Genomic DNA, 72089 nt, shown 5'->3' on the forward strand with positions numbered 1-72089 from the left:
ACGGAGCTCCCGCTCAATAGATCTCTGCAACCAGCCACCACCAATTGCTGTGTGTCGTACACGCCACACAACACCAAACGTCACTTTCACCACAACTGCTCTCCTCTTACTTGAAATACAGACTGCCGCCGGAGAAGAGCACAGACTTCTCGTCAATGAAACTGCCGCTGGAGGAGGTAAGATGACGACGAACACAGTTTGACATCCACAGAAAACTGCGCAAGCTTGTAGCTTCGTCCCGCGGTTGTAGTGGTTCGTTGTTGTGGTTCGTGGCGCTGGACGTGGTAAAAACGTGATGGGGTTTCTCTGGTTTCCTCTTTCTAGAGTGCGATAGTCGTTCGTAGTGTTCACTGTTGCCAATGCTACACAACAGCTCCGGTGGCTCGCCCCGTCGTCGCCAAAATGTATGTGGTATCCTTGGTAGACATAAGTACCACTCCACACACGATAGTCAAGTAGATAGTCTTTATTAGTAGGTCCGACGAGCCACCGCTCCACACACTCTCTCAGACCAGCTCCAACTGCCACCAACTCGAACCTCACGCAGCATCATTGATGACACGCATTTAGAATAGAACGAACACGCTTAACAAGCATAGTTAAACCTCAACCATACATCGAAAAATAGAAAACAAAAAGAAACACATAATAGCATGACATTGCGTGTATTACATACGCCAGCTCTTACTCCAGAACATTGTGGATAACAGCAACAGAGTCAGTCCTCCACACGTCCATAGCCGCTTCAATCCTCATTGTCCGCTTCGTCACCTTCCTCCGTCGATGCGGCCCTGCGCTCTAGCTGTTTGACAAAGAGCATAGCGTCCTTTGGAGTCATAAATATTCTGTGCTTGCTGCCATGCTGAATCTTGAGCCGGGCCGGGTAGAGCATCGCATACTGAACTTTCAGCACCTGTAGTTTCTTTTTTATCGGCTGGAACTCAAACCTGGCTTGCTGTACCGCCTTCGTAAAGTCTGGGAAGAGCTGAACCTCCGTACCTTGATATTTCGTAGTGCCCATTTCCCTCGCCATCCGGAGTGCCACATCGCGATCTCTATAATTGAGGAGTTTGGCGATGATCGGACGTGGGGGAGCCCCGGGAGCTGGGCGAGGCGTCAGGGAGCGGTGCGCCCTCTCGACCACTAGCATGCTGGAAAAGTTCTCCACACTAAACAGCGACTTAAGCATGTCCTCAATGTACAGCTCCATTTTCACAATGTTGGTGGATTCAGGTACCCCAATAATTTGCAGATTGTTGTGCCTGGACCTGGCTTCCAAGACCTCATTCTTTGCATTAATCACCGAGAGTAGTTTTTCCATCTGCGCACAGGACTTGGTGATGTCTTCAATCTTGTCCTCGGAGTTTGAAATACGCTGTTCCGCTTCCATTAGGCTTGCCCCATGCTTATCCAGTTTGGACGCCATGTTGTCCATGCGAAGGTCGAGCGTATCTATTTTACTATCAATGGTATGTAAACTTTGCTGCATTGCAAACATCATCTGCTCGAGTTTACTAAGGCCACTGGTATCAACATCAGTCTCTGTGTCCAACGTGGCTTGCGCAGTTGACTTTTTAAGTTGTTTCGAGTCAAAGGATAGCTTGGATTGTACCTGCTTGTCCAGCTTGCCCACGCTGTCAGTGGATGTAGCTCAGGCAGTTGGCGACAAGGAGGGTCCGCGTCAATGCGCTATATTAGGGCCTCTGTCCTGTTACTCAAACCAGCACACAGGGGATGACAGATGTGGAGGCCCGACTGATTCCCATACAGATATCCAAGGAGTCGTGATCTCCAGCTGCAAAGGGAAGACTGCCAATGAAATCACCAGAAACCACCTCCAGACTGATAGTCCGCTTTGCACTGATATGCCCCTGTTAGCCAGATGATGGCCAGTAAAATGATATCCAAGAACAGGCCCCAGGCAGAGCACCACCTGCAGGCAGTACGCGTCTCACAGATAAGACTGCTGAACATCTTATAGCAGCCTCGTAGGTCGATAGCCTGAAATCTAGGCAACAGGCCTCACTCGCAGGCTGGTGCTTCAAAATGGCGGCCTTACGATATTGCAGCGCTAATCAGAGACGGGAGGCCCACTTCGCTACCCGGCACGGGTCCGCATCTCCCTATAATGTACCGTGTGGAAGGTCAACGGCAAGCAGCATAGGAGCGTCCCTGTCGAACAGTGCCGATGACGATCGCTGCCACACCACAGCCGAGGGTCCCACGGCAGCGCTGCTCCTAGCACAGGCAGCTGCAGCAGGGGTCTCCAGCACCAGAGCCGTGCCGCCACCCACTCACCCGGGTAATGCAGGCCTCGGCGACAGTGCCAGCGCCGCCAACCGTTTCACGCACTCCTGCCGCGTACCTCCAATCACCGCGCACAACAAAGTCTTTGTTCCGCGCCGTTCTGGAAGGCACCACTCCACCAGCCATAGTCCAGCAGCGCGTCTCGCTGTGTAATCGCGGTGATCAGGAGGCGCGCGCCGCTATTTAAGCCTAGAGACGCGGTCTCAATCCCTTCAGGAAAACAGCTCGTAAGGCGATCAGCCAGACGTTTTCAACACCGCGATCTGCTGCCCATATTCAGGGGAATCAATTACGCTGCAGTACGATTCCAGATTCCACCGAGAGACACAGGATAATTGTCGGATTGCTGCCCTGACCAGCAGAGCTGCACTAGTGTGAGGCCATCTTGCTGCGGGCTCGCTAGCGCATCCCGGAGCTTGGTGACAGTTATTTGAGAGTCAGCTGAGGCTTCTTGAGGAAGTGACCGGAATAAACTCTTATTCAACATTTTTTCGTTTGGAGTTTATTTGTAACAAGTTCTTTGTTCTCATAATGATAAAGGTCAACAAAAGACAAAGCTTAATGTTGTCCCACATATGTTTTACTATTACTACTTTAACCCCTTCAGTGCCACGCCCTTTCCCCCTCCTGTGCCGGGCGTTGCACTAGTGGGTGGGGTTCATGACGAGATAGTCTCGTCATGGGCACAGCGCAACCGTGCTCCATGACGAGACTATCTCGTCATGGGCACTGAAGAGGTTAAGATATTGCATCCTCAGGGCATGCAGGGCCTAATTGTACATAAATAAGTGTACATATGCAAATTAAATGAATGAATAAAATGAAGCGGACCAAAAATCAACATAAAGGGTAAACAGAAGTGAAGGAAAAGTCAATAAAAGGAAGATGAAAAAATACCATTAAGTTCAAATTCGCTTTCTTAGAAGTAACAGTAAATATTCTGTTTCCTGTTAAATTATTTTAACTTTCTTTGTAAAGCAATAATCATTGTTGCATTATAACAATCCACCTGGACAAAGAAACACATATTTAAACTCAATAGTTATTAAACATGAAAGATACTAGAGCTTCATAAAGCATACAGCAAGTGGGGGATTCATATGTATTGATTTAGGGCCATATGTATCATTCAAAATTCGCAGAATTTCGGCGCTTGCGATTGCAATGTAGCTAAGTGGGATGTATGAAAGGAAAACAGCCTCGCAAAATAAGGAATCGCAAAATTTGCAATTCCTTATTTTGCGATTGCATTTAAGGAATCGCAAATTGGAAGTCCTTAAATATAAAATAAGAGGCCCAGAAAAAGTGCAATTTGACCTTAAGGAATCGCAAATTACCACCAACTTCAAGCTCGTGGTAATTTGCGATTTCTTTGAAAAATGCACTTTTTTGCATTTTTCAAAGTGCCATGTGGCACACATACATGCCCTTAGGGCATGTATGTGCACCACATGTGAGACATGTACATTTCAGGGGTGCAACATTGTGACCTTTTGACACCCTGGCACCCTTGAAATTGCATTCTCAATTTGCGATTCTCTAATTGAGAATCGCAAATCGAGAATGTCTTCCCATTCATTCCTATGGGCCTCTAGGCCCATAGGTATGCATGCCTGTCATGTAATTTCATGTAGATTGCTGAGCATTTTTCTGTATTTTTATGACACCCGACACCATTGCATGCTAGTGATCAGTTGTCAGGAACTCGTCCCACCACAGCTTATAGCCCATACCCCAACAACATATTCAAGGCACTTTTTGTACCTCTGCATGTGGGCGCAAACTTCAGGGTCCAGAGGACAGGACTCTTGCATCTTCTGATGATATATAAGGCCAATTATAGCTCCCTCCGCTTGGCCACCTTTATGGATTTAGCAAACCTACATAAGTGCCAGGCCCAAACCACCAACCTCGCCTTCCATCGAGAGCACTAGCGGAAGCAGGAGCTCCGCCCTTGGGCTCTGTACATGGACATCGTTTAGGGGTTGCCTGTGGTCGCAGCTAGGACCTCTGGCTTGCTCACTGCGACCCCTGAGACTGCCTTTGCGACCTCTGGCCTCAGAGGTGGCAAAACCAGTGCCAAGAAGACACGGGTGGCTTTTCCCTTCTTTTCAGCCAATTATTAAATTACGCTAACAGTGAATAATTGTACATTATTCACCATTAGTGTAATAAAAGCTGGAGTATCGGGTAAGTAAAATATGTTTTTAAATGTATGTTGTGTGCGTGCTTGCAGGTGAGAGTGTGTTTGTGTTAGAGAGGGAGTGTTTCTGTGCAAGCATGTGTGTATGTGGGTATATGTGTGTGATTGAAAGTGACAGTCAATGATAGGAGTGGCAATAAAGGAGATTAAATGTCAGTGAGTGAGTATTAGTGAGTCAGGGTGAGTGATAATGATGGAGTGAGGATAAGAGTGAGTGCAAGTCAGTGTGAGTGGGGAGCTGTGAGTTAATCAGTGTAAGAATGAGTGACAATGTGTGAGTGAGTGTAAGATTGGGTGCAAGAGAGTGAGAATGGTTGAGTAGGAGTGAGTAGGTAATAATGAGTATGAGTTAGTGAATATAAAATAGCATGAATGAGAACTTGGTATGCGTGTGAGTCTGATGAGTACAGGCCCCAGCTAGGCCGGCAAAATACAAGGGTTCGCCCTCCTATGTACGAAAACTAGAAGGAAGTTGGCACGGAAACTGCAAATACAAAGACAGAGTTTATTAACCCTTAAGGGTGGTCCTACAACCTGCACAACACTCTTCAGTATTGCATAGAGTAGCACACAGAACTTGCGTACACGGTCCCCTTTTATACACAACAGAGGGGCTCATAAGTGGGTGGATACAACATAGAGCAAAATTCATTACCATTTATGGACATTTTCAATACAGGATCAATATATGGGCGGAGTTAACAATTTCCTGAGCCCGCGAAAACATGGTCAAACAAGGACTAACTGATAACAGATGTGGTCAAGTCTGGGCATGCGCCAGACGGACAAAGGAGCTATTTATAGACTGTTACTAGGCAGATTACAAGAGCAACTAGCGAAAAGGTAGGACTCTTCTCGTGCAAAGCACTTGGAGACATGGCAATACAAAATGGAGTCCGGACAGTGGTCAACATAAGACAAGAAACACGTTTTGACTGTAGAGAATTCATGTCTTCAGTGAATGCTTAATCATATCGCTGTTTTAGTTTTCAACAGACGACCCTTTCAGCATTTACTGAAGACATTCGGCTTATTAGGATAATCGTCATATATGTCAATTTTCATCATCTCTTCCACCTCCTTGTTTAAGTTTTTCTGATAGGTGACATTGGCAATAGCTTTCTTATCAGGAATACAAAATGACACACATAAAGAACAGACTAAGGGACCACACTGAACACAAATGCAGCAGGAAAACAAAACTGCTACAATAATACAGAGACCAGTTAAGACTTTCCATCCCATGTAGTGATCAATGCCCAAAACCATCCAGAAAAGGTCCAAGTGCCATTTTCTGTATGAATCTCAGCTGCGATTTTATGCAATTTATTAATAGCGTTATAGACTGATGGCGTGTGGTCAGGAATAAATACACAACAACTACTTCCGATAATCCTACATGCTCCACCTCTGTCTGCTAACATAACATCTAGTACCATACGATTCTGTAACGCAACAATTCTAGTGATTTGCAATTCTTCCGTAAGATTCCCAAGAGCAGCAGCAGCTTGATTCGTTACAGCCTCTACAACTCTTGTTAATCGTCGAACCTTCCTACTATTTAGGGCAGCTCCAACAAAGAAAAACAATCCTAAGTTAAAATCAACATACTGCTGTAAGCTAGTGTCGGTTTGGTCAACATCATCAATAGATAGAGTACGTTTATACCTGTTTTGTCATGATTTGCCTTCCCGCGCTCGCTGCAGACGGCAGAGACGCGAGACGCGGAACGACACAGACTACAAATCCCAATAGGCAACGCGAGCACGTTGAGCAGCGGACGACGGCAGCGGACCGGAAGCAGGAAATAAAAGCCCTGCAGTCCGGACCGCGGTGCCGATTATTCTACATCTCCCGGGGAAAGCTGGACGCTTTGCCTTGCAGTTACTTTGGCGGTAAGAGTGTCAAAGGACACACCCTCCGACCGCATCCCTTGAGTGTCTTTGACACATTCATAGAACGACTTCTGTGACTCCCCTGTTGGAGGTGAGAGATTCACCGTGCAGGGGAGCGACCGCGCACTTAGTGGCGCTTGGGCTGCCAGATTGACGCCGTTGGAGAAACCGGTCCCAGTTTCGTGCGGGGTGAATACGCGCCCGCGAATGGTATGCTTTGCAACGTTGGATGGATGAATGAGTGTGACGATAACCCTCTGGGCATCCCCAAGTTGCGCACATCGTGTTTGTTTGTCCCAAGACATTCTCGCAACCAGTTTATACAACATTATATCGTGCCTGATAAAGGAACCTTGAATGGATGAATGAGTGTAACCCTACTCCTCTAAATTTCCTAAACAGAGTATACTACGTTATTTGTTTCATGACTTTGTTCAAATCAGTATACCAGGAATCTCTCTTTCGGAAAAGGAAGGGAGAAAGTCACCTAACGAGTACCAGCCCCTTCTCCATCTCAGAACTATTCAGGTCTACATTTTCTTTAGCGCTGCAGTGGTAGCATTCCAATTCTTTTGTTGCTTTCCTTTCTGGTGTACGTGTGTGCTTCTCTTTTATAGTCCAAGAGACGTACGCCTAAGCCTCAGAGAGCAGATACGCAAAGCTGCAGCCCCCGCACCTCCTCCTTAACAAGTTGCATTGCTCTTATTTCTTTACAGGTAAGAAAGGGTGGATTGAGAGGGGGTGAAGCACAGAGTAAGGGAGAAAGGGGGAATAAAAGTGCTTATTGTGTTTCTTGTCTCTCGCCCACAGGTCTCCCTCCCCGCAGTCCCCACCCTTTCCTTCCCCCGCTCAATTGCCCCAAAAGTCTGTGTATATCCACAGCCAGACTTGGGTCGATTCAGAGGTGGGCCCCCATAGAGCATCGGCACAGCCCTGAGGATTCGGACCCGGCAAGCCTGACAGAATAATCGGCCCACGAATCAGTGTCCTCCTGGTTGTGCTGAGTTATCATGGCCACCTTAGAAGACGTAGTCGCGGCCCTAACGCTTGTACAAGCTGAATTGGCCGCTTCACGTCAGGAAACCGCGGCGCTTCATACCCGAGTAGATAGGCTACAAAGAAATCCGTTTGATGCAGGGGGCACGACACACACACCTTCAGTAGTGGTAGAGATGCCAGCCCAAATTCAGCTAGCCCCACCGGAAAGGTTTTTTGGGGACATTAAAAAGGTACAGGTGTTCCTCACACAAGTCCTCCTACATTTCAACTGTAAGCCCAAAATGTTTAGTACGAATCAGGCCCATGTGGCGTTCTTAATTTCCTACCTAGGAGGAGAAGCCGCTCAATGGGCAGTTCCCCTTGTGCGGAGAGACGATCCGAAATTATACGATTGGGATGAATTCAAGGACAGTTTCGAAAAAACGTTCGACCGCAGAGCCGACACGTTTTCAGCGGACCGAGATCTCTTGGGATTACGGCAAGGAACCACTGAGTTGGTTAGTTATTTAAATAACTTTAGGAGACTCGTAGCAGAGACAGATTGGCCAGAAGCCAAACAGTCCGCTATCTTCTACCAAGGGCTCTCAGAAGACCTCAAAGATGTATTGGCGCAAATCGATCCTCAACCTCGTACGTGTGCAGAGCTGATAGACTTAACGCTTCGATTGGATCACCGGCTTAAAGAACGACGAGGGGATAACAAAAAGAAAGAAAAAGGGGTTGGTTTCAGCGACCGAAGCTACAGCGGGGAGAAAACGAATAACCACCCAGAACCCATGGAAATAGGCACGGTAAGAGCGTCATTAACGCTCAGCGAACGTGACCATCGCCGGAAACAAGGGTTGTGTCTCTATTGCGGAAAAAAGGGACACTTCCTCAGAGAATGCCCAGTGAAACCTAAGTACGGTAGGGGAAGGGTAGGACAAACCACCGCCCTAACCGTGGAAAAGGAGGAGGGAAACGACAAAGCTTGAAGAAGAAAGAAGGGAAGTCTTCAGGCGAATATGCCATCCCTTCAGTGGCTGCATACGATATCGATACCTCCAACCATTTGTTTATACCGATGACAATTACAGTACACCACGAAACCCAACACCTGATGGCAGTGGTAGACTCTGGAGCCACCGGATGTTTTATGGACCTCCACGAAGCACAACGATTGAAGGTGCAAACGGTTCCCCGACCCTATCCGGAGAAAGTGTATGCGGTGGATGGACAAGAGCTGGAAACTGGTCCCATCACCCATAACACGCTGGAGTACGAAATAGTGTACGATGAGTCCCATAGAGAAAACATAACGTTCTGCATCATACATGCTCCTCAATATGGTGTTATTCTATGCCTACCATGGCTACAAAAGCACAACCCCACCATCCAGTGGACCCACAAGACCGTGAGGTTCGAGTCGGAGTACTGTAAAGTCCATTGTACCGCATCGCCGCTCAGGCCTTCAAAGATTCTAGCCAATAGCCACCATGTAGCCACTGCCGCTGAGAAAGAGGTCGCGCTTCCATCATACTATGCACCCTACGCAGATGTCTTTAGCAACAGCCAGGCCGAAAGACTCCCACCACACAGAGAGTACGACTGTCGCATAGACTTGATTCCCGGAGCAGTGGTGCCCTGTGGGAGAATATACGCCCTTACCCTACCTGAAACAAAGTATCTGCGGGAATATTTGGACAAATACCTCGAGCTGGGGTTTATTAGACCTTCAAGATCACCAGCGGCATCTCCCCTCTTTTTCATTCCCAAAGCCAATGGAGATTTGAGATGTTGCATTGACTACAGGGCATTGAATGAGATTACCATCAAGAATCGGTATCCTCTCCCCCTCATCCCTGTGTTGTTGGAACAAGTGAGAGCAGCAAGCATATACACAAAATTGGATTTAAGGGGTGCGTATCACTTGGTTCGCATCAAAGCAGGAGATGAATGGAAGACCGCCTTCAAGACCCGGTACGATCTTTATGAATACCTGGTAATGCCTTTCGGGCTATGTAACGCCCCCGCGGCATTCCAATTCTTTCTCAATGAGGTTCTGAGACGGTATTTGGATGTATTCGTGGTGGTCTATATAGACGACATTTTAATCTACTCGGACAACGAAGAAGATCATGTTGATCATGTACGTTTAGTCTTACAAGCTCTGCGAAAACATCAGTTGTACTGCAAGATCACAAAGTGTGAATTTCACGTCACAACGGTGGAATTCCTGGGAGTGATGCTCACCCCGTCCGGACAAGTGATGGCGGAAAGAAAGGTGAAAGCCATTCTCGACTGGCCTCGTCCGAATACTGTCAAAGACATACAGAGGCTGTTGGGGTTTGCGAACTTCTATCGCCGATTTATCAGGAGTTTCTCGGAATTGGTCACGCCATTGACAAAACTAACTCGAAAAAAGGTCCCGTTCCTATGGACCGAGAATACCCAAGCAGCCTTTGACCTTCTCAAGAACGCGTTTGTCACTGCTCCCATACTTACACATGCCAATCCTGACCTTCCTTTCATAGTAGAAGCAGATGCTTCGGAGTCAGCGATAGGAGCGGTACTTTCGCAACATCAGGAAACCACGGGAAGCCTACATCCCATTGCCTTTATGTCTCGAAAACTCAACGCAGCTGAACAGAACTACACCATAGCAGAGAAGGAACTATTAGCCATCCGAGACGCTTTCATGGAATGGAGGCATTGGTTAATGGGAGCAGTACACAAAATTACGGTGTTTTCTGATCATCGCAACCTCCAGTTTATGAAGGCGGCACGACATCTTACACCACGCCAACTCAGGTGGATGTTATTCTTTGCGGAATACCAGTTCGTGGTAACCTTCCGTCCTCGTTCCCAGAACAAGAAGGCAGACGCTCTGTCTAGACAAGAAGTCGCTTGCCCTGAAGAGAAAACAAGCGAGGATTCTATCATCGAACCTAACAAGGTGATATGCACTCTACGATCCGAAAGGTTCCTACAAGATACCCGACTGGGAATACAAAACTTCACGTGGAAACGCTGGCTCCAGGCACATCCAGAATGGAGAGTGAGACAAGGGCTTCCCATGAAAGGACCACAACTATTGCTTCCTACTTACAAGCTTCGTCGGGCTGCGTATGTATGGTGTCACGACACACCATGTGCCGGCCATCCAGGAGGCGCCAAAACACTGGAGAAGATGTTACGTCAGTTTTGGTGGCCCACAATCCGTCCAGACGTATTGAGGTGGGTCCAAGAATGCGACAAGTGTGTGCGAGCAAAAACAGATCACCAGGCCACACAAGGACTGTTACAAATCATGCCTACGCTGACAGTCCACTGGGAAAGGATTTCGGTCGACTTCATAGTGGGCTTACCAAGAGACCAAGGGAATACCGCCATAATAGTGGTGGTGGACTATTTAACGAAGTTGGGCCATTTCATAGCGTGGAAACAAGCCCCTACGGCCAGTCAGCTGGCGAAGCTGTTATTGATCCACATTGTCCGTCTCCATGGTCTTCCCCAGGATATTGTTTCGGACCGAGGGGCCCAGTTCACTGCTGGATTTTGGAAGACATGGTGTTCCGAACTACAAATGGCCTCCTCCATCTCTACCAGTTTCCATCCCCAAACGGATGGCCAGACCGAAAGACTCAACCAGACTTTAAAACAATACCTCAGGTGCTATGTGAAGGCTAACACCGATGAGTGGGTGGACTGGTTATGGGCAGCGGAAGTCGCTTACAACAGCGCCAAACATTCCTCCACGCTATACACCCCGTTTTGTAGCACCTATGGTTTCCACCCAAGAGTCACACCACTGACGCTTCCCAGTTCTAATACACGCATTCCTGAAGTACACACACGACTGCAGCACATGCGCAAAACCCTCGTGGCCATACAGGGCAACCTAGTCAAGGCAAAAGAAAGGTACAAAACACAAGCAGACAAACGGCGTAGACCAGGTCCAACCTATGTCAAGGGGGAAAGGGTTTGGTTATCCACGAAACATATCAGGTTTAGAAGGTATAGTGTGTTTAATCCGAAATACATAGGCCCTTATCAGGTAGAGAGACATATCAATCCCGTGGCAGTGAGGCTAAAACTACCTTCCCATATGCGCATCTATCCCGTCTTTCATGTTTCCCTCCTGAAACCCGCTCGGGGTAAGATCTCATCTCGCCCTGCTCCTGTGGTAGTGCAAGGGGAGTTGGAATATGTGGTACAAAACATATTGGACTCCAAGAGGGTGGGAAGGAAGTTGTGGTATTTGGTTGCCTGGAAAGGTTACGGCCCTGAAGAGAACTCCTGGGAACCTATGGAGGCAGTGCATGCTCCCAAGTTAGTTGCCAAGTTTCATCGTCTGCACCCGGAAAGACCCTCTTGCAGCTCACGCTCCCGGTAAAGGGGGATGTGCTGTCATGATTTGCCTTTCCGCGATCGCGCTCGCTGCAGACGGCAGAGACGCGAGACGCGGAACGACACAGACTACAAATCCCGATAGGCAACGCGAGCACGTTGAGCATCGGACGACGGCAGCGGACCGGAAGCAGGAAATAAAAGCCCTGCAGTCCGGACCGCGGTGCCGATTATTCTACATCTCCCGCGGGAAAGCTGGACGCTTTGCCTTGCAGTTACTTTGGCGGTAAGAGTGTCAAAGGACACACCCTCCGACCGCATCCCTTGAGTGTCTTTGACACATTCATAGAACGACTTCTGTGACTCCCCTGTTGGAGGTGAGAGATTCACCGTGCAGGGGAGCGACCGCGCACTTAGTGGCGCTTGGGCTGCCAGATTGACCCCGTTGGAGAAACCGGTCCCGGTTTCGTGCGGGGTGAATACGCGCCCACGAATGGTATGCTTTGCAACGTTGGATGGATGAATGAGTGTGACGATAACCCTCTGGGCATCCCCAAGTTGCGCACATCGTGTTTGTTTGTCCCAAGACATTCTCGCAACCAGTTTATACAACATTATATCGTGCCTGATAAAGGAACCTTGAATGGATGAAAGAGTGTAACCCTACTCCTCTAAATTTCCTAAACAGAGTATACTACGTTATTTGTTTCATGACTTTGTTCAAATCAGTATACCAGGAATCTCTCTTTCGGAAAAGGAAGGGAGAAAGTCACCTAACGAGTACCAGCCCCTTCTCCATCTCAGAACTATTCAGGTCTACATTTTCTTTAGCGCTGCAGTGGTAGCATTCCAATTCTTTTGTTGCTTTCCTTTCTGGTGTACGTGTGTGCTTCTCTTTTATAGTCCAAGAGACGTACGCCTAAGCCTCAGAGAGCCAGATACGCAAAGCTGCAGCCCCCGCATCTCCTTCTTAACAAGTTGCATCGCTCTTATTTCTTTACAGGTAAGAAAGGGTGGATTGAGAGGGGGTGAAGCACAGAGTAAGGGAGAAAGGGGGAATAAAAGTGCTTATTGTGTTTCTTGTCTCTCGCCCACAGGTCTCCCTCCCCGCAGTCCCCACCCTTTCCTTCCCCCGCTCAATTGCCCCAAAAGTCTGTGTATATCCACAGCCAGACTTGGGTCGATTCAGAGGTGGGCCCCCATAGAGCATCGGCACAGCCCTGAGGATTCGGACCCGGCAAGCCTGACATGTTTACAGTTACATTGTTCAATAACTTCAAGTCTTTATGATAGGATGCAGGTGCTAAGAATACAGGGGGTAATAGGAACGCTACATAACATACTCCGGACCAGCCGGCAGGTAAGCGATAATAACCTTTATTCCCACATACGAAGTACGTATTATGGGAAGCTAAGAAAGTACTATTATTTAATCCATCTATATTCAAAACAATAATACAATCACTAACAGCAACAGGAATATGACCGACACTCTGGACACACAGGTCCGCTTGAGCTTGCGCCACTTGAATTACAAATTTCTCATTTCCAACAATGTCTCTGGTGTTCGTGAAGATGTAGGGGGTTGATTCGTTATCTGGTCGATATTCTTCCCACTCCCATATTGTCCCATTAGCTTGTGGATAACCTTCTTTATCTTGATGACATTCCTTATTAAGTCTAAAAAGTAGTCGTCCCACTGTAGGTTTCCGTGTGGCAAAAAGCAAGGTGTACCATGCTCTACAAGAGCCATTATGAGAGAAAGGAAGAGGTATAAACGGCGTTCCTCCTTTCTTCTGATGAGCAGGCATCATACCACATATCCAACAGTTCGTAGCATTTGTAGCAACATGGGTATGATGCAACATCTGGATAAAAGTATTATTCAAATAAGACTGACGATGCTTCAATTCTTGATACGGAAGGGTGTAAAAGTAGTGCTCCTCAGGCACTGGAGTAGTCAAAACAAGCAACTCACGGGCAGGAGTCACATCCTCAACAAACCACGTGGTTATACCAACAATAGCTACAATGATAATAAAACTTGTCGCACAAAAAATCTTCTTCTTCTCCATTTTGTAGTAAAAGTCAATATCTTCCTGAAACTAATAGGTTGTCAGAACTCTTCCCCTTAGGCAGCCGTTGATTTCTTCACCAGCGGGCCAAGACGGGTGTCACTACACTAATGCAGGGCTGATCCCCCCCCCTTGCCTCATTGGCTCTCCGTTTCACTAACCTAAGGGCCGTTCTGACAACGTGTCCTGATACGGGAAAAAAATCACTTCCTCGGTCTGAGATGATATCTGCTTCCTCCAGGAATCGCTTGGTCCGGGAAGAGCTCCTCAGTGTGGTTTGGTTCCACAGCACGGCCTTTCTCTGCAGTCAGGATTTCTCGATGGTCGGTCAATACAGCAGGCTCCACTAATCCAGGTGGCACTTTACGACAGTGCAGGGAGTGGATCCAGTTCTTCCGATTGGAGACTCGCACAGCTGTCCTCGTTGCGAGCAAGACTTGCTCAGGACCAACCCATCTCGGCTCCAGACTGTTCATCCTTTCAAACACCTTGAGCATAACATAGTCTCCAGGCCGGAGGTTATGTCCTTCACCTGTGGACCAATCAGGGAGCGCTTCTCGAACCTGTTGATGAATAGGAACCAAATTATCAGTTAACTGTGCCAGATAATCATTTATCATTACACAAGGTACATCATACACTGACTTCGGTTTCGGTGGACCCCAAATATTCAGTGGGCGTCCGAACACGATCTCATATGGCGTGAGACCAGTCCGAGAATGCGGTATCGATCTAATTGACAATAATGCCAGCGGTAAAGCGTCTGGCCAAGTCAAAGAAGTTGAAGCTTGGATCTTAGCGATCTTAAGCTTCAAAGTACCGTTATATTTCTCAACCAATCCCGCAGACTGAGGGTGAAACACTGCATGAAATTTATGGGTGATTCCCAGTCCTTTCAGGACATACTTGATAACGTCTGCTATAAAATGAGGTCCGTTATCACTCCACAACAATCTACAAACACCATATCGAGGGAAGAACTCCTTCAATAGCATCTTGGCTGTAGTCATTGCAGTATTGTCTTTCGTAGGGTATGCCTCAACCCACTTACTGAAGGCACAAACCACTACTAGAACATACTTCAGATTGTTACAGCGCTCAAGCTGAATGTAATCCATCTGCAAAACCTCAAAGGTTGCAGTAGGTGTTGCAAATCCTCCTGCTGGAGTTCGTGTACCCTTTCCTGGGTTATACTTCAGGCAAATCATGCAAGTCTGCTCTACCCTCTTTGCCGTGCTAGCGATCTCCGGATGCTCCCAAACTCGTGTGAGTAATTTTACAATCGCGGAAGCTCCGACATGTGCTAGTCCATGTGCCATCTGAACCATAGGTTGTACGAAAGCTGTGGGTAACTTCCATTTATCCATCGGCTTATTTCTCCAACACCCTTCATCATCCAATTCTCCATCATTGGACCATTGCTCCCGTTCCTTATCGGAAACGGTCCTCTGTATCTCTAGCACTTCTCTCCTAGCGTCGTGCCATCTTTCTGCCTGTGACTTCATAACATACATTGCAGTAGAGTCAGGCTGCATCGCAGTCTCTCGTGCCACCCGGTCTGCCAAAGCATTCCCTTCTCCAACTTTATCAACCACCTTTTTGTGGGCACTACATTTAACTATAGCAATCTTCTTTGGATATGTTAATGCAGTCAAAAGGTTGTGAACTAACTCTCCATACATTATCTGTGCTCCATGTGACGTTAGAAACCCTCTCTCCTTCCAGAGTAGGCCAAAATCGTGCGCTACTCCGAAGGCATAGTGGCTATCTGTATAAATATTCACACACAATCCTGTACTGAGCTCACATGCTCGTGTTAATGCTATCAGTTCCGCTGCTTGAGCTGATTTCTGCGGTATGCGTGCTGTCTCCACTATTGTTTGTAATGTGGTAATTGCATATGCTGCTGAAGTCGTACCATCTAGTAGCTTCAGGCATGATCCGTCCACCCATAGTTCTCCATCTACATCTGTAAAGGGCGTATCCTGGAGATCAATACGACCCTTTGTCTGTTCCTCAGTCACGAGAATACAGTCATGTGCTTTTTGTGCTTCAGACTGAGTTTCCGGGAACGGCAACAATGTGGCTGGATTTAACGTTGCACACCTCTTCAACGTAATATGAGGAGCCAAAAGCGTCAATTCATATCCCGTTAAACGAGCACTGGTCAAATGCTGCGTCTTTGTCTGATTAAGCAGGGCATCAACAGCATGGGGAACTAATACCAACAGCTTATGAGATAACACAATTCCCTCGCTTTGGCGTATTGACACAGCTGTCGCCGCAACCGAGCGAAAACAACCAGGCAATGCTCGGGCAACAGGATCAAGTACGGACGAAAAATATGCACAAGGGCGCTGCTTGTCGCCGTGCATCTGCACTAAAACTGATAATGCACATCCATCTCTCTCATGTACATACAATGTAAAGGGCTTCGTATAATCAGGGGTACCTAACACTGGTGCTGAACAAAGGGCTTGTCGCAATTGCTGAAAGGCAATTTCACAACCATTTGACCAGGGAAGAGGAATTGGGGTATCTTTTGTCAAAAGTGCTAACAATGGTTTAACTATATATGAAAACCCCAATATCCATTGCCTACAAAAAGAAGCAAGACCCAAAAATGCACGCACGTCCTTCTGTGTGGAAGGTACTGGCGTGTCCAAAATTGCTTGAATACGATCTGGTGTGAGTGCACGCCCCTCCTTAGACAAAAGGTGAACCAAATAAGTCACCTTTGGTCTACAGAATTGCAATTTCTTCTTCGACACTTTGTGATTGTGAGATGCCAAAAAGGAAAGCAAGGATAACGTGCACTCCTCACATAGCTCAGGAGTGTCGGCCGCCAACAAGATGTCGTCGACATATTGTATAAGGGCTACACCATCAGGCAGAACAAAGGAATCCAATTGTCTTTTCAATGCTTGACTGTAAATGCTAGGACTCTCTGTATAACCCTGAGGGACTCTACAAAATCTATAAGACCGATTATTCAAAGTGAAGCCGAAGAGGTACCGGCTATCAGGATGAATAGGAATCGAAAAGAAAGCATTTTTCAAATCGATAACCGAGAATGTGGTCGCCGTTGGCGGGACCAGAGTAAGCAACGTCGTAATATCAGAAACCACTGGATACTGAGGTATCACTATCTTATTCACCTCCCGTAAGTCAATAATAAAACGATAAACCCTAGTATCAGTATCTTTCTTCAAAATGGGTAGAATAGGACTATTGCAGACATTGTATGGAACTTCCTCCACTACTCCCACCTTAATCAAATCCTGCACAATCTGTATGAGTGCCTCCTCCCCCTCCTGGGAAATGCGATATTGAGGGAGGTGTGGTAACACAGCACCCTCCTTGACACTAATGTGTACAGGCGGAATCACCATCTGTCCCACATCAGTATCCGAAGTGGCCCACAAAGTACGCGGGAGAGAAGCTAATACAGTATCCTCTGCAACCACACACATCCGTTCTGTCATGGGGTGATTATCATTTAATATCACACGTACTCCAGTAGGGGAGCAGCGGATCGTAGCTCTGAAGTGCTTAAGCATATCAAGACCCATAATGTTGTCAGGCGTGTTCGGAGCAAGCAAAAACGGACAGGGTGCAGAAAGTTGGTCAACATGAAATGCAAGGGGTTGGGATAGAGGGCTTCGAGAGAGTGTACCATCAAATCCTACCGATGTAACCATTAAGCCAGATGGGGGAGCCCTCGGAACCAATTGTTTGGACAGCGCACTGCGAGTAGCTCCTGTATCAACTAGGAACCGATCAGTAGAACCCAGAACATTTGCTGTAACATAGGGACCCCTCTGATCAACCGGCACTTCAACTGATTCCAACCCCCACCCAACGCAATCCTATGCATGCTGCGAATCATGGTACCCAGGGCGGTCATTCCCAGACATTTGATACTGATTTTGCCGATCAAATACATTAGGTCTATCTCGTTGCTGCACGTTAGGCTCAAATCGAGCACGATCATTGGAATTCCCTCTGAAGTTCGAAAAGCCCCCTCTACCTCTCGGCGGTCCCTGACCACGTCCCTGACGAGATGCATATAATACCGGACAATCCCTGGCCCAATGACCCAACTGTTTGCAATATGCACATTGATTTCTATTAACATCCGACCGACCCGAAGGGGAACCATAAAATCCTCCTCTACCTCTCTCAACACCCCGACGAGGCGGACCATACACTTGCGCTAACATCACCTTAGTTTTCAAATCTTTCGATTTCTTCTCCTCATGACCCTTCGCTTCTTGTTCCTGACGCTCATAATACTGAGCCATAGTCAGGAGGGATGCCGGAGACGAGGTGGACCAAGAACTTTCACTCGCTTTTAATCGGGCTGCTATTCCCGGTAATAAATTCGCCACATATTTATCAACAAAAAGATGTCGACCCGTATCATCCGTAAGTGACTGACCACTGAAATCATGAAATGTTTCCTCAAAGCGTGTAAAGAAGTCTGAAACTGATTCATCAACCTTCTGTTTACACGAGGCTAACATATTCCAGTCAATCTTTTTCGGGGGAATAATCGTTTTCAACTTAGTCAAGATAGCAGCAGGAAGATCTAAAATAAGCTGGGGCGGTTTTTGCTCGGGCTTTCTCTCCCTATCCTCATCCTCAATCTCAGACCATTTGGCCTTAAAAACGGCCTGATCATCCACCTTCCGCACAGATCGCCACATATCCGGTGGTAAAATGAGCCCAAAGAACAAATCTATATCTGCTAAAGTCATAGTACAAGAATTCAAGGCCCCTTCGACCTCCTCATAAAAGGCCGCTGGATTCTTGCGGGGGTCAGGCAATGCATTCATCAATGCCATAACATCAGTCCTATGCCAGGGAGTATAAACCCAATTATACATAAAATATCCCCTAGCATCGGGGGAAGACGTGTCTGAACTAGTTCCCGCTCCTTTAGGAGGAACATACAAAGGTGCTGCCTCTCGCATCGGTTTAGCATGCACTAGTTTACTCTTATCTGACTGAAGGAGAGCCGACTGTTTCCCGCCGACATGTGGATTCGATTGCTCCTCCTCCCCTGTCTTTTGGCGCGCTTTCCATTTGAGTTCAAACATCGCGTCCCGCAATGCAAACAGCCGTCGGACCGCATCGGGTACCTTAGAGGGAGAAAAGACATCGCTACGTAATGCTTTAGAATCTAATACTATATCATCAGACTCAAGCACATCAGAATATTTCTGAAAGGCAGTAACCACTTCGTCAGAAAAAGTTTCAGCAAAATATAACTTTTCCCTATCCTGCCAACTTTCCAAAGATGCCAATAATTCAGTAAGAGATAGCTTGCCTTTAAGCGCACGAAAAGAAATTTTCCGAAGCTCACCCATACGTTCAGTTGATAACATGGACCGCGTGTCTACCTTATCTGAAACCGATCCAGAATCCTGTGACCTCGGGGCAGACGCGCCAACATAAGGGGGCGGAGAGCGATCTAATAAATAAAAATCATCTTCAAAATTAGTAAGGACAGGATAAAGTGGCTGGCGGACAGCATATTGACCCGATACTTGCAACCTACGCTCTTTCTCTTGTCTCTCCGCCAGTTCTCTTTCCTCCCGACGCTTCGCTTCCTGCGCTCTCACATGATCATTTTTCCGTTGCTCTTTATCAATCAGCGCTTTCTCACGTTTCTCTCGCTCACGCACTTCCTTCACCCATAACCGTACACATTCAAACATGTCTTGCCTAGCACGCCGTTTACACATACACTGTTCAATCTTACGCATATCAAACGATCCATACAAAGGCCATCGTAACTCAGGATCCTTTTTGGTGTATTTCCTCCACACTGTGCTGTACATTATAGAGGAAAGACCATGATTCACATACATATCCCTATTAGGAGTCCCCTCCGGGGGGGCTGGAGAAGGTTCCTCAAGATTTAACCGGTTTCCAAAGCAGCAGCACCACTTACGGAGTGCGCTAAAAGCAGGCATGCTCAAAAATACTGCAAAATATGCAGTATTATCAAAAATGGCACTTAAACGTTGCGCCGTTCAAATTTAAACAACTCCGGAGAAATATCTCCACATTACCTGCCTATATGTGTTGCAACGCATATATTCCCACAGTAATCAATACAAAATATGACCTGTCATCACAAATCAAACTCAAATAGCCAACCCAGGCTTCAAAACTCGGAGCAAGTACCGTACAACGGTTCTTACCAATCAAGAGCGTCCAGATTCCAACTGCCAAGTTCCAAAATTCGCCAAAACGGCTATCACACGGCAAACCGACAGAAGAGGTCTCAGTCGAGGACCGGCGCCACCCAGATGGTCAGCTCGGAAGGGAAGGAAGAAAAACCTCGGGATGCCAGGAATAAGAGACGCCGCTGGCAGTGATCACATCCCCGGCCAAATTCCTCACCTTCGTCACGACCAGTCCCTTGAGCATCCGAGTCGCCGATGAGCCCCACGTGACGGGCGCCAATTGATGAGTACAGGCCCCAGCTAGGCCCGCAAAATACAAGGGTTCGTCCTCCTATGTACGAAAACTAGAAGGAAGTTGGCACGGAAACTGCAAATACAAAGACAGAGTTTATTAACCCTTAAGGGTGGTCCTACAGCCTGCACAACACTCTTCAGTATTGCATAGAGTAGCACACAGAACTTGCGTACACGGTCCCCTTTTATACACAACAGAGGGGCTCATAAGTGGGTGGATACAACATAGAGCAAAATTCATTACCATTTATGGACATTTTCAATACAGGATCAATATATGGGCGGAGTTAACAATTTCCTGAGCCCGCGAAAACATGGTCAAACAAGGACTAACTGATAACAGATGTGGTCAAGTCTGGGCATGTGCCAGACGGACAAAGGAGCTATTTATAGACTGTTACTAGGCAGATTACAAGAGCAACTAGCGAAAAGGTAGGACTCTTCTCGTGCAAAGCACGTGGAGACATGGCAATACAAAATGGAGTCCGGACAGTGGTCAACATAAGACGAGAAACACGTTTTGACTGTAGAGAATTCATGTCTTCAGTGAATGCTTAATCATATCGCTGTTTTAGTTTTCAACAAGTCTGCACATTGCTCTTGCAAAATACTCATGTTGGCATACTGGAGACAATTATTAACAAACAGGAACCTGGCATCCCAAAGATAATACATGGTATATGGAACATCAATGGCAAAAGGTCGGCACAGGCATACTGGAGGAAATTCTTGGTATGGGAAATACATGGCAAAATGCTTGTGCTAGCACGCTGGATGTGATTCTTGGCATAAAAGGGGACATCTGTGACCTATAGTAGAAAGAATGCTGGTCATCATCCTAGGGGAAGATTTCCTCATAAGGGTAACCCATAGTACTTAGATAACATTAATAGCAAAATTCCAGAACTGGCATATTACAAGTCATTGTTGGCATAACGGGGCACCCATGGCTTATGCTGGCACAGGCAAAGTGTGAGAAAGTGCCATCTTTCTTGCATGGGATGCCCTCACTTTATGCTGAATTGCTGAATGTACTTTGACTGAGTGTGCCCTGGACTCCTGCCAATCAGGTGTTCCTTCCCTAAAACCTAAAACCCACATTGGCAAACCCTGGCCACATGTCAGCCCCTGGTAAATGGTACTCTAGGTACCCAGGGCCTTGTGACCAGGGAAGGCCTCTAAGGGCTGCAGCACTTATTGTGCCACCTTTAGAGGCCCTGTACCCTAACACAAACACACTGCCCTTGCAGGCTGAATGTCTGGGTACAGGACAAAACAGAGAGTCGACATGGCACACATCCTTGTGTGCCATGCCCACAACCTACACTGCCCTGACATACATCAGCCACCACTCTAGCTGGGTGCCCCATGCCAGTGAACCCTGTGCACCTACAGTACCCAGGTCCATTCCTGGGCACTGTAAGTGCAGTGCTGCCATTTAAGAGTAAATGGTGCTGGGAGCTCATCAAACACAAACTCCACAGCACCATGATGGCTCCACTGAAGACTGAGAAGTTTGGTATCAAACTTCTCAGCACATTAAACCCGCACTGATGCCAGTGCAGGATTTAATGTACAATGCACGACAGAGGGCATCTTAGAGATGCCCCCTGAACCTAACCTACAATCCACGTCTGGTCTGAGGGGCTGCCTATGCTGCACACAGCAGACATGTTGCTGGACCCCTGGGTAGAGAGCCATCTGCTCTCCTGGGCCTGCAACAATGCACATCCTGGGCGAGGTGCTAGGTCTCCTCCCCCAGGATGGGCAGGGGAAGCTTCAAAGGCATGCCGCCTTTGTGAGCCTCTCCAGACCACTTGCTGTACTCAGCAACTGGCCCCTACTGGTTCTAAACCCCCACTCCGGTGGGAAGACTGGCCGGAAACCCCAAGGAAGGACAGGGGGTATGCCAGCCTCTGCCAACCCCACCCCTCAGGTGGGGGAGGCGAGGTGAAACACATCCCCGGGCTCTCGCCATCTTGAAGATGGGGAGCCCTGCTCAATCAGGACTAGGCCACTGCCCCCTCCCACAGGAGAGTGGCAGAATAGGGGGTGTACCCACCCCAGGACAGGGACCCAGTGGTCCCTGCCCTTTACCTGCTTGTAACGCCCCTAAATGTAGTATTTAGGGGCACCCTGAACCTTCCTTCCTTAGATTCCAGATTCCAAAACAGCAAAGAAGAACAAGAAGAAAGAAGACCTGCCGTGCAGCTGCTAACAAGAGGAAGACACCAACTGCTTTGGCCCCAGCCCTACCGGCCTGTCGACCCTCGAACCTGCTCCTGCTAAATCCCGGCACCTCCTCTGGCCAGCAACCTCACGAACCCCGGAGGACCTGGCTACCTTGTGACTCTGAGCACCTGGGACTCCCATGAGCAGTGACTCTGTTCAAAGCAAGTATCTAACCCCTGGCATCAGCCAGGAACCCTGCACACTCTGCACCCGCCAAGCCTGGCCTGTGCTGGAGTGGACAAAGACCCCGAGGACGTCCCCCCGGTGACTGTGATCCCGAATCCGGCACCCAAGGACCCACCTCGACGCTCCAGACGACGCCTGCAGCCTCAGAACCAGGGACCCCCCCAAAAGCGATCAACAGAGGGTAAGATTTACCGACACCAAAAGGCACCCCTTCACCCGGCGCCATGCGGCCCCCTGTGCCCGACTCCTGGGTACCTACCTATCCTCCAACTACCCAACTTACCTCTCGAAGTGGTGGTCACACCTGAAGAATCTTCGTTCCCGAGCTTGCAGCCTTTGTTCGTCCTTGAGCTTTTCCATTGCAATCCATTGAGCGCCCGAAGGCTCAAAAGCACCCTACACCCAGCCGCCCGAGTGGCCCCGGCAGTGCAACTTCTACCCGTACCTACTTCCCCATTTGCCCTGAGCAAGCGACCAGGAGCCCAGCTCCCACAGCCGCGTGGCCTGCTAGTCAGCAGCCACCAACCAAGGGCCCCCATCCTCTCATAGGATAACATTGGGCCTAACTCACTCTGCACCCGCTGCCCCTGTGCCGCTGAGGGTGTAACAACTGTACTTACCTGACCCTGGGAGAACCCTGAGTCTATGCCCAGAACCTTAACTCTTCCAGTCGAGTACTTACCCAAAAGCCGATAACTCACTTTTCTTCCCTAGGGTAGCATGTGTAAGTGTGGAATTTATAAACTTTAAAATATTCACCTAATATCAACTGAGTACAGAAAACGGAAATACTCACCTGCTATCAGGAGAGATCCCAGTGCTGGATCTTGGTGCCCAGCACTGACCCTGAAAAGTACTTATGACCGTACTTACCACTAACTCAATTTTCTCCCATAGGAAACCATTGACTGTTTTTCTGTGAAATTTCTTCTGTCGATTTTTGCAAACTACAAATATTCTTTAAAGATCGTACCAACTGTGAAAACGTAATTACTTACCTGTTTTAGATAGATGTCCCAGTACTGAGCCTAGGAGCCCAGCACTGGATTACAAAAGTAACGAGAACATACTTTACCCGTAACTTGAAATGTCTTCCATAGGAAACCATTGACTTTCTGTGAAATTTCTTTTGTGTCGGTTTTGCAAACTTATAAATATTCATTATAAATCGCCTGTATAACTTAAACACAGTTTCTCAACTGCTTACAGTTGGTACACTAGTGCTGGATCCAGGATCCAACACTGACCTAGAAAAAGTAACCATAACCCCACTTACCTCCTAATTGAATTTCCTCCCATAGGATAACATTGGTAATTTGATCAGAAAAAGTTTTTGTGTCAACTTTTAAAATAGCAAAATATTGCTTAAAAATCACAGCAGTAACTAAAACTTATTTACTCACTTGTTTCCAAGAACTGTCCCAGGACTGAATCTACGATCCTGTCCTGGAGTTAGAAAAGTAATCCTGAAAGTAATCAATTGCATATAACTTAAAATTCCCATTGAGCTCAATGTATTATTGTTTTTGAAATTGTGTTGCCAATTGTAACAAACGGTAACTATTGCATTCTAAGTCAATTGCCTTTTGCAAAGTATTTAACTAAAGCATCTCATTCTGAGAAAGTATATTTTGATACCTATTGTTGGTTCTAAAATAAAACAACCATGTATTTTTATATACAAACCATTGGCCTAGAGTTCAGTTCTTGAGTGTGTGAGACCATTTGCTGACTGAGTGTGTTCAACAAATGCTTTACACTGTCCTCTGATACTGCCTTACTGCTCGACCAAGCTACCACTTTAGAGAGTAATGTTATATCTAACTTTAGCCTCTGCCAAACCTCTGGGGACTGTGGACTCTATACACAATGTACCTATTTGGGAACAGTACATATAGAGCCACTTTCCTACACACAGTCAAAGTTTTTTTGGGCATATGGGGGCACCCATAGCAAATTTAAAAAAAAGGTTTCCTTAGTTTGGACACCATGAAAGGACGTATATATTATTTACCAAGTGCCCTTTAATAGCCCATGGCTTTTTAGAACATTTATATGAAATATTTTCTTTAAAATGCACTATTTTACCAATTCTTTGTGCAGAGAATTCCTTACCCCTGACCCCATTCAAAAGAGCGCTGATTCATTTGCTGTGATCAGTACAATTTAGGGCAAGTATTGTATTACACACATGCCATCACTTTCAAAGGTTATGGCAGCACCCGAATAGACACATTTGTGTTGTATTTTTATTTTAATCAAAAATAATTTAACTTCAGTAATGTTGATTATTATGACCCGGGTTAAGGTCAACGCACATCACTTCCTGGGAAGATTCAGGGTCAAAGGTCATATGATGTCACTTCCTTTGATATCAATAAGTACAAAGGGTGTGTAATGTAACTTCGGCTACTCCAGGCAATTTGATGAATTGACATCCATGGCACTGAACCTCTGACGGCGCAACGCTTCTTGACTGCGCACCAGACTGATGACTACTACTCCTTGCCTGTTTTTTACTCTTCTGACACTGCCCGTTCTGCCCAGAGCCTTCCAGCCTTCCAGCAGTGGTAATCGACCTGTACACAAAAAAAGACACATAAGACGAGAGTTCAATTGTCTTTTTAAGGTAAGGAACCACAGAGGTGTGCTGAGAGTTAACACTTTACCCACCTAAGTGTCCCCCCTTTCACATGTGAAGGCTGGTTGGCCACTCTCTAGGCTGGTAAATAGGGCTTTTCTATGGAATGATGTGAAAAAAAAGCATTAGCTTGAGTTGCCCTCCCTTCAAGAAAATCTCCTAAATGCACTCTTTGGATTTTACCTGTTATCTTCTTTGGGAAGTTACAATGCTCTTTTCTAGCAACAAGTAATAGGGTATTGTCTTTAGCGCTATAGGGAGGGAATTTACCTGGAACCATCAACTCCAGACCAAAACGTGCATTCATATACAAGGTTCACAATCTTCTTTCAAATGTCTTTGAAAACACCGCACGATTCTGGAATCTTTATTCCAGAGAGAGAATTATTCTTTAAATTAAACTGGGATCAAAATATCAGCCCATTTCTTCATTACATTGTCTTTATGAGCACACTTTAACTGACTTGCAATTGTAACCTTTAAATGCTAACAACGTTTCTTCTCTCTTTGTCTTTTGATAGCTTGGCCTAGCTGAGGCGTGGGTCCAGCCGCGGTCGGTAGTAGGAGTAACTGCAGGGCGGTGACGTGGGGAGGGGGAGGGGCAGGGTGGGGGGTAGTAAACTATGGATTACGGAGGTTCACAGGTAAGTTAACATATAAATTAATAAAACAAAGTTCGTTGCGTGCACTGCATCCCCAAATGCGATGCAGGGCATGCAACGAAATTCGTTTTATTAATTTATATGTTAACTTACCTGTAAACCTCCGTAATCCATAGTTTACTACCCTCCACCCTGCCCCTCCCCCCCCCACGTCACCGCGCTGCAGTTACTCCTACTACCGACCGCGGCTGCGTGGGTCACGTCAAATAGGCACCTTAAGAAGGAGACTAAGGAGGGACAAGGAGTGTTTTGTCAGGTTCAGTACACATGCTCCTTAAATGTATCAGAAATCACAGAGGGGAAATGTACCTCAACAGGGAAGTAGAGAGGAGGGCAAAAGCTTTAAGTCAGAAAAGAGCTGATCAGCAGGATCGGTGGGATCCGATTGATCAGAAGCAATAGTCCTCGCGCATCCAAAAGATTGTCATTCTTCATCATTGGGCAGCTCCTCATTGGGCCAGCGCTGCAATGCGCAATGGGGCCTTTGAGTGGGATCTTTAGAATAAGATGCTCTGATGAAGTATCTGAGTGAGGGAGTAGTGAGTTTAGATTGCCTAAGTTTCACATGCTCTTCCACCCCCCCACACTTTCCACAACACTTTAACCACCCCCCTTTTTTAGACAGAGGTAGGGGCAGAGGCAAATGAAGAAGAAGAGGAGGACTCAAAGAGTGCAGTGGCAACAGCCGGAACCACAAATGCAGACCAGAAGCCAGACCAAAAAAGCAACCAGTGGCCAGCTTTTAATGAAGGGAAAGTGGAAAGGTCAGTTTAGTTGATGTACTTTCTTTTGTAGTGCCAATCACAACCCAGCAGTACCACCCGTGTGTCAGGCATAAGGTTCATTTGAGTGGACATCAACAACTTGTTGAATGATGACCCCTTCTGCGCGTTTACGATGTACACCATCCAAAGGTTCCAATACTACCATACCCAGGCCTAAGGTGCCGCAGAATGCATAATCTTGACAAACTGAATGTGTACTTCACTCTTTTGTGAATCAGCCACCAAAGGTGCTAATTCTCTTATTTCACTCTCTTCTGGCTGGCTGTCTTATTTTCAGGATTTGCAACACTGGACTGCTAGCTGGAGTTCCTCCCGTTACTTTCAGAGTTTGCTGTTAGTGCTGAGACATCAGTAGGAGGGCCCTCTATCAGATTTAAGGGAACCCATGCACCTTGCCTGGCAATGAGTTGCATTGGCTTTTTTTGCTTACATGTTGTTCGCATTCATACTTCATTCTTGCACCTCTTCCCCCTGTTTGATTCCCTCTTTATTCCCAGTCCCTTGTCTCTTGTAAATCTTTTGTCTGTGTTTAATATTTCCTGCTTTGCCCTCACAATTCAGGCTGGTGTGCTGCCAGCAGCGTCCTGGGGTGAGCCACTGGTTTCCAGTTTGGCTCAAACTCATCAAAGCCAAATCGTTGCTGAGAATCGTGTGCCTGCATATTTGGCATTTATAGCAGACCCTGTGCTTGCATTTTCATTCTTGTTCTACAGTGGTGTCAATTTTAATATTCCATCAATGGCCATCTTCCATATGTATTCCCCTGAGGCAGTTGCTGTGGTGTCGGAGAGCGAGTTCAGTCCGATGTTCATCTCTGTCTCTCACTCCCCTCCCCTGTTTTCCTCACTTTTCTATGGCAGACACAATGGTTATTTCTTTTTTCTTTTTTTTAAATAAGTGCCAGTGCTCTCGTCAGGAGGCAGCTTCTACCAGCCCATTTCTCCTGTTAGTGTTTCCTAAAACAGAAGCCATGAAACCCTACAAATGGGGAGAGGATGTGGTGTAATGTCCAAAGCTGCCGACCTCGTAGCTTTGGAACCAGGCTCGAGTCTCGGCGTCAGCTCAACGTCCTGTGATTCTCGGCAAATCACTTCAACTCCCTGTGCATACCAAAAACGTATTGGTCCATAACTGGTGCTCAAGCGCTGGTGTTGATGATTAAGTGCCAGTGCTGGGCACCGGAAACCACCATCTCAAATCAGCACTGGGCAGACATCATGTTTCACTTTGCTGTCAACATATGCACTCGGGGACAGGCGGGCCATCAGTATCAGCTGGTGAAGTTTGAGAGTGATGGGGCTGGGCTTGGCTGGAGGGTGTGGCGGTGGCGAGGGTTCATGTTAGGGCACAGCGTTGTTAGGGAAGCCAATCGCCATTTCCAGTGCAAATCTTTTTGAAAAAATAAACGATAACATGATTCATTTTGAAGTACAATTTTGTTTTATTAAAAATTGTTACTGAGAATTTGACACCAATTTATTTATTATTATTAATATTATTATGATCATTATTATAAAGGGTTCCAAGATTTTCTGGGAGCACGCCGCCATCACTTCCAAATGCCTAGGCTGCTGAATATCAGTGCTCCCTGGTCTTGATTTCCCTTCTTTCCTCTTCCTTGCACCAACCTACACTTCCTTCTCGAATACTACGTGTACTAGGGTGAATTGTTGTACTCCAAGGGAACCCTCTCTGCCATGGCAGTCTGTGTATAGCAGCCGGTCTACGTTCCAATGACTAATCCCAAAACATGGTATCAAATTTGATCTATCTATCTATCTATCTATCTATCTATCTATCTATCTATCTATCTATCTATCTATCTATCTATCTATCTATCTATCTATCTATCTATCTATCTATCTATCTATCTATCTATCTATCTATCTATCTATCTATCTATCTATCTATCTATCTATCTATCTATCTATCTCTCTACCCCACTCATCATTTCTAAGGTCAGTCCACCCTTGATGTAAGCCAACTGTAGCACTTCTTCATTATAGGGCAGACGGTAGCCATTCAGAGCCTACTAAATGTATAAATATATGTATAGGTAGATAGCCTCATAGTTCTTAGAATATTGCTGTAAATATGGTGGCTTTCACTTTCTTAGTTTTGGAGTAGTTGTTGTATTGCATAATACCCTCAATCAATTTCCTTTGAAACCTAGAAAATAATACCTCACATGTATTTTTTTGCATCACCAAAGATTTACTTTCGCCCGTACATCGGGGGATCGCTCCATAAACCAGTAATTTGTTTAAAGCACTGCTCTTGGACACGTCTGCATTCCACAACATTTGCTTTATTTTGCGCATTGGACAGGTAACATGTTTACAGGGACGGCTCCTCCGTTTGAGCGGAGGAGCACAGCAGGCACATAGGAATAAGTAAAATAGCATGCCATTTTACTTAAACATCGCAGTGCGAGGGCAGGTGGTGGGGCTGAATCCTGCTATTGCAGGATTACAGCTGCCTCTGCAGTGTGCGTGTCGGGTTGGCCGGCTCTATTGCTACAGCCAGCCTGACATGTACAATGTAAAGAGAAACACAAGGGATGTGCAGTTCCTAAAGGTGCAGGGGAAAGTCAGGTCTTTCTAAAAAGTGCCCTCACACACCCGAAGGATGTCATGCTTCATCATTGGGCCTGTTCCTCGTCGGGCCGGTGATGCAATGCCCCACGGGCACCCACGAAGGGGCTCTTTGGCGGAGATCTTTTGGTGATGAAGCCGTAGGGTGAGTACAGGTGTGTGGGCTAGGTAGTGCGGTGAGTGTGATGATAAAATAGGTGTAGAGCATCCCTAACAAATGTCTTTATTCCCAGGAAGCACGAGCCTAGCTAAAAATAGTGAGCCCCGGCTGGATATAATGATCCTATAGGACTAGTGTGGTGCATAGGGTCGACATGTTTCATGCCAAAGTAGCCCCTAACGGGTCTGGTGGCACTTCATCAGGACCAAAAAGGGATTTTGTAGTACTCTAGCACTACCGCAGTGCTGGTTCATGGATTCGTGTAGTTAATTAGTAACCAGATGCAGGAAGTGAACCGGGTCCAATTGACCCCGAGGAAGAAGACCTGAGAAGGGGAAGGGGAGGAGATAAAAAGAACAAGAACCCAAGGTGGATCGTAATAGTTATAGGGAGAACTATATGTGGTGACTTATCAATCTGAATGGCATGTTTATGATCATATAATGGGAATGATGGAACCACACAAAAATGGGTGGAACAGACTGGTGTCAACTATTGGTATATTTGGGCCATCATTTAATTAGGGTATCAAAAGGATCCGAAAAGTTCAGGATCGGGGCAGAGCATGTGGACCAGGGGTGAGTACAAGTTTCATAGCAAACGTTATCGTATATTCCTTAAGATGGTGTGTTAGAGGAGAAAGTTAATCTCTCATAGACAGGTGGTGAATATGTAATATGTAAGTCTATGGATGCTAGTAGTCAGGTTATAAGTGGACTCAAACGCATTGATCCAACTGGAAAAAAGCCTGTTGCAAGAGACTGCATTGTTGAAAGTCAAAGGCGAGTGAAATAATATAGTCTCATCTAAAATGACAGAGGGGTTGCTGATCCCAAGTGAGTCTCCTACTTTGTAATGGAACAATATGGGGAAACTGTATCATGGCTGGACAGAGGCGGAAGTGCAGTGATATCGCCACGCCTGTTCTGCCAAAGAGGTTGTTAATCCCAAGTGGGTCATCTAATTTATGTTAGATTTTCACAAAGTTGAACAAGTAGGCAGGGACATGACCAGCTGCAGGGATAATGAATGGCATGATCAAGAATGATTCAACTCTGCCCCACGGTATGTCGTCATTGAGACCCAGTGTGTGTGAGGAAAGTTTAAATACCCAGTTCAGTTCCTTCCTAAACAACGCCTCTTTTGATATTTGTGGGTGTGCTTCCAAAATTTTCCAGTTTAAATCGTTGGTAGTATGATTATGTTCAGCAAAGTGAGTACACATCTTTGTGTTGGTTTTTCTGCATCTTATATTACTTCTGTGCTCGGTGATTCGAGTTTTGACAGGGCGGGTAGGCATACCTATGTATTGTAACTGGCAAGGGAGGGTAGTAAGATAAATGCAATTACGTGTGTTACAGTTTGTGTGTTTGTTTTGTCACCAGGTCAAGGAGTTAGTTAATGTAATTGCCTTGGTTGCCTTCGTCAAGGAAAGTCTTTTTTCTGGGTCTAATACTAACAGAGAGGCATTACTTGAGACACAACCAAGAGTCATAACCAATCATTTGACATGTGTAACCACCTTTACAACAGAATCTAACATGATCAGGCGAATTATAAAAAAACATTGGAAGATTCTCCATGTAGGTGATCATGCCCCCAGCACACCTAGGTTTGCATTTAAACGTACAGCAAATCTTACAGACCTGTTGATTAGTACTAGACCCAGAAAAAAGACTCCCCCACCGCAGAACACCCTGTGGAATTTGCCACCTGTAACGGGACATTTCCCCGGTGGACAATGTGCAGTTTGTCCCTTGACGAAGACAACCAAGACAATTACACTAACTAACACCTTGACCCATCCCTTGCACAAAGGATAAAGGGAAGAGGTTAAGCGCTAACATTTAGCCAACTTCCCGTTGTATAAACAGGCTTCTTTTGTGGTTCCTGTGGAATGGCTCATCCTTAGTAAACATGGCCTTTACAATAGACACATTTTCTTGAGGTACTACCGGCCCAAGTGACCTATGGGCACCAACAGCAGATATGTTGCCTGATCGCTTTGAGGTGGGAGTTGCTGTATCCTGCTGTGCCTTGTGCCATGCAGAGGTTCTTGCAGGTGAGGATTGTATACTCATGTGGGGCTTTGAAGGCTGCTTTGTGTGATGCCACTGCAGCTATCCTCTTCTTCTTCCTTCTCCTCACTGCCTTCTCGCTTCACTTCAGCTGCTAGTTCTCACTCACTACCAGTGCCTATGCTTTTAAGGTGCTCTTCCCGCATGATTGTGTACTGCTTTTGGCCTCTGGTACAGTAGTGCCCACCTAGCTTACCACAATGAACTTTCTTGTGACAAACGGAGCATATTGTAATGTTTTCCTCCTGTGGGCTAAGCGTAAAGAAGTACCAGACTGTGTAGGAGAACTCTCTTATTGTGACAAAGCCTTAAGAACTAGAGGTAAAGCTAGTTGGTTGTTTTGGTGTTTGGCATGCTGCGGTAGGGTTGGTGGTAGCTGCAGGTTTCTGGGGTCTTGCAAATATGGGAGCCGTCAGTGTTGCTGAAACTACATGAATCTGAGCAGGTTAAATAGAGGTGATCTATATGTCCACTCCCCACAATGATGATCATTGGCTCATCATCATCATCACCATCACCACCTTCACTTGCAAGGCTTTGAGGAAGCTTCTTTTTCCTTTGTATCTCTGCCAGGGTCCAATCAATGTCCAGATGATCAGAAGGGGGGCTTAAAGAAGATGGTGGAGAACTCCTTCTTCTCCTTGCTGTAGATTGTAAATCTGATGGAGGAAGAGAAGTGAATCTCAATCTCCTGTTCTACCCCTACATCTAGAAGATCTATTGCTGACTGTGGCTCCTGTTGTCCACTTTTTTGTGATGATGCGGTTTGTGGCTGATGCAATTCCAATTCATATCCACTGCTCTCCATAACTGCAGTCGCTGCAGCACTGAGAGACATGGCTGTAGGCTGTAGTGGTGCTGTTGATGCAGCAATTTCAGACGGTTTCTGCCCAGAAAAAGGCTGTAGCAGGGATGTCACTTTTTCTGAAAAAGGATGAGAGCTTGATGCCAGTGGTGGCACTTGCAACCAACTTCTTCTCCTCCAAAGTGGCCACTTTCTTGACAGGAGCCTCCTTCTTTGAAGCTATCTTCTTAGGCCTAGCTGTTAGCACTTATCACTAGGAAAAGAAGCACTTAGCAGTGGAAGACCACGGTGTCACTCTCAGCTGATTCCTTCAGGAACTTTAGCACTGTGTGTGATGTCTTCAGCTGCACCTTCAAGCAAAGCAACAAAATACAATCTGTGAAAGATGTGCAATATCAAGAATCTAGCCAATGTAACTCAAGTGAAGTCATCATTATTATCATCCCAGATGCTTAACAGGGGTATGTTAACAGCAACATTGCACAGAAAATGTTAGTTTATGTCCTTCCGGAGGCATGGTGGAAATGGGAACCCTATAGAAAGAAGGAGATCCAGGGACAAAAAAGACATTAAATAATTGCTGGTGGCCCACCGGGCCCCAATAGCCATTGGCACTCTACGGGAGGCAGGGGGAGGCAGGCAACCATTGAAAAAAAATACATTAAATAATTGCAGGAGGTCCTCCAGGTCCCACGGAGACTCTACAGGTCAGATGAGGCAGCACAAATAATAATTAAGAAAATGTAATTGCTGGAGGCCCACCAGGCCCTAGGGCCCATGGGAACTCAATGGGAGGCATGCAAAAATTTAAATCAATATTTAAATAATTGAAGGTGACCCACCTGTGGTAAATATTTCTCCTTTACCGGGACTGAATTTGGTACAGAAACATTATAAAATAGCTCAGTAAAATGAGAGGCAGAATCCGTGATATTAGAGTTTCGGAATGGGCTTTATTCCAATAAGCGATTATAATCGGATGCCTCAAGTTCCATCACCACGGGGGTTCAGGAAGTGAAGTACATACTTTATTGACAAGCAGTAACTTTTATAATACATACATTATAATGAAGTGAATACAGTAGGCGTAACAATTGATAAGGACATTGACGTTTGGTTTGCGTAACCGAAAATGGGTGTAATAATGAGTAAAAAGGAACATGATTGGTTGTGATGTCATGTATAGGTGGATCTATAAGATAATACTTGGCATGGATGCGCGCGCAGCAGTATGACGTGTAATTGACGTGTAACTAGGGGGTGACGGGGACTTGACATTTAGCTCTATATGTGGAGACGAGAAGTCTGGGAGGTCAAGTCAACCTAATCCCAAATCATATCTAACATCCTATGTTTAAAGAACTATGTTATCCAAAAAGGAGGACTCTCGGACAGAATCTATTCTATACTGACTGTGCGTGTACAAGCGTCTAAGTGTCTACACTGAATGCGAGGGGGTAGGAATATTCCATGGTAACAAGGCTATGAATTACTTGCATGAGGACAGAGAAGATGGGTCTTTTTGCTTGGTAACTGGAAGAATGTTTACTTAAACTACTAGGCAGGAATGCATCGGCTGAGGGGGAAGCAGATAATTCGAAGGTGAAATACAGTTCTTGGCAGAGAGTAAGCTGATGTCAGGCTTCGTGAGCAGCGCAGAGAATGAGACAAAGTTCATGGTCACAGATGCAGGCTCGGGCTGGAGCTTTTAGAGGCAGAAGGCAAGAGGAGTTTTGATGACAGAATCAGGGCCTACTTGCCTGGACTGAAAAGTGGCATAAGTGAACCATATAAAGCCGGTGGCCTTTCATATTTAAGAATGGAATATCCGGCCTATTCATGGCGGATCTGGCAGAGGACATGTTGACGGTGGACACGCATGTGTTTGCGTCATCAATACTGGAACTGGAGGGAACATACATGTACTTGCGACATGCACATAGAACCGTTGGGGTCCAAGATAGGGGACATAACTGACCAGGAAAATCCATATTTCCACATTCCCTCCTTGTCCCCTACTTGCCCTTCAAGAGATATCAATCTTCATCAATCCATTGATCTGTTCATATAGCATCATTTGTTCTTCTTTCTTCTTCCGGGATCTTGAATGAAAATCTTGATGTGGGATACACGATGTGGCACACAGACCACAAATCGCTGGTCCACATTGTAGACATAGACAGCAACTGAATAGTATGAGAAGGCCAATACCTAGGAAGGATAGAACTCTCCATCCCCAGGCTGATACCGCATTCCAAAACCAACTGGACCAAGTCCAAGTGCCTGGGTTCTGGTGTATCTGGCTTACAATCTTATGAAGGCGAGTGATGGCTTTATATACAGATGGCGAATTTTCTGGTATGAATACGCAGCAGCTTGATCCGATGACCCTACAAGCTCCGCCCCTATCAGCCAGGATGACGTCAAGGACAAGACGATTTTGAAGCACAACAATCCGCATAGCAGACTGCTCTTCCGTTAAATTGCCTAAGGCGGAAATAGTCTCATTCACTACTGCTTCAAGGGTTCTAGTTAATCTACGTATCAGCTTACTATTAGTAACAGTACCTATATAGGGAAAGATGCCTTTATTAAAATCTACATACTTGTCCCATGCCGTCTCAGTGTAATCGACAATGGGGAGATCTCTCCGTTCTCTGTTGTGTACTAAATGAATATTTCTGTAATAATCAGGAGGAGCTAGGAAAACAGGTGGCAAAAGGAATGCAATGTAGCAGGTACCATCCCAATCTAGGGGTAGACGCATATATGCAGTTTGACCACATATAAAGTAGGAGTGGCGAGGAGCTCTGAATGAAGATTTTCCTTGATCACTGAATTCTACTATAGTAGTGCATTTACTATGGCCCATATGTATGGAACCAACCTTTCTTACACACAATTCACCTTTTGCTGGGAATACTGACATGGTGGGTAAGACTAGCTCAACTTCGGATACGACATTTAGAATCATAAGATTAGGTGTAAAATTACCTAATCCATATACTTCATTTTCTAGATCAGTTCCTGTTCTTTTGGGGCGACCCTCCTTGTCAGGGTAACAGACTTTGAATAAAACTAGGTTCAGGTTTCCCCATATCCAATGGTCTTGGTAAACTGCTGTGTCTGAGTCTATGGAATTAATTAAACTAAACCATGCTCCACAGGAGCCATTATGTGTAAATGGATGTGGAAAGAAAGGCAGGACTCCTTCATAATTCTGGTAGGGAGGGAGTCGGCCACACACCCAACAATTGGTGGCGTTACTAGTCTGATGGGAATGATGTAACATACTAATGAAAGTGTTATTGCGCAGCGCAAGTCTATAAGACAATTCATGCGGAGGTAAGTCACTAAAAGAATGTTCAGCAGCAACATTATAAACATGTCTAGAAATAGGGTAATATATGTGCAACAACATACTTGTAATAATTATTAAAAGACTCAATAAAAACAAAATTAATAATGTCACTATGCAGTGGCTACGCAGTGATTTACAATACGCCTGTCGTTTCAACATTTTTCGGGTATTTTCTCTACTCAGGTCCAAGGGATACATGTCAGAGACAATTCAACCGCTTCACCTTGGAGAGGACTTAAACAATCAAATTGCTCGACTTGGTGGGCCTAAGCTTTAGTTTGTAATTTTCAGATTTGTTCGGTTCAACAAAAGGAAGCTTTGTATCAGTCTGTGAGGGAGTGCAGGGCACAATGTCTATATCCGAAGATAGTCCATGAAATTTCTTGATGTGGCTTGAATGAATCCAGCCCTTGCGGCCCTCGATCTTCACGGCTGTTCGTGTGGTCAACAGGACCAACTTGGGTGCTTTCCACCTGGGCTCCAGTTGAGTCTTTCGGTCGAAATTTCTCACAAAGACAAGATCCCCCGGAACCACGTCATGGGGTTTCACCTCAGTATTGTCGGGAAAGGCTGCAGCTACCTGTGAACGAGAAGATTGTAGTGCAGACATCAAGGAAGCCAAGTAATCTGTCAGCATATTACAGTCAATATCAGTTATTTTGCGTGGTATAGGCGTCCCCCACATATTCGGTGGTCTACCGAAGATCACCTCATACGGGGATAGCCCTGTTCGAGAATGTGCTACCATTCTCATGTAAAAAAGTGCAACTGGTAATGCTACTATCCAGTCGACACCTTTCTCTCTGCATATTTTGGACAGTCTGATTTTCAGTGTCTGATTATGTCTTTCTACGAGACCTGCTGCCTCGGGATGTCGGACACAGTGGAATTTCTACTGATATCCTAGCAGAAGTGAAACGTGTTTCATTAATTCGGATGAGAACGGCTGGCCGTTATCTGAGTAGACAACACGTGGTAAACCGTATCGTGGGAAGAATTCTCGAACCAACTGTTTGGCAGTAGTCGGGGCAGTGTAATCTGAAACCGGGTACGCCTCTGTCCAACGGGACAGAGCGCAGACAACTACGAGAACATATTTGAATCCTCGACATCGTTCCATCTGGATATAATCCATCTGTAGGACTTCAAAAGGGTGATCAGGAGGATGAAATCCACCCTGTTCTACGGGAACACTTTTTCCTGGGTTGAACTGGCAACAGATCATACAGGTACGGACCTTTTGTTTTGCTGCTGCTCGTAAATGTTTATTGAACCAAATGTGTTGAATGCTGTCTAGCATAGCTTTTTCTCCTAGATGTGCCGGACTATGTATAGTGTTAATTACGACTTGGACCATTGAATCAGGAAGGAACCATACAGACCTTTCCTTCATCATCCATCCTTGGTCCGTTTGGATCCCTCCTAACTCGGTCCATTTCTTTATTTCGTCTGGTGTAGCATGTGTCTGTATGTCAATTACGTCAAGAGTAGGATCTTTAACGGTCATACAATGTGTCGGTGTCGGGACTATTGTCTTTGTCATGTCGGGGGTCTGAGCTTGAGCAGTCAGTTTAGCTGTTCTGTCGGCTAGATCATTGCCTTGGGAAATGATATCAGTAACCTTCGTATGGGCCTTACATTTCATAATTGATATTTCAGTGGGTAGATGTATTGCATTTAATAATGCGTGAATGAGGGGTCCGTGCTGAATGTGGGCACCGTGGGAAGTTAAATAACCTCTCTCTCGCCACAGCACGCCGAAGTCATGTACAACTCCGAATGCATAACGTGAATCAGTGTATATGTTGACTTTTTTATTCGTGGCTTGAATACAGGCTTGCGTCAGAGCGATGAGCTCTGCGGCTTGAGCTGACAAAGTATTTATACGATTAGTTTCAATGACTTCAGTATCTGTTGTGACTGCATAAGCGGCTACTAACTCTCCTGTACTTGTTCTCATGCATGAACCATCGACATAAAATGTCAAGTCTGGATCTGACAATGGAACATCGGTCAAGTCTTGTCTGGGTTTTGTCGTTACAGTAATAACTTCAATACAGTCATGGGCTAGTGGGTCTGTTCCGGTTACTGGCAAAAGTGTGGCCGGATTCAATGTGTTACAGCGTCTTATTTCTATATGTGGCTGAAACAATGTAAGTTCATATCCTGTAAGTCGCGCTATAGTCAAGTGTTGTGTTTGCGTTCTATTTACAAGAACCTCTACTGCGTGGGGTACTTGAACTGTCAATGGATGTCCTAACACTATGGCATCGCTTTGTCTGATTGCTAAAGCTGTCGCTGCTACTGATTTCAGGCACGCAGGCAGAGCCTGAGCTACGGGATCTAATGTACTAGAGAAATAGGCACATGGTTTGTGTGCTCCTGCTTGATCCTGTGTGAGTACTGACAAAGCAGTACCTTCGCGTTCTGTAACAAAGAGTGTAAACTGTTTTTTGTAACATGGCGTTGCTAAAACGGGTGCTTGACATAAAGCTTTCTTTAGGCTTTCAAAAGCTTGTGTGTGTTCCTGAGTCCAAGGGAGAACAGTCGATGTGGCTGCCTCCTGTGTTGTCAATTGAATGAGTGGTTTTGCTAGAAATGCATACTGAGGGATCCACTGCCTACAATATGAAGTGAGGCCTATGAAAGCCCGTACCTCCTTTTGTGTCTTGGGTATTGGCATGTTAGCTATTAACTGAATACGGTCGGGTGTAAGCTGCCTTCCCTCCTTGTCCAGCGAGTGTCCAAGATAAACAACTTGCTGGACACAGAATTGCAGCTTAGAAGGGGACACCTTGTGCCCTTTTTCGGCCAGAAATTGTAAAACTGTCAGTGATGCTTTCTCACATTCAGGTTCGCTTCTTGCGGTAATCAGCAGATCATCGACATATTGAAGCAAAGCAGTGTTGACTGGCATGTGGATACTGTCAAGTTCTCGTTTCAGTGCTTGGCTATAGATGCTGGGGCTTTCTGTAAATCCTTGAGGTGCGCGTGTGAATTTAAAGCTACGCCCATTTAAACTAAATCCGAACAAATATTGGCTTTCCTGATCTATTGGGACGCTGAAAAAGGCGTTTTTGAGATCAATTACAGTAAAGAATGTCGCTTCGGAATCAATGGCTGTCAGTAATGACGAGATATCTGGGACCACAGGGAATTGTGGCACAATGCATTTGTTTAATTCGCGCAGATCAATAACCAATCGATATACTGGCGGCGCTGTAGGATCTGTTCGTTTAAGAATCGGTATTATCGGTGAATTACATATATTGGAGTCTGTTTCCACAACTACTCCTTGGGCAATGAGCTCGTCAATGATTTGTAGTAAAGCCACTACAGCATCTGGTGGTAACTTGTATTGTCGCATTCGTGGTAGCACCACTCCTGCCTTTAGTGTGACTCGATATGGTGTAATATTCATGCAACCAACATCAGTAGGGCCTTGTGCCCATAGGTGTGTAGGTAAAATCTGCAGTCGGGGATCCATGTCTCTAGATACATAGTGACCTTTAAAATCACGTAAAAACAACCTTACTCCTTCCGGAGAACAACATATTATGGCTCCTAGGGCTTTCAACGTTTTTATTCCTAACAAGTTTTCTGGACATGATTTAGTAAGCAGTAAATCTGTAGTTCGGGTCAGAGGTCCTATCGTAAGTGGCAAAGGCTGTGATACTTCATTAACAATAGGTTTTCCTGAAAAACCAAGGGAAATATTCTGTGAGCCTGAGAGGGGTGCCCCTGGAACTTCACTACGTTTTATAGTTGTTCGACTTGCCCCTGTATCGAGTAAAAATTTTCTATCTTGACCTAATAATTTACTATGTACATAAGGTCCTTCTTGATCTACAGGAATCTCGATAAGGGGTAAGTCAACTTCCCTCTCTAGGCTTGTTCATGCGTAACGCTGATACTCGGGATATTCATACTGTGCGGTCTGATACATTTGTCGTGTTGTCGTCTGTGTGGCAGCAGCAGGCAACGGTGGTGCAGCTGGCACAAACTGTATTGGCTGTTGTGAGGCTGGCATGGCCTGGGCATGCTGCATAGCTCCTTGTTCATTCTGATCTTGTCTTAGTGGCCGTGATCTTTCTTGTGTTTTACCTATGGCGATATTATGTTTTAAAACTGGACAATCGTGTACGTAATGGCCTGGCTTTTTACAATAATTGCATGTCCCCTTTACAGGTCCTGCTGAATCGGAATGTGTCATACCCTTTTTATGTCCTTCAGCTGGAACTGTCTGGGAAACTAGCATTTTCATTTTCGTATCTTTCATGCGTCTGTGTTCATGTTCTTGTTCCTCTTTAATTCTATTGTGGTGGTACTGTAACATTTGTAACATTTGTGTTGGAGTGTTACCTTGCCAGGTACTCTCAAATTTTAATACTCTATTCTTTACTGGGGGCAGAGCATTTTCTACTAATTTTGTTACAAACAGATGTGGGTATGATTCGCTACTTGCTTTTATGCCACTATTTATACCAAAACATTTTTCAAAACGGGCATAGTAATCACTAGTGTCTTCGTCTTGCTTCTGTTTACAGGCTGAAATTGTACCCCAATCTTCCTTTTTCGTAGTTAATAAACGTGGCAGTACCTGTACTAGTAGTCCTGGTAATGCCTTAGTTTTGTCCCCAAGCCCCGAACCTGGACCTCGGGCCCGTTCTTCTGCTTCTAATGCTGACCATTCTATCTTTTGATCACCTACCTCCCACTCTTTTTCCTTGAGTTTCTCATAAATGCCAGCAGGCATCAACACCTTTAATATTGTCATAATGTCGGGGTAGGTATATTCTCCCATGAGTAACATGTCTTTAATTTCTCGGTGAAACCCCGCTGGGTCCTTGTCATGACTGGGTACTACTTTCTTCATTTCTAACAATTCTATTTTCGATATAGGCGTATATACAAATACGCGTTTAAACTCGTTGTCCTCACCCTTTATTGGGTGCACTTCTCGTAAGGGATTCTGTCTATCTATGTGATACGTAGTTCTTTCCTTGACAGACAATGGAACATGTTCTGAACATACAAAAAGAATATACTGCTTTCTTGATTCTAGAATTTCTTTAATTAATTCAGTACCTGGACCTCTCCATTTATTCATAAGTAATTCAGTCAGTATGTCAGGCAAGGGACCAGGGTCCGAATGCTGACTCCGATATAGTATAATGAGTTGTTGAATCATATAAATCCCAGCTAACCTTTGTTCATCTGGGGTAAGATTCAAAAATGTGCGTACTACTGTATCATCACTATATTTTCCGGGACTGTCCACCCAATGGACAGCTGCCCTGGCTAAATCTTGTTCATCCATAGAATCGAGGAAATGATAACCCCTTCGTTCTTGTAGTAGTTTGTCGGCGGTTTGGAACGAATGCTCGTTGGACCTTATGTTAATTATAGGTATTTGAAAATTTCTGTTATTATCTGGACATATCGGATGTATTGAGTCAGTGTGATATCTAGTCTTACTCCTATTACAAGATCTTCCTCTACCTACATAGGCTATGGTGTCCGACTGTCCTGTGGGCAGTCCTGACCCTTCTTCCTCGTTTTGTTCGAACTCGTCTACCTCTAATCGCTCTTCGTGTAGGCGTTCTATTTCTTTACGGATCTTTCGGCACATGGCTATTATACAGTTTTGTTTATCATGTCTCCCTTCCGATATATTCTGGCTCCATCTTGTAAGAATTTTCATGGCTTCCGGGTCTACCCCCGGTCGGTCTTGATTTCTGATCACACAGTTTATGAGGAAACGTAACAGTTCCCCCTGTATCTCTACTTTCTGGTATTCCATAGCTCTGTAAATACATTCTGGATCTCGCCCTGTTTGGACAAAATGATATATATTATCTAGATGCGCAGTCATTCCTGGTAACTTCGCTAAATACACTGCGGCTCGTCTGATACGCAATGATACTAGGGTCATTTCGTCCTCCTTTCCAGGCACCGGGTCATATCTACAGTCTATAAGAAGTTCCTTAAGCGTACGGGTACTAAGGAGTTTGGGTGTACGTGAATGCGCTGACTCTTGAAAAGTAAGTTTATTTATTCTGGGTGGCGTAGAAAAGACATTGGTAGCTCCTCCCGCGGCCCCATCTGGGGCGTCGGGTGTAAAAGGATTCGTCGAACGTGACACAGCAACTACAGGTGTGGACACAGCCATAGAAGTAGCTGTAGGAGCGGATACAGAAACAGATGTGCTTGCCGGAACTTGTGACTCGATTTGTTGCTGCAGGGATACGGGTACTGGATCTTGGCGTTGAACCTCCCTGGTATGCGGTCTATGTAGGGCAGAGTTAGCATACTCGGGAGCTGCGTCATCTAAATATGAGGAAAGAAAAACATCTTCTGCGGTTCTAGGATGCCCCTTAGGATGTACCTTTATTGGGAACAATGGGGTTGGCAAGTCTTTTGGTGTCTCTGGAGTAGCCTTAGGTAATCCTTCGGCCAGGAGAGGATACATACCATTCATAAGGGCATTTCTTTGTCTGTCTACTTGTTCTGATTTTACTCGGATACCTTCCTCAATTAATAGATTCTCTCGAACTTTATTGGAATTCTCTTTACTCTTCTCCTCCTGTCTACGTGCTTTTTCTGTTCGTCTATGTGATTCTTTACGCCATAATTCAACGGCGTCTTTCTGTGACTGTCTGACTTTTCTTTTCCATAACTCTTCCTCGACTTTCATGATGCACTCTGCATCCCAGGTCCCCGCTGTGGGCCACCTTTGACTTTCTGGTAATCCCTTGGTATAGTCTACCCATAAATCAAGAAATAATATAGCGTCTAAGCCATGTTTGTGATACATAAAGTGCCCTGGAGTGTCCCTAGGAGGAATAGGGACGGCTTCTTCGAGAACCCCTTTTCTGGTAGTGATCTGTCTTAATTTCGAAAAGAGCGGCATATTGAGAACTGACCTTATACTTGATTTTGACCTGATACTTGAATTTGAACAGACTTAATACAATAAACACGATAATGAACAGTCATTCATACCACGATATTCAGAACATACTTAAACACTTTAAACATTTAACATTAAACCATTAACTGAAACAACAATGATGATCGTCTGCATAACTAATCACCAAGCTTAATTCTCGACAATAACTAGACAATAACTAGACACTTCGGAATACTTCGGAATACTTGATATACTGCTAAACAGTACAGATACACTGCTAAAACAGTGCAGACCGGATTTGTGTACCCAAACCCGTCTTGACCGGCACAACCTATGTGCACGTCAGAAATGCCTCCCCAGCAATGGTACTCACCGGGTAGCTTCGGAAACGGAAGGCCTCAGGAGGGGGCAAGATGGCCGCTGACTGATCTCAGTGGTAGTCGTTGCTGCTACCATCTCCCCCCCTGGGGGTTTACACTGGACACTGGACACTGGGTATACTGGATACTGGATACTGGCCCCCAACTGAGATGCTGCGATTAAGCTGGCACACGAAAGGATGGTGATTTACTCACATACCTGGCTGTCTTTCAAGAGCTGTTTGAGGAGAGCTGTTTTGGCGAGTATCGCTGCAAGGAGGCTGCTGCTCGCTTGGCTGTCTGCAAGCTTCGCTGATAGAGATCCGATGGTTGGCGGTAAAAGAATGGATCCGAGAACGGCGAGGATGACGGGGGATAAATCTGGCGCATTATCAAGATCAGCGGTGCCTCCTGCCCTCCAAGGCGCTCAAGTGCCACAATTGATTACCGGATTTTCTGGCCGGGGTCGAGCCGTGTCAGCCAAGGGGAAATCGACAAAAAAAGCCGGTTTTAATGCTGTGGGACCGGCCCCGATTTCTATGAGTGCCCTGGATGCCTCTGCTGCTTGTGGTAAACAAGCTGAGGCCAAGGAGCCCTCCCTACGGCAATCTACAGTCCTGGAGGCGTTCGGGACGACGATGTGCTCCCCGGTGCAGGCTGCATCTGCAAGTGAAAATTTGGCAGCGAGTTTGAAGACCGGAGGGCAGACTGTAGCTGGAAACGAGGGAGACGAGCAAGGAAATCGAATAAGGAGCATAGTTGACCCTGGGGCTCCCCCTGCAGGGGCTAAGCAGGTACTGTGCACTACAGAAGCTTCACCTGAATGCTTAATCTACGATGGTAAAAATTCACAAAACGAAAATAATGGAGAAGGTGGATTAAGAAAAGTTCAACAGGGAGCTGCTACAAAGAAAGAGCTAATCATGGTGTGCAAAAAAAAACCGCAAGTTGAGCTAAACTCTCCCATAAACGGCTCCAGAAATAATAGTGATGCAGATTTCAATGAAGACTTTAATGAGGACTTTAATGCCTTGGGCAAGCAAAGTGTGAAGAATGTACAAGAACGAAGGAGCAGCATAACTATTAAGGGCAGGGTACCACTCAGCCCTTCGGACGCCGATAAATTCTATTCGGTAAGCGAGGACTCAGACAATTTTTCTAGCAGTGAAGAAAAATCATCAGGAGAGTCAGATTCAGCGGCTTCTTCTGCCTCCCAGGGGGCGGCAGCACGCAGATGCATGACCCTGAAGCGGAGGTCAAAACAACTGCTGAATGCAAGATTAGAAGCGACTGCAGTCAAGGAACTAAACTGGGATTACTCAGCTACTAGCCAAGTGTATGGGGATACACCAGTGGCACCGGAAGCTCTTGGAGAAGCTGCCCCTCCGGCATCACTTGATCTGCTATACTCCACCCTTAAGCAGATGCAAGGGGAGGCCAGGCAGGAGAGCCGCAGGGCACGTCAGGCGACCAAAAAACTTCAAATATCATTACAAAAGGTAAATAAGCTGTATACGGATATGGTTGAAAGGGTGGACCAGGTCGAGTTAAGAACTGAGAGACTGGAGGAAGAAGTAGAGAAGATTCAGGTATCCAAGAAGGAACAGGAGAAGCGAACGGAAGATTTCATGTGGAAAATTGAGGACTTTGAGAACCGGCAGAGACGGAATAATGTTAGACTCCTGGGCCTTGAGGAAAATATCGAGGGTGGTGATATCCTGGCCTTTGTGGTATCCCTACTGAAGGGTGCCTTTCCAGATCTCTCTCATTGGGACTGGTCCACCGAGGTGCAGAGGGCACATCGGTATCCTCTTACAGCTAGAAAGGGCCAGAATTCAGGTCAGACGATGTACCCTAGAGTAATCCTTGTCTATATTGGGAATTTTCTATTAAGGCAAGCCATATTAGATATGGCAAAACCTCATACTAAACGGTGCTTTAACGGACATACCTTTTTTGCTAGGCCTGATTTCTGCCATAGTACAGTAGAGAGAAGGTGGAGAATGCGGCAGATGATTGCTCCCTTTCAGGAGAGGGGCTGCGAGGCATACTTGTTGTACCCAGCTAGGCTCAAGGTGGTGCTGAATGGTCGGGTCCGAATGTTTACGTCAGAGATCAAAGCACAAGAATATCTATTAGAATTGAAATCCACTAAGTGAAGGCCAAGGAGTGGAGTTTAAAAAAAAAAAGGATGGGGGTAAATAACAAGGATTAAAGAGCCAAAGCTTAGCCTAGACCCAGTACCTGGCGGGGGGAACCCAGGGGGGAGATGTAGCAGCGCTGACCAGAGTTGATCAGTTAAGCTACCACATATAGGTCATGCTTGACCTATTTGCCTGTGATGGGATTGGGGGGGGTGGGGGAGGGGGTGGGAGTGGGGGTGGGAGTGGGGGTAGGGGTGTGGGTGGGGTGGGGGCTGGTCTCAACGAGGCCTGGGGAGTAGAAGTGGGAGGGGGAAGGAGACGTAAGAGCACAGCACAGCACGGAGCACTCTGGGTGGTACTAGGGAGATGTCGGATTTTTGGAGTAACAAGCCTACGGTATAACATTAAGCTTTAGTTAAATCATTAAAATGAGTATTAGAGTGGCAACTATTAATGTATGTGGTCTCAATGATCAACAAAAGAGGTTTAGAGTAGCTGCATATCTTAGGACACTTCGCATAGATATTTTGTGCTTGCAAGAGACTCACATTGAGGAAATAAGAGGGTATCTTTTGGAACAGCTGGGATTTAAGTTACTTACAGCCACTAAACAAGGGGTAAGGACAAGGGGTGTAGCCGTTCTAGCTAGTCACCAAAAACTAACGATTAAAAAAAAGGCTGCTGATAAATGGGGGCGCTGGGCCTTGGTAGAATGTATGCTCCAGGAGGAAACATTTACTATCTGTACTGTATACGGGTCAACAGCTGACGACCCAGAACTTTTGGAATTTTTAGAAGTAGAATTAGCTTTGTGGCCTGCCCCAGTGATAATGTGTGGGGATTTTAACATTGATGGTATTGGTAGATCTTGGGGGGGCACCGAAGGGGCTTACAGCGGCCGGAAAAAAAAAAAGTTTACTGCGCCCTTACCAATCTTTTGCGGAATAATGCTTTGGTAGATGTATGGGGGCGACTCAGACCCAATGATGCGGGTAGCACTTTTTTTTCTGTACCTCACAAATCAATTTTCAGATTAGATTACTTTTTTGTTTCAAGCACAATATTAGCTAGGTGTAGTATAGAAAAACACCCCCGGGTTGTTTCTGACCACAACCCTTTAGTACTTACTGTTACTCTGACGGGGTGCTCTCAGCCGAAACGAGAATGGACATTTGAAAGAGGGCTCTTGGTGGAACCGGAATATCTAACTCATATGAATCAATGGATACCGCTTTTTTGGAGGGTTAATCGTGGTAGTACAGGGGCAGGAATGGTCTGGGACGCCTTTAAGGCTGGAGTGAGAGGTGAAACTCTAAGTTATAGTCTGCTACGCCAAAAAAAGGAAGCAGCACTTTTGGATAAACTCTGTAAAGCATTAGCATTGGCAGAAGAGGAATTGCTGACCGCAATTGCTACTTGCAACTCATTGGAGAGTATTATGCTTAGAATTGCAGCCATACGATCAGAGATAGGGGATATCTCAACAATAAAGATAGCTGCGCGATACTTAGCAAAAAGACAAATATGTCATGAATATAGTGAAAAGGTGGGGCAAATATTAGCTGCTAGAACAAGGCAAATGAGTGCTATCGGAGAAATTTCTGAGATCAACGATAGTAACGGCTCCCTTGTAACAAGCATACCTGAGATTCGCAATGTGTTTCGTAACTATTATCTAAATTTATATAGCGAGGAGCAGTTGATGGAGGAGAACGGGATCCAAGAATATTTGGGAGAAATTTCTAGGGAAACTATCACAGAAATAGAAAGGGATAGCCTGGAAGGAGAAATTACGCAGGATGAAATCTACGCAGCACTTAGTGACCTACCCTCGGGTAAAGCTGCTGGGCCTGATAGAATTCCTCTCGAATTTTACAAAATATTTAAGGAGGCTATCGGCCCAGACCTGATAAATATTATCAAGATGGCTCAGTTAGGCCATGCTGTGCCCGAATCCTGGTCAAAGGCCGAGATAATAGTCTTCCTTAAAAAAGGCAAGCTACCAAGAGATCCTGGCTCCTATAGGCCTATCACACTAATGAATAGTGATGCAAAGATCTATTCTAAGGTTTTAGCAATGCGGCTTAATTTAATTATTGGCAAAATGGTACATCCCTGTCAACATGGATTTATATCAGGGAGAGGGACTACTCAACATATACGTAGAGTTATAACACTATTCGACTCCACAATAGTCTCGGGAGAACCTATGGCTTTAATTTTAATGGATGCTGAAAAAGCCTTTGACCGGGTCTCATGGGGCTATTTATGGGCTGTTTTAAGCTGGTTTGGGATCGGAGCTGGATATATAAATGCAATACAGGCTCTCTATCGAGATCCAATGGCTCATCTAAAAATAAATGGCGGATATACGGAACCTTTGGCGATCAAGCGTGGTACACGGCAGGGTTGTCCATCTTCACCCTTGCTTTTCGCTTTGTATATCGATCCACTTATCCGAAGATTAGAGGCCATTGAAGGAATACACCCAATTATATCACAGGGACTGGAGTCTAAGATACTGGCCTACGCGGATGATATCGCGGTGATAACCTCTAAACCTGGGGAAGCATTAGTGGCAATTGAAAACGAAGCTTCAGTCTTCGGGTCGGTTTCTGGATATGCGCTTAATCAAACAAAAACGCAAATTGTGAAAAATAAGCTGACTGTGATTGATGATTCTAGGGTGGTAGACTCGGCAACATATCTTGGTATAGTTATAACCGCAGATTTGGATATTTTAGTAGAGAGAAATATCAAACCAATTATACAACAAGTTACAAAAGATTTGGATAGAATGAATAATCTCCATTTATCAATAGTTGGATGTACTAATGTTGTTAAGATGATAATATTGCCCAAAATTCTATATCTTTTCAGGACAATCCCTCTGGAATTTGAGAAAAGATGGTTTGTAACCTTAGAACATCTGGTTAACAGATTTATATGGGCCCATGGCAAAACAAGAAGAGCAATGCGATTTATGTCACTCCCGAGGGAAAGAGGAGGCTGGTCAGTTCCTGACTTTCGGATGTATTATTGGGCTGCAGCTCTACAATATATGGGGATTCTAGTTGGTGCGCAGGATAAGGAACTATCAAATGGTCTTCCAGAGATATACAAACTATTGTTAGGAGAAGAAGCAACTAATTGTTTTCTACAATTTAAAGAACCTAGCTACTTTAAGCGGACTAGATTCAAGACAATCTTGGCAGCTTATAAAATTTGGAGGGCATTAGGGAAGAAAATAGGTATTGGTAGGATACATTACTATACACAGTTATATAAGAACCCCAATTTTCCGGAAACTTTTTCCGATAGAGTTATGGCAGATTGGGGGCGACTGGGAATCCAAAAGGTTGGAGACATTATGGGGGTAAGGGGAATCTTTTCTTTTGCGGAAATCCAGGCTTCATATGGGGTGGATAAAATACACTTCTTTAAATATCTACAGATCCGTAGTTTTTTAAAGGAGAAGACAGGTGGGGTGATTGGGTTCTCCCCAATAAAAATTATGGATACACTAAAAAAGGGTCAAGAATGTACTATTAAGAAAATATATTCTGATCTGGCTTTATTAAAGGCTGATGACATTGAAAAACATGGTAAAAAATGGGGAGATAAACTTGGTATAAAACAGGAGGTTTTTGAAAGGTCACTAGAACTGGGACAAACTGTTCTTTGTTTAGCAGGATTACAGGCCCAACACTATAAAACTATTTTTTCATTATATTATACTCCTGCAAAAATCGCCCAATGGGGCGGGCAGGAGGGAATTACGTGCCCTAGATGCGAGTGTAATGAGGCAGATTTGATCCATATGATGTCAACCTGTCCTAATCTGATGAACTTAAAAGGAGAAATTGAGAATTTTTTTATCCATTCTCTAAAAATTAAGCTGCATCTTAACTCAGCAATAATCCTGTTGGGAATTGGGGAAGAAGATGCAGCATTAAGGACCTCAGAATATTTTATATTTCTATCTATGGCGGTCTTACGAATCTGTATCTGCACGGCGTGGTTAGATCCTAACCCACCAACCTTTCAGCAATGGATTTCCAGGCTTCTTTCAATCTTCAACCTCGAAAGAGGAATTTATGATCGGAAAGGGAAGAAGGGGAGGATATTAGGGGAACGTATTTGGGGTCCTGTACAGAATTGGAAGAAAGAGCTACAAGGTAGTACTGTACGAGCTAATTAATTTTGTGATTTATAGTCTAAAGAAAAAGGAATGCACTTAGCTTTACTCTTTTTTGCAATGTACCTCTAAATCTATGTTGTATTATGTTTTAGTCTTTTATTATTTAGTCTTTTTTTTTTTCCCCCCATTTTGGTTTCTTTTTCTTCTCATGTACCCAGTGTAAAATGAAATATATGATTAATTGCTGTGCTTTTTATGAAAAATAAAAAATATAATTAAAAAAAAAAAAAAAAGGAAACGGAAGGCCTCAGTAACTTGAACTTGAACCGGACCGGACTCGACTCGACTCGACTCGTCGGACACTGGGCTTGACTTCGGACTGGTGGGTCTCTATATACCTCGGATCTTGCTCTCTCAACTAGGCTCTGGTCGGGATACTTCGCACTTCTCACCGCCTCGTCTGGGTGTTGATCGCAGTCTCAGTCGCCCCCGCTTGACCGGAGGGAGATACAGGAAATCCTGCTGGTACGCGTTATTGTCCGTCCAGCTGTGGCAGGAGACCGGGCCTGCAACGCACCGCCGGCGCGTGAGATGAGAAAGTGTCCCTATTCGGGCGCCATCATGTGGTAAATATTTCTCCTTTACCGGGACTGAATTTGGTACAGAAACATTATAAAATAGCTCAGTAAAATGAGAGGCAGAATCCGTGATATTAGAGTTTCGGAATGGGCTTTATTCCAATAAGCGATTATAATCGGATGCCTCAAGTTCCATCACCACGGGGGTTCAGGAAGTGAAGTACATACTTTATTGACAAGCAGTAACTTTTATAATACATACATTATAATGAAGTGAATACAGTAGGCGTAACAATTGATAAGGACATTGACGTTTGGTTTGCGTAACCGAAAATGGGTGTAATAATGAGTAAAAAGGAACATGATTGGTTGTGATGTCATGTATAGGTGGATCTATAAGATAATACTTGGCATGGATGCGCGCGCAGCAGTATGACGTGTAATTGACGTGTAACTAGGGGGTGACGGGGACTTGACATTTAGCTCTATATGTGGAGACGAGAAGTCTGGGAGGTCAAGTCAACCTAATCCCAAATCATATCTAACATCCTATGTTTAAAGAACTATGTTATCCAAAAAGGAGGACTCTCGGACAGAATCTATTCTATACTGACTGTGCGTGTACAAGCGTCTAAGTGTCTACACTGAATGCGAGGGGGTAGGAATATTCCATGGTAACAAGGCTATGAATTACTTGCATGAGGACAGAGAAGATGGGTCTTTTTGCTTGGTAACTGGAAGAATGTTTACTTAAACTACTAGGCAGGAATGCATCGGCTGAGGGGGAAGCAGATAATTCGAAGGTGAAATACAGTTCTTGGCAGAGAGTAAGCTGATGTCAGGCTTCGTGAGCAGCGCAGAGAATGAGACAAAGTTCATGGTCACAGATGCAGGCTCGGGCTGGAGCTTTTAGAGGCAGAAGGCAAGAGGAGTTTTGATGACAGAATCAGGGCCTACTTGCCTGGACTGAAAAGTGGCATAAGTGAACCATATAAAGCCGGTGGCCTTTCATATTTAAGAATGGAATATCCGGCCTATTCATGGCGGATCTGGCAGAGGACATGTTGACGGTGGACACGCATGTGTTTGCGTCATCAATACTGGAACTGGAGGGAACATACATGTACTTGCGACATGCACATAGAACCGTTGGGGTCCAAGATAGGGGACATAACTGACCAGGAAAATCCATATTTCCACACACCAGGCCAAAGGGCCCATGTGGACTCCATGGGAGGCAGGCACAATAAAATAATTAAAAACCAGCAACACACTACTGCAACCAGCCACAAGCACAAATAAATATATTTAAAGAGAAAACAATGAACGTAAATGTCATAGGCCTCTTCTATCAATAGTCCCAGGAAATGGTGTTTAAATGTGGAGTTAAGGGATTGAAGTACACACTGGCTAAACAAAATGGTGGAAGCTGCCTGATCCACCACATGGCAACTGAACAAGAAGGCTTGAAAGACAAAAATAAAATGGCCACCAAGCAAACACACACTGACTGGTTCCACTAAATGGTGGTCACCCAATGGCCAGCAAAGACGGAGGAATAGAGAACAAAGACAAAATGGCAACTGTGACACCACACACACGTACGCCCAAGTGCACACACCCACGTCCACACGCACACACACACACACACACACACTGTGGAAATTTAGCTCGCAAACTGAACATTATCTGCGCCATCTTGCCCCTCCCCAGCGCCACGCACAGCGAATGCACGGCCGCCATTTTAGGCACCCCACTCTCTCCCCGCTCACTCTCGACCGCCAGCGCTTTCCCCTGGCGCTGCGAGCATCCCCACGCGCGCCGGCCACCCCCGCTCTCTCATACAGGCCATAAACCCTCTCCTTCTGCGCGACCCTGCTACGGAACCACTTCCGACCGACAACCCATACATGGTCATGCCTCTCCCTTGATAACCCCCTCCCCTGCGCCCCATTGTCTGAACTGGTCCCAGGCCATCACCTAGCCCCGCGGATGCAGTTTATTGCCCCTACTGTAAGGGAAACACCCCACATCAAAGGGATTACAGTAGATCAAAGCCCCTACCCCCTGAGACCCGGCCGGTTGCACACACCTCCGGGAATTAGCGGAATTCCCTGCTGCGCGATAGCCATCTCCCACTGCGGGTAGGGTGGGAACCTCTACTGTAACCATGTGTGGGATCAGATCTGAGCCGGGGGCTTCAGGGGATGTTCTTTCAGGCATCAAGGGAATCTCAAGAATGTACTATGTATAATAAAGCAATAAACCAGTGTATAAGAGACCAGGTCTCAGAGATGCAGTTAGAGCACCTCGTGACGATACCTTGCTGTCTGATCTGATGTGTTCTGCTCCGACGGAATAAAACCTTGTTTCCTGCCTTCCAGTCTCCAGCGCCTGCCTCTTTTATTGGTAAATTATCGAGTGGTATGAGAGGCGATTACCGCCGGGCAAATACTTGGAAGGATACCGACTGAAACTGCCGCTACCATTTAACAATTGGCGTCCCAAACGTGGGGCCCATCAGCGACACGTGGATCCAGTGGGAGAGGTCCCGACGACAGAGTGAACGACTGCAACGATCGGGAGAGCTCCTGCCCAATAGACCCTCGTCTGGCAGCCGATCATCCGAACTTCACTGGTTCCGAGCAGACCTCTCTCGAGTGATCTACGGTCCTGACTGGGAACCATCAGGAGTGCCGCGGCAAATACGGAGAGTAGAGGACGATCGGGCGCTGGAGGCGGAAGACGAGAAACTGTCCACGCGGTCCGGGTAAGGTCGTGATACACGACAAATTGAGAAATAATTGATTGATTGTTTAATGCTCTGGAAATACTAGTATTGCTCATTGATTGTGCTCATTGATTGTTCTCTTTGAGATATTCGCTGTCTACAAACGGGGAGGAGTAGAAATACTCTCTCTCTCTCTCCCTTTGCAGATAGTGAAGGGTAGGTAACGCAGACTTTTGTCCCCGTTGAAACCCGTCGTGCCTATCTTTATCTCCCCATTGATTGATTGTCCGAACATTGATTGTTTTGAAGAATAGTGCTCTTTGAGATATTCTCTGTTTGCAAATAACGTAGAATAGGAATATTCTGTCTAGTCTTTGCAAATAGTGAAGGGTAGGTAACGCAGACTTTTGTCCCCGTTGAAACCCGTCGTGCCTATCTTTATCTCCCCATTGATTGATTGATTGATTGTCCGAACACTAGTTGTTCGATATTGGTTCTTTGGAGGTATTCTCTGCTTACAAATAACGAAGAATAGAGATATTCTGTCTAGTCTTTGCAAGCAGTGAAAAGATAGGTAGTGCTGACTTTTGTCCCCATTGAAACCCGTCATGCCTATCTTCTCCCCACTGATTGGTAGTTGGTTCTGCCCGGACCGCTTATTAGAGGTGAACCACCCGGCTCCACTGGAAGGCACCCCTAATAAGGACATGTTCACTAAATATGGACTAGTCGCCGTAGCTTATAGCAAGCTGTGGCATAAATATACCAAGAAGGACCCCGAAAGTCAGTGGCCACTGATGGGATCCTTCGACGACCGCAAGATAGAAGCGCTAGAAGTAGCTCTGCGTAGCAATAAGACGACGCCTACTATGCTTGACAGTATTGGCATGTGGCGCAAAGAAGCGACGCAACGGAAAAAGAGGGAAGAAGTAAAAGCAGAAAAGGAATTACGAAAGGCAGCTCACCTTGCCGCTAAAAAGTTAGAAGAAGACATAAAGGAGAGAAGGGAAACTAAACTAAGACAGGAGCCCGAAACCTCAGGCCAGTACGCTGTTAGGACCCCTTCTTTGCTCTACCCTGAGTTGTCCTCCAAGCAGCGAACGAATGACGAATTACTGTTAGGTCCCCCGATCATTTACATGCCCCCTCCGTATGCACCCTCCCAATCAGTAGTGCAACACCCACAACCCCCGAACACGAGCGAAAGCAGTACAGGGGCCTCGGCCCTCACGGCCTCCGCGCCGGCTGAGCCTCTTGTACTGAACCCAATATCGACTACAACGCTAGATGACCATGAGATGGGAAAGAAAGAGTCCACCAGAATGAATCGATTAACTAAGGATGAACGAGCAGGAATCGATAGGATAGTAGGGACGCTGGTGGAGCGAAAAGAAAGTGAGGAGTATATAACAGACGTGTATAGCTAGTATGCCGACAGCCGCAGACGACACTTCGTCGTACGGCTCTGTTATCACGCCCTGAATGCATATGAGGACAGATACCACGATAAAGGTCCCGAAGGCTTAGCGGCCCTATATAGGAAGGTAGACATTGGGGAAGAAGGAGAGGGCGATGTAACGAACCTCTTCACTCGTACACTCGAGGTCTACCGACACCTTAAAGAACATGGACAGACCACCAAAACAGAAACCCCCATAGCAACTAAGCCCCAGGGAGGAAGGGCCGATGCCATGATGCCCATTAAAGAAGCTGCCCCCTACTGGGTCCCCCCACGGGGTCAGGGAACACACGACGACATCAACCACCAAGATGCGAAGGGAAGGGTTGTATATAACTGGGTCTACCAGCCGTGGGACCGGCAAGATATTTTGACCTTTAGAAAGACTCTACCCGACTTGAGAAAGAACCCGACTGCCTTCTACACTGAATTGGGTACAGCCTTAGGCTCAACGATAATGACGTTAGCAGATATCGACTTGTTCTTTGGGCTATGCCTGCCGGCTGATGTGTGGAAACAAATCCGGAAAGTTGACCACGCTGAGCCGTTCGGATATACCTGGGTACAACTCGATACCATAGATAAACAGCGAGAACCAGGACAGAAACCCCCGAAAGCCATCTTAGAGCTCCCAGACAAGATTGTACAAAAGCTGAAGACTCTAATCCCAGAAAGAAAGGTAGACTGGTCGATAGTGACGGCTTGCCGCCAGAAACCCCAGGAGGATGTGTCTGAATACTTCTCCCGATTCGAGACTGTGTTCTCCGATTACAGTGGCCAAGACATGACCACCGCAACCGGACACCACCTCTTTGTCCAGAATTATGTAAAGGGTCTGTCTCAAGAAGTTTCCCAGAAGCTACAGACCAGCGAGAGCAGTTGGGCAGCCTCCAAACCCGCAGCAATTCTCCAGATGGCCCAATACTACGAAAACCAGAAGAACGAGAACGATAGGGCGTCAGAGAAGAAGAAAAAGGAATTAAAGGAGAGGGTGATGGTAGCACAGTTGCAAGGGGTGACCATAGGAAGGGAACCCCCAAAGGAGAATTACCAACCAACCGCCCCTAGAAAGCTACCCCCTAGAGACCATACACCTACACCCTACAACGGACGGAGAGACTTAGATGGGAATCAATGTGCGTTCTGTAGAGGGTTCGGACACTGGAAATCCCAGTGCCCGGTCCTTTTGGAACTGAACAAAAATAGGGACCCCAATAGACACAACCGGAAGTTTGTTGATACCCACCATCAACGTCACCACACTTGATTAGGATCACGTGCAATCGAGCAAACGCCATTTTTCCGAATACGCTAACCAGATCGCTGATACGTACAACGCTCCAGCAAAATAGTATGGTCAAACATTTTTAATAAATTATAAGTATAACAACATTCCGGCAAAATGAACAGGTTAGAACATGTTTTAAACAACTATTTACATGACAGTCTGCTGCGACCTGCATCCCAAAGCATTTACGTCCACGTGACACCGTCCTCGCCTCTCCTTCCTCGAAATCGCAACATTGGCCTGTTTTGGGCGGTCCCTCTTAGTTGACTTTGGGCTATAAAAGCCATGCAAAAATCCCTTGACATCAGTGGCGGGCGATTGTGCGAATAGGCCGGAGGCTATACGAAGCGCCGAAGTTCTGGCAACACCAAGGCGGAGCCCGCCACGCTGTGCGGGCCTTTCCGCTTTCTCTTCTTTCTTTAATGAGGGCTGGTGCCCTGGCGGGGGGAGGCGACGCGGACGGGCCTCCCCCACCTCCCCAGGTGGAGGCTCGCCAGGCACCCCAACCGTCTTTAACTCGCCGACCAGCTAAGCTGCACCCAGCCATCTTTTTCATCGGCCTGCTGAATTTCACCCTGGCACGCTGTGCGGATCTTCCCAGTCACTTCTTCCTTCAATAACGGAGGGTGCCCTGGCGGGGGGAGGCGACGCGGACGGACCTCCCCCACCTCCCCAGGTGGAGGCTCGCCAGCAGATGAGGGCACCCCAAACCGCATCTTTCACACGTCAGCCAGCTGAGTTGCGCCCTGCCACTTCATTCGCCGTTCGGCTGAGCCGGCACCCCTGCACGCGGCCGCCAGGCAACCACCCAAGCACCGGGTTCACCAGGACTGCCGCTAGCACCCGACGTGAGGAGTGGGCCCCCGCAGCAAGGTAATCGGGGACCCACCCTGGTGGTGATACCATCCAAACTGCTGTCGTCACTGCTACTGGAATCACCCCGGTGGCAGTACCATCCGGACTGCCGCTGTTACTGCTGCTGGCTCCTCTCCGGTGACTGTACCGAAGAGCTGCTGCTACTGCTGCCCTTGAACTCCGGCGGTTGACCCCTCCGGTTCCAGGCCTGGCCCACCGTGAGACAATTCTGGACTCGAAAGCTTGTTTGCTAGGGCATGGGCCCCACCCTTGACAGAACGCTCCCCTCAGCCTTGCAGAATTGGTTGGAGTCATTTGACGTTCGACTCCTGCGGACTTCCGGTAAGGACAAAACCACCACCATTGCTCTTTTTGCCCCCGGGCGGCAGCCACCTTGCCTCCGCTTGATACAGTGAGACAGTAAAGCGTCGGCGGAAGAACCCGCCTGCTGCCCCGCCCTAAGAACAAACCGTGGCATTGCTACAAGGTTGCAGTGACGCCATGCTGACGCAAAGTTGACGCTAACGAAAGTTCTCGAACTACCGAAAGGAATTCTGGTTCAACTGCTAATTCATGGAAAGACTTAGACTGTGCACTGGCCCGACCCCGCCCTAAGATGGCGCTGATGTAGGAGTGGCCTACAACTCCTTGTGGCGTTCCAGTCACGTGACATTCGTGTTAAAAAGAGATATATATACATGTATGCGATGCTTTCACACATGACGATGGGGGAGAGGGGGGAACCGATTTTTATGTTAATCTAGTGTTGCTCATGTTGCTCGACGCCTCTCGCACCGTGGCCGGCCTATAGCGGCTGTAGGCCCGTATTTCTACACTGACATTGTTTTAAATAAAGGGCTTCTTAAAAAGGAATTACGGAATCAGTGTCATGACTAATCATCTGGGTTGTTGAAGGTTTTTCTCTTAAATAAATGATTGTTACTCCTAAGCGAAAGCATACAGATAATACAGACACAATTTGCCTAAAAATCTTTTTGTTTAACGAAATTTGTACCCATCATGCCTGCCCTTTTTCCAAGAATTGTCGAATCAATAATGAACTATAACTTAAGGTATATGTCGCACACAAGGTATGGTATCCTGCACCATAATACACGACCAATTGAGAAATACATGCACGACCAGGGAACCCGAATTTAGGAGATGAATGAACTAGAGCATCTTTGCCTCGAACTAAAGAATAATAGGTCCGTGGTATTACCCACCCCTGCGGCTAGCCTGGTACATGGTAGGTAGAACCTTTCGTGTCTGCGCGCGCTGGGGTATTTTGAATACTGCACCTCCCCTCCCCTCCCCTCTTATTTTCCCCTCTATAGGTCACGACGAAGTTCCGACTGAAGAGTGGAGTGGACATGGACCGAACCAAGTTCAATATCAGGGAAAACATAGACAAACGTTGTGAGATAGTGCGTAAAATTACAGACCACCATTGGGAACATGAAAAACTGTATGATATGATTGTGCGTGTGTACTGCGATTATACGATATGAATGTGTATGCATTTCATGTTCGGGTCACTTGAAGAGAGCGTCATCGTATGATTGAGGTGCTCGTCCACCGATCAAAGGGAGGAGAATAAAGGGTCAGACAACCCATAAGATAAACTACAAAATGCTAAAGGTACGCAGCATACATAGGAATAGAGGACAGGAAAGGAGAGGTCCCCGTGCTCGACGCAGCCCTGAGTCTCCGTCTTGATGCATGTACTGTCACACCCTATCCGGCATTTGTGTGTACGTGGTCACCGAATTTATGTCTTTTCCCCGCTTGTGTTTTCTTACATGGAACAGACCCATGCTACTCCATGTTGTGTGTGCACCAAGTGGCCTATTATCTTACCCATCTCTCTCTCTCTTGTTTTGTGTCGTATGTACGCCAAAATAGCCTACTTGATGCACACGTCTCTCTCTCTCTCTCTCTCTCTCTCTCTGCACACGTCTCTCTCTCTCTCTCTCTCTCTCTCTCTCTCTCTCTCACTCTCTCTCCCCCTCCCTCGCAAAAGGCTCTTTCTTCTTGAATAAATTAACGACATACACCTCTTTGGTAAGTGTATAATTGGCCCGAACACGGTGGTGTTCGAACAAAATTGACAGAAACAAAAACGACCATACTTTACCACGATTACTACCTCTCCTTTCTGCAAACGTTAAGCCTAATCGGCTGAGAAGGAAAGGACAGGTAAGACGACTGATGTCTCCCAATCTGACCCTCAACACGGGGACTATATGTCAGTGGTTTTTGTTCTTAAAGGACACCATCTCCACCACCCAGAATTACCCCTGACCAATTAGCCCGAAATAGAATGTCTAAAGCACCCTGTTCTCCCAGAGATAACTCCAGCCCTATACTAAGCCGTCTCGGAGTATCCCGAACGAAACAACTGATGGCCCTGTTTTAAACTGATAAAGGGTCACCTACTGTATGAAAAGGATACTCATGAACGCATGACAGTAGCACCTCGCACTTACGGGTACTACCAAACCTTGTATTATAAGGCGCAGAAACCGACACCTAGAAGGCCAGACGATGGACAGGGACACCCACAGAACCCTGCACCACAACAGTAATTAATAGATTAGTAACACGCACATTAACATCAGAGTTAATAGGCACCAATCATGTAGTAACAGATAAGAGCATTTCCGCAACTACTCAGTGGTTGGGAGAGAGAATGAAGTATGTAAATGTCTTCCCTGCCAAGATCTCTAAGACTTTCGTTTCTTATAACCTATTCAAGGATAACCTGCAGCCATCAGAAGAGAGGGGTCGGACGTGACGCACAGTCTGGCTGCGGATCATAAAAACATCTATGACATCGACCAAGGGGGAAGCGACGAAGCAACAAGAGCGTGAGACGAGACACCATTATCAGAACGATGAGCGCGAAGGGCTACATCGAGGCCCCTGCTCACTGACCAGCGTGCCTGAAGTCTCAACCCGTCGGGCCCGATTGATGGGCCCAGTGCTGAAAAGATTCTGCTCTCCTTGGTCCGCATTTTTGATCCGATCCCATGCCACCCCATTCTCTCTTCCTCTTTCATTTGGACTATGACTTTGACCTACTACCGAGGAACAAAAGGCCGGCACCCTGTCTCAAAGGTACCTGTGGTGAACTGTGTTAAGGAACAGGACTGGAATCAAAGAACAGTGAGTGGTCGCACCCTGCCACATGAAGAAATCGGATTTGAGCTGGACCTTAGTTCCACCGCCGGTGCTCAACAGTGCCAACGAAAGAAGAACAACAATGAGAGCTTACCAGTGATAGCTCTTTATGAAACAAGGACACTGGAAAGAAGAACCCATGTCAAAGTTGAAAATCCTCTCCCAACCACCTTATTATATTAACTATCTTCTTATCAAGTTTTCATGATGTTGCATCAATCACTTCCGACTGTACACTGAGAAGTTAAGAAAATGTAACTTTGTATAGTAACATTCATACAACACCAGCCATGTACACGACTATACTGCAACTTTGAATGTACTTCCTCCTCGCCTACTTTATCAAACTGTATGAGACAATGTACAAATGTGTCAGATTACTCCTGCCTACCCTAAACGACTCTGTATCTTTAAAATGTGTGACGAACATTGACGATACTGTAACTAAAAGGCTAACAAAGGCGAATATTGGCCGGACAAGCTGGCGAGATATGTTAAAAGGGAGGACTGTGGAAATTTAGCTCGCAAACTGAACATTATCTGCGCCATCTTGCCCCTCCCCAGCGCCACGCACAGCGAATGCACGGCCGCCATTTTAGGCACCCCACTCTCTCCCCGCTCACTCTCGACCGCCAGCGCTTTCCCCTGGCGCTGCGAGCATCCCCCCGCGCGCCGGCCACCCCCGCTCTCTCATACAGGCCATAAACCCTCTCCTTCTGCGCGACCCTGCTACGGAACCACTTCCGACCGACAACCCATACATGGTCATGCCTCTCCCTTGATAACCCCCTCCCCTGCGCCCCATTGTCTGAACTGGTCCCAGGCCATCACCTAGCCCCGCGGATGCAGTTTATTGCCCCTACTGTAAGGGAAACACCCCACATCAAAGGGATTACAGTAGATCAAAGCCCCTACCCCCTGAGACCCGGCCGGTTGCACACACCCCCGGGAATTAGCGGAATTCCCTGCTGCGCGATAGCCATCTCCCACTGCGGGTAGGGTGGGAACCTCTACTGTAACCATGTGTGGGATCAGATCTGAGCCGGGGGCTTCAGGGGATGTTCTTTCAGGCATCAAGGGAATCTCAAGAATGTACTATGTATAATAAAGCAATAAACCAGTGTATAAGAGACCAGGTCTCAGAGATGCAGTTAGAGCACCTCGTGACGATACCTTGCTGTCTGATCTGATGTGTTCTGCTCCGACGGAATAAAACCTTGTTTCCTGCCTTCCAGTCTCCAGCGCCTGCCTCTTTTATTGGTAAATTATCGAGTGGTATGAGAGGCGATTACCGCCGGGCAAATACTTGGAAGGATACCGACTGAAACTGCCGCTACCATTTAACAACACCACCACACGGCCAGCAAAGAAAGAGCATGGAGAACAAAGAACACATGCCAGTCTATGGCAAACACACACACTGGCTACACAAAATGGCCACCGCTGCATGGCAAAAGAAACTGAAAAAAACACCATGTAGCATTGCAGGGAAAGTATTACCAAGATATATCATAAGCAACAGGCACGAGCAGACAAAAAATAAAATAACCTACTTTTTGCATTTAATGCACAGCCACCCACAACACTGTACATGTCTTTCAAAGGCCCCTAACACAGCAGCAGTGAGAATGTGAAACATAACCGCAACCAAGGCCTATTGCAGAGAAGACTAAGCCCCAAACAGTAAACCAATATCACAGTAAAATAGTAAGCAAATCAGTATAAAATCAAAAAGAACGTAAACCCTCACAAAATATTAGTAAATCTATATTTCCTTTAACCGTGGCCTCCACCATCACAAAATGTTACAGGCATACGTGCGAGAGCGCGTTAGTCCGGTTAGGATTAGCGCGACCGCACAAAGACTACACCTCCCAGCATTCCTGCACGCGCGTTACGTCGCGGCGTCTTCCACAAAAGCGGAAGCGCTGCGAGGTCGCACGTCGGAAATTCTTTCAGACGACCGGAGTTCGAGTGGATTGCCGGAGGTCCGGACGCCGGAGATATTCTCTATCTGCAAGGCCCTTGGATATTTTCCCAGATTCAGCCGTCCGTGTAGAGGCGGACACGGAAGTACTGTTCACCGGCATACGGTCGGTTAAGAGTGTGGTGCACCAGTCCCTCCCCCGGTGCAAGTCTCCCTGTTAGTTACCTTCCCTTCCCCGTTGGAGAGCTTTGCACCAGCTCGTGCGGAGGAAGGAAGAATTGATACGCTAGACTGGAAGAGCATTTGACACCAAGAGGGTTCCAGTCCCCTGATATATACAGTAATATATGTTTGCTACTGGTTTCTGTTCAGGAGCTTTACGCAAAGGCTCCGGGATCATGTTCTTTGCCTAAAAGACTAAGACTTGTTTTAAAGAGGGGTGATATTGATCATCGTGTCCGCTGTGGGACAAACCCGGTAGTGTCCGGCTAAGTGAGAACGGCCATTGATGGTTCAATTGTGGAACCTTATATTGTTTTGGCTTCCCTGCCTTGCTATACTACGCCTTCAACCACACGTTGCCACTCCATGGTGAGGTAACCTGGATCATGCAAACGTATCTGGCTCATTCTAAGACAACCTCAGGCATTTATGGTGTTTGGTATTGCTGTTTGTTATTCTGCCTGTGACTCTCTTTTAACAGGGGTTCTCTGAGTGGTAGCTGTATACGCTCGATCCCTGTGAAGCCCAGAGGAGTCTCTATCAGGGTAGGTTCTGGTGTAACCATGTGTGTTCCAGATTAGCGAGAGTACTGTGCAGGCGCTAAACTTCACTGTGGAATAATGCTCTGATGTATGTCTTGTTTATTACATGTATTCCCCCTTGCAGCAAAAATACATCGCCAAGAAAGACTAAAACATCCCTGCCCGAGGTAGAGGGTCTGGTTCTATTGGGGCCGGTCTTTTTATTTTACAGGTACCACAATAGAATCTGTGTTCCTTGTAGATCAAAAGGTGGACCACATATAGCAACAATCCGATCCCGAGGACTGAACCAACGTGACACAAAAGTACAAACATTTCTATTTCATCTTTAAAAATTTAATCCCACATGATCCCCCTTACTCCATATAACCCACCAACAAAAATACATAATAAAAACAAAAAAGGAGCACAAAATACTGGTGCAAGCCCTCCCTCAAACAACAAACCTTTTTCTGAAGTGCTGCATTGAACTTACTTGATTTCTCCCAAAGAGTTAATATTCCAATGGTTTGGATAAGCAGGGATTGCAGACAAAAGAGACAGAGAGTGAAGCTTTCCCTCCAAAATCCAAATCAAAAGTAACCAAGGGCTGTACAAAGCAGAGGGAGGAATATTCAGGACAGGAAGAGGGAGTTGTCACTGTATGTACAGTAGCATACCAGCCTCTATGTCACTTCCTTACTGTTAAAAAGAAAGTGCATCTTGTGCTGAAAAAATACCCAAAGGGTCAGTTTTGGTTTAATTTCACTTCGGAATTGCATTTTGAGTTGATTTTCTGACTGCTTGAGTAGAAAATCTACTCGAAATGTTGCCCATGGGCACCTGCATTCACACTCTTGCATGGTTTCAGTGCATCTCGCTGTCCAGGTAGTCCAATTTTCCCCAAACAGGAGAATCGATTATGCTTTATAGCATCATAGCGTTACAATTGGGAATTCCGCGTCACAAGAGTAATTCAGAATTACTGAATTACGCCGGAGTAATTAAATGCACCCAAGCCTAATGTATGTGTGTCTACGAGTGGTAGTAAATATGGAGGATGTAGTGCTGTGCAGTGCGTGCATGGTAAATGCATGTTCTGGATGCATATGTGCTTATGACAGGTACCACACACGAAGGATGCAGAGCGCTGCAGTGAGTGCATGATAAATGGGTTTAACCCAGATCTCTTGACTGGGGGAGTATGTTTTATTAATTCAGCATTCCGTCCATCACTTGTTGCCATAGCAATTTTCGCATTAAGTGGGAAGGGTAGGCCCAGACGAGTGTCCCAGACTCTCTGTGCCACTGGATTCAAGGTTGCCTGGCTGATGAGGGGTGATACCCCAACCAGTATGCTGGTTTCCGGTCCAGAGAGGACCTGGTCAGCCGTTCGGGCTGGAGGGGTTGACCTGAACAAAATAGAAAAACATCATGTAACAAATGAATCAGATTAACTGAATGACGCACATACATGTGGAGTTTTATATAGATGAAAGTGGGATGTTGTTTTAATGACAAATGGATTGCACTAAGGTAAAGACTAGACCGATGTTATACACTAAACTGTTTTACAAAAAGATGCACAGTAATTTGCATCTCTCTGTCTCCTAGAATATTTGTGTGATATATGAATTTTGTCCTGAAAAAGGTGGTGCGAACCATTACGATTTCCACTGAAACGCTGCATCAACAGATAATTTTTATTTTAAATGTTTCATTTTAAGTCATTAGTAATTGTGTGGTTATGAATTTTAGGAATCATACATGTATTAGATTTAGATGGACCATGAAAAGTCTTTTTTAACCTATGTATGTGATTTTAGAAATGCATAATACATATGAATGTTTGTTATGAAAATAAATGAAAATATTTTTTGAGGACATGAATTGAGCCAGAGATTACTTATACACATATGTGGGCAAGGTTTTTATATTGTGTAAATTACTGTTTAGTGCAATTCCATTCGACCTTGTTAAGCAAATGTTGGTTCCTATTGATTGAGAGTGCACAAAAGGGAATTTTGTTTGTGGCTTAGATACTCTGATACAGTCCTTTGCAAGAAGCCTTTAAATTAAAGACAGACTGGTTTATTACCTCTCAGATAGTTTACATCAAAATGTGTTTCCTGTTAATCCATATGTATGTGTTTGCTCCAACCACGTCATGGAGGAAGAAATACATTTTCTAATCTTTTGCCTTTTGTATGACGCCACAAGCACGATAAAGCTGCTTGTCATAGCTGAGGGTGTAATTAACATGACTGTGTAAAGCTACTGGTACAGATTTGCACATGTAAATACATTCATAAAGTGTGCAAATATGTAGGAAATGTCATCTCTTGGTAAAGGCCAAGTAGGTCTTGCCGATTTTCCTTTCCTGCAACATTTGTTAACCTTGTTTGCATATATAATGAAAACGTATTTGTTAAACAGAGTTATGACTGATGTTATTGACTTATGCGATTCTGTGGCAAGTCCCCTGACAAACGACCAGAGCAAACTCAACTTCATCACGATATTTATTAACGTAGTAGGGCAGCCACAACAGCAAGGCACGCCACCGCCGCATTTCTTTCAAATGCCAAAGAATGCCCCCATTAGCATCTTGGTTACAGCATTCCGAATTTCCTTCTACCATGGTTCTGATGGAAAGCTCTCATCAGGACCAGATCCAATATGCCGTGAACACTGCAGATTCCTGATCAACCCTGCGCATTTATGGAATTGCCTTCTGAAATAAATCTTGCTAAAATGTCCTGAACTGACAAGTTACAACTGAGTTCCAAATTGATTTCCTGTTAAGGGTCTTTGCTGATTCTTTTTAAGTCCAATGTGATAACTTTGGAACCATACTGTACTTTGAGGTTAATCTCTGGAGACTGATCTCCGAGTAATTAATTTGTGTCCCTGTGGTTTCAATTGTTTATGCATTAAGATAATTTCGATTTTTGTGTTTTGGGGCGGGGTTTCCTCCTGCAGCCCGTTTTGTTTTTTATAAGGTATTTAGTGTGTCATGGTAGCGGAATCTGGGGATAGAGCCAGGTTGCACCATTTCAAGTAGCAGAAAATACGTTTTTAAGTAGTCTCTTGGGAGTTTGCCAAAGTACACCTTATGAAATTGTCCACGACGAATTAGGCACAGGCTATTTAACTGATCGGCTTCACCTCAATCCACTAAAACTCTGGAATTTAATCTGGACAAAGGAGGAGTTGGGTTTTAGTGGACTGATCTTGCACGACAGCTTCAAATTTGACAAGCCCCTGCAGATTCCATGGCTTGTGTATGTGGCACGTAGCCTGCGGGCTGTAGGGAGGCAGAATATGTTTGTTAACACCACAAGCATAACTCGTGCTGAAGGGAAAGGGGTTGAATCCGCTGTTATGGACAAGCTGAGATCAGGACGCGAGGATGTTGCTCTAACAAAACACTTTATGTGGCATGCTTGAGTTGGTAAAAACAGTTACTAATGTTGACCTTTATCTGACTTGGGACATACCTCGCTACCAACGCCGATTGATGACATATTTTAGATTACATTTATTTCACTGATTGGTCCCTTTTAATCGGGGTTATTTTAAATACTCAGATTTGCCCCCCTGCAACTGTCATAATACATCGATTAATGATACATTACATGTGGTTATGTGCTGCTCAAAATATAGTTACCTGTGACACAAATTCATACGCCCAATTTTATTACCGCTCAATTTTAACCAAATTAGGCCAGCCTTACTTTTTTACAGCTGTTAAATTCACCTTTTACCTGCTTTTTTCTTGTACGCTTTCTGGTGGGAGTTTTAAAATATGAATGACTATGACACTGATATTCTGTATGTTGTTTTTAAATGACCTGTCTTTTGTGATTTTATCTATACAATCGAACAAAGATTATGATGATGATGATGAAGTTATTTGCACAGTGAGGCCATCTGGAAATCACCCTTTATTCCCATCTTGTTTAAAACCTATTCCCAATGTACTTACATGTCTCTTTTACTTAACCTTCACTTCTCCATTTCTCCATGTTTTTGTCTTGTTCTCTTCTCCCAAATATTGTCCAGATTTTGTACTTGCCACCAGGGCACGAGTCGAGGGTACACGCGGGTAGTTCTACCCACTCTTCTTAAAGGGTGGTCACTCTCTGCCCTGTCAAGAAGTTGGGTCACACAGACATACAGTAAACTTGTACCAATGTAATTTTCAGACACCGGGACACATTTAGCAGTGCCTGTGCATTGTCTGCTTTCCTTCGGAGCCACAGTGTGCAGGCGGGGAAGAGTTTATCGGATTCCAGCTGGACCCATAACGAAGGCCGAAGTTAAAAGCCATCAGGTCTCCTTTTGTTGCAGTATCTTGGCTGGGCACTATGGGGAGCCTCACAACTAAATGCAATGGAGGGGAAACAAAGACATGCAGCTTATCACTTCACAGGTACTTAAGAGAGGCATGCTTTTGACTTTGTTCAGTCTCTGTATATAAGAGATGTGCGTGCACTGTAAGAATGTCAGATGTGTTGGTCTATGCCAGTATTTACACAAATACCAATTTAAATACCACCTTTTTGTTTTATTTCTTTTATAGCACTATAGTGCTACTCATCTCATTGCAGGATGTGAGAGGACTTTACTTCACATGTTAAACATTATGCATTGACAATAAATCATATGTGTGAAAATCCCACAGTGAGGGTTACCAGGTGTCGGACCCACATAACATAAGTCCTTCATAGGTCTATGTGCTATATTAGATGGTTACAATTTGTAAACAGCAACAAAAGGATTGCTGTGTTAAAATCAGTAACCCACTTACCCATTTACATTAAATAAAAATCTGGCATCTGAGTGTTACATAATATGCTTCGCAGGAGACATATTAACCCTCCATGCTACTTTGAGTAAAAAATGGGGCTAGACAAATCACAGACCTCTCCAGTAAATAGTTATCTTACCCTTACAATTCCCTGCTATTTACATGGCACACAAAGATCTCTGCAGCAAGTGCATTGACCCCATAAGATATTTTAAAATGCAGACTTTGCAACCAATTGAGCAGAACAGATGAGACCCAGATTTTGTGTTGGGGTTGAGTCACTTTTTTGGCACAACACCCGACATAAAATCTCATTTGTTAAATATTGTAATGTGCTCAAGTGCACTCACGCTCACTGGCGGTTGGTGATCCTCAACAGTGGAGGGGCGTGGAGAGGACGGAGAGCCAAATGCAGTGGCAGCCACTGTAATAAATCTCAAGCTAAAAGGCTAAAGCTCTCAATCATGGCTCGTTAAATGATTTAAAATAGCCCGTGACCGAGAGCTCTGAAGGTGAGGCTCAAGGCAATGCGGGGGTCTCACAGTGCCTGTCAGTGGGCCAAAAAGATAAGAAAATAAAAAAATGCACTTGTCTACTATTCTTCCTCCTCTTGTTTTCTTCTTGAAGACAGCTAGGTGGAGAGGTTTACACTGCCCATGTCAGGCTGGCCATTGCAAGACCGCAGCCAAAGTGACTTGCGTAGTGTAAACAGGTGAAGTGAGCAGCACTCCACTTCTGCCGGTCAGGAACAAAGGCGCCGCCCTTGAACACTGCTCAGCAGGGCTTTAACTGGGATGAAAAAACTGAGGGGGGTCTCACAAAGGGGCGTGGGCAATGTAATTAAGGGCGTGGCTTAAAAACACATAAGCTAAAAATCTGTGTTTAGCAAAGTGTGCCACCCGACTTCTATTTTGCTGTTCCTGTCATTACGTCCAGATATATGATACAACAAGTCACATCATACCAACAAGTCAGGACTATTGGCTTTGTCAATGGTTGCTAGTTGCATAAGATAAATAAGCAGCAACTATGGCTTGTATATAATATTGAAAATACGTCCACTAAAAGCCCTGGTGACACCAGGACAATGTTGTTGCTCCTGACTTTCAAAAAGAGAAGGGAAATCCAGAGAGAAAATGACTCTCTTCAAAGGATTTCCCTTCCTCTATAACGCTCACCACACGCATATGATGTGCCTGCAAAACGGACAGCCTGTGGCAGGGCACAAAACAGAGCCCGATAGAGACCCGTTTCGAGGCCCCCTTAAAAAATCTGCCGGTGCTCAGACCCGGTGAGACCCGGCCCACTTAAAGCCCTGCTGCTCAGGCTGGGAACAGTGAAAAATATAATGATCATTTATTTTATTACCATTTTATTTTTCACCTTTGCTGCACTGGCAGCAAGGGGGGTGACGCTCCTCTGCCCTAATGGGCGGCCGCTGCTGCTCAGGCTAGACCTGCTAAACATATGTGTGAGGTCTTAAGATCTAATGTCACTTCTCGTGAGGTCATGGGTTGTGATGCCACCTCCTGTGATGCCACAAGCAATGTCACACGCCATGATGTCACTCACTGTGATGTCACGCGCAATGATGTCACTTTCAACCTGCCTATCTTTGCTTAGTCCCCTCACTTCTTTGTTTAGGACTTATGCTCTGCTTGCGACCAACTGTAATTCTTAAAAGTGGATTCTGTCTTCGTATGCGGTGAATGAGTGTAAGCCCCGTATTTGAACTGCACCCTGGTTCACTCGGGAATTACAAAACTCGACTATAATTTCATTTCAAACTTCAATTTCCTCTAATGACCACTAGGTGGAGACAAAGACCAAGCCATCACTTTAACTTCTTTTCTTCAATGCACCTTCCGAATGTATGTGAGCTATTTATTCATAGGGCTGTTCAATGTCTAAATCAAGGTCTGGTGGGCTAATATCAATACTCAGAACCACAAACGTTCTAAAGCGAACCCACGATGGCCTTCACTGCGAGTGCGACTCGAAATTCGAACTGTCTCCCCTTAAATCTACGGACCACTACCTGCGTGTACGCATTCAAATACGAGTCAACCAATGTCCTCTTTCAAAAATTCTTGATGGCCTGGCAGTACATTTCTGTTCGTGTTCAGTTTTTATTCTGAGGTTGTTTATACTGATTTAGCTTTTATTCCTAATTCTGTCTCAACCCAGGAGGACGTAGCCACGGGGTGCGGGGTGGGGAGGGGCAAGGACGTGCACAGGCCCCCTCTTTATTTCAGGGTGGGCACCCTAAAAATGACAAGCTTCATGTTGTTTAACACCAGGACTGGCCTGCCCTCTTTCAGAACATCTAGAAATCCTTGGCCTGGTATGCTGCCGGTTTCAGCATTCCTCAACCACAAGGGGGCAGATTTACAAGCCCCTTGCGCCACTTTTGCGTCACTTTTAACATGGGAAAAGTGACGCAAAAGTGTCGCAAGGGGCTTGTAAATCTGCCCCAAGATATTTAATGCAACCAATAAAAATGTTGCAGCGGCATTCTATTTTCACCAATAGCCGGATGCTGTAACATTCCAAATGCACATTAGTTCTTCGTTTCTCCAGGGCGTTAAGTGCGCATTAATACCATGCGTACTTTAAACCGTCCCCGAACACGGTCATCTAAACTCTTCCTGCCCTGTAAAATCGCGCTACACACCAAGCAGGACAGCGCGGGGCCTCCCCGAAGAGGAGTGCTGGGAAGCAGCTTACCAGACCAGGTAAACATCGCAGTGTGCGCTTAGCGCAAATTTGTTTACGCCGGCTATCGCCGGATATAATTGTCGAGATAATGCGCTTTTATCAACGCATATTTCAACAGCGATAAAAAATCCGGCGATAGCGGGCAAATGTGCAATTATCGCTGGAAATCCAGCGATAAAAGCACAGTGCTATGGCAAACCTTGTTGATAGGGTAGGGTGTGCTTAGCCAAAGTATCCACCTCCCATAGGACACAATGGCTAGGTAAGATTAAAAGCAGGCGTAATGAAACCTGCGTTAAGCGCGGTTAGTGCAACTTTTATTATCGCTACGCAGGTTAGCGAGCAGATTGCTGATAGGAGAAATGTCTGTTAGCGACATTTCCAACGTTATTGTGGTGAGGAACGCCCACTTTGCATATTATTAGAGATGCAAAGCTGGGCGTTAAGGGAAAGGGCGCAGAGGCATGGAAACATGTGCTAGCGTGTCCATGGTGATAGTGCAATACAATTATCGCCGCTTTTCGCCCAAAAACGGACGCTAAAGCGACGATAATTGTATCGCGGCCCCTTGCTGATATGCCCCCAGAGGATTTGGAAGCCAGTATGGTGCTGCACTTTCCTTGTGCTTGAATTGTACGGCTTGGTGGGCCCGACTGAGATTTTCTCAAACTGCAGCAGCAATGAGGCAATGAGTTAGTTTACTTTTTGTGGTTATTTAGAGGGGTAGAGCGGCCTTGCAGAGGGTAGAGGTGAATGGTTGACAAGCACGCACAGTTTTCTATATTTAAACAACCCTTAAATTAGTTTCAGATAAATGAATTACATAATACTTGTTGATGGATATAAATACTGCTGCAAAAACACACAATTGAAAGCATTCTGGGGCATATTAGCAAGGGCAGTATCCCCGCTTTAGCGGCACTTTTTGCCGCTAAAGCGGCGATATTTTTATCGCCCTCTTAGCAAGCTGTCGCCAACAGCTGTTAGCGACAGCTTACAGGTGATAGCGCCAGTTTTTGTACCGCTTTGCATGTCAGCGATATTTATCGCTAATGACATGTAAAGGAGGCGTTCCCAACTTGAAAGCGACTGAAAGCAGTCGCAAACACACCTTCCGCCTATTACCAAGGCCCGCAAAGCGATAAAAAAACGCATGCTAACCGCGTTTATTGCTTAGATTTTACACCTGATAGAAACCTGACTTACCCATTATAGTCAATGGGAGGTAAATTCTACTTTTAGGTCCTCACCTGCCTATTAGCAAGATTTCCATTAGTGATGGGATTTTTATCGCTGGATATCTCACGTTATTGTTGGGATTCGCCGCTATCGCTGGATTTAATATTGCCTTTGAGATAAACGTTGATGATAACACGTTATCTCTGCGATACAATCCAGCGATAGCCGGCGATTAAAAAAACAGCGCTAAGCGCGCTTTGCAATAATTATCGCAAGTCCTTGCTAATATGCCCCTCTGTTTCAGGCAGATGAAAAACAATGTGTTTTCTGAGCTGTGCCTGCGTGATGCTGAGTGAAGAGCTCTGGGGCATATTATCAAGGGCCTATCGCCGCTTTAGCAACACTTTTTTGCCGCTAAAGCAGCGATAATTTTATCGTCCTATTACCAAGCTGCAGCTAACGGGCCTTAGTGCAAGTTTTTGGGTGATAGCGGCCCGTTTTTAATCTCAAAGCATGTTAGCGATATTTATCGCTAATGACATGCAAAGTAGGCGTTCCCATGCAAAAAGACATGCAAACACCACTACTCCGTATTATCAAGGGGGTCCTTGAAATTCTGAAGAGCCAAAAAACTGTCTCTAGCTGCAGTTAGAGCCAGTTACTTAAGACCAGAAAATAGCTGGTCTTAAAAATGGTGATACAACTTGGGCCCATATCTCTGCAGGTTTTGGCGCTGTCCAGCGCTGCAAGCAATGTTGCAGCGCCGCCCTGCGACAAAACTACAGTGCAGGAATGCACACAATCAGTAAAATAGTGCGCATTCCTGTGCCACAGTCACGTTGCGACAAGACAGCGTTGCAACACTTCTCACTACGCCCTTCTTGCGACAGCATGGATGAGCTGTAATCACTGGACAGCGCTCCATGACACAAGTAATGAAAGATACTGACATATCTGCCTGCGCTAAAGTCACGCATTGCTGCAGTCGTGTCACAACCATGATTCAACTCCAGCAATGCATGAGGCCAGCCTATCCCTGTGGCAATGCCTCACCCTCATGCCTGCCATCAGGCAGGCGGAAGGTACTGATGCAGTGCTGTTCATGAGCGAAGCCCGAATGTTGGTGCTGTTGGAGATCCATCGGTGGTGGTTGCGCGCTGCGGTGTCATCGTTTGGAAGCATTGGTGGAGTGTTGGTGCAGAGGGAGTTGACGAGATGTTCTTCGTTGGCCTTGATCCAGCTGCGAGGAGGTGCG

This window comes from Triturus cristatus, chromosome 3_2, assembly GCF_964204655.1.
Source record: "Triturus cristatus chromosome 3_2, aTriCri1.1, whole genome shotgun sequence".
Taxonomy (NCBI): domain Eukaryota; kingdom Metazoa; phylum Chordata; class Amphibia; order Caudata; family Salamandridae; genus Triturus; species Triturus cristatus.